At 36.6% G+C, this 69,210-nt stretch overlaps 7 protein-coding genes and 3 long non-coding RNA genes across 16 annotated transcripts in view; 4 read left to right on the top strand and 6 right to left on the bottom strand.

Annotated features, from left to right (window-relative positions):
• Positions 1 to 3,898, bottom strand: part of CYP97A3 (cytochrome P450, family 97, subfamily A, polypeptide 3) — a 6,184-nt gene extending 2,286 nt beyond the window's left edge. Inside the window, exons 1-9 of one of the 2 annotated variants that reach the window (XR_015234469.1) lie at positions 3,375 to 3,855; positions 3,115 to 3,298; positions 2,755 to 2,974; positions 2,003 to 2,074; positions 1,733 to 1,843; positions 1,101 to 1,292; positions 797 to 958; positions 553 to 648; positions 347 to 448 (exon numbers count right to left, since the gene is read on the bottom strand). Coding sequence is in view for 1 of the 2 variants with exons in the window: in XM_086660732.1 (XP_086516858.1) it covers positions 347 to 448; positions 553 to 648; positions 797 to 958; positions 1,101 to 1,292; positions 1,733 to 1,843; positions 2,003 to 2,074; positions 2,755 to 2,974; positions 3,115 to 3,298; positions 3,375 to 3,510 (1,275 nt within the window). In the remaining variant the exon portion in view is untranslated. Of the gene's footprint in view, positions 1 to 346; positions 449 to 552; positions 649 to 796; positions 959 to 1,100; positions 1,293 to 1,732; positions 1,844 to 2,002; positions 2,075 to 2,754; positions 2,975 to 3,114; positions 3,299 to 3,374 lie in introns of both variants that reach the window. The other variant, XM_086660732.1, reaches the window with a different exon arrangement.
• A 2,511-nt stretch (positions 3,899 to 6,409) lies between these two features.
• LOC147558978 (dehydratase family) lies at positions 6,410 to 13,444 on the top strand. The gene is made up of 14 exons (XM_086660733.1): positions 6,410 to 7,210; positions 7,443 to 7,514; positions 8,780 to 8,827; positions 9,545 to 9,699; positions 9,841 to 10,035; positions 10,113 to 10,224; positions 10,382 to 10,451; positions 10,515 to 10,573; positions 10,660 to 10,783; positions 10,958 to 11,028; positions 11,578 to 11,679; positions 11,942 to 12,022; positions 12,347 to 12,505; positions 13,146 to 13,444. Exons 1-14 carry the CDS (start codon positions 6,635 to 6,637, stop codon positions 13,194 to 13,196), a joined length of 1,875 nt encoding a protein of 624 aa, XP_086516859.1. The 5' UTR covers positions 6,410 to 6,634; the 3' UTR covers positions 13,197 to 13,444.
• A 71-nt stretch (positions 13,445 to 13,515) lies between these two features.
• On the bottom strand, positions 13,516 to 15,459 carry LOC147558977 (uncharacterized). Its single transcript, XM_086660734.1, has 3 exons — positions 14,903 to 15,459; positions 13,977 to 14,343; positions 13,516 to 13,798 (listed from the first exon to the last, which is right to left on the bottom strand). Exons 1-3 carry the CDS (start codon positions 15,245 to 15,247, stop codon positions 13,779 to 13,781), a joined length of 732 nt encoding a protein of 243 aa, XP_086516860.1. The 5' UTR covers positions 15,248 to 15,459; the 3' UTR covers positions 13,516 to 13,778.
• Positions 15,460 to 21,440: 5,981 nt separating this feature from the next.
• LOC147558976 (uncharacterized) lies at positions 21,441 to 25,879 on the top strand. Its single transcript, XR_015234468.1, has 2 exons — positions 21,441 to 23,604; positions 24,570 to 25,879. It is a non-coding gene; the product is annotated as an uncharacterized LOC147558976 (long non-coding RNA).
• On the bottom strand, positions 22,048 to 25,979 carry LOC147558975 (uncharacterized). 2 transcript variants are annotated; one of them, XR_015234467.1, is made up of 3 exons: positions 25,658 to 25,979; positions 24,864 to 25,010; positions 22,048 to 23,090 (listed from the first exon to the last, which is right to left on the bottom strand). It is a non-coding gene; the product is annotated as an uncharacterized LOC147558975 (long non-coding RNA). The 2 variants fall into 2 exon arrangements; XR_015234466.1 differs by having other exon boundaries at positions 22,048 to 22,393.
• Positions 25,980 to 32,273: 6,294 nt separating this feature from the next.
• Positions 32,274 to 35,722, bottom strand: LOC147558974 (cyclin-dependent kinase inhibitor 4-like). Its single transcript, XM_086660747.1, has 3 exons — positions 34,872 to 35,722; positions 32,860 to 33,060; positions 32,274 to 32,721 (listed from the first exon to the last, which is right to left on the bottom strand). Exons 1-3 carry the CDS (start codon positions 35,327 to 35,329, stop codon positions 32,652 to 32,654), a joined length of 729 nt encoding a protein of 242 aa, XP_086516873.1. The 5' UTR covers positions 35,330 to 35,722; the 3' UTR covers positions 32,274 to 32,651.
• Positions 35,723 to 39,096: 3,374 nt separating this feature from the next.
• On the top strand, positions 39,097 to 41,337 carry LOC147558973 (large ribosomal subunit protein uL13w-like). Its single transcript, XM_086660731.1, has 4 exons — positions 39,097 to 39,676; positions 39,825 to 39,941; positions 40,046 to 40,133; positions 41,026 to 41,337. Exons 1-4 carry the CDS (start codon positions 39,405 to 39,407, stop codon positions 41,167 to 41,169), a joined length of 621 nt encoding a protein of 206 aa, XP_086516857.1. The 5' UTR covers positions 39,097 to 39,404; the 3' UTR covers positions 41,170 to 41,337.
• A 452-nt stretch (positions 41,338 to 41,789) lies between these two features.
• LOC147558972 (NADH dehydrogenase ubiquinone complex I, assembly factor-like protein (DUF185)) lies at positions 41,790 to 51,782 on the bottom strand. Of its 5 annotated transcripts, none has more exons than XM_086660728.1 (15): positions 51,476 to 51,782; positions 51,317 to 51,387; positions 51,117 to 51,228; positions 50,502 to 50,584; positions 49,818 to 49,883; positions 49,068 to 49,168; positions 48,008 to 48,126; positions 47,056 to 47,096; positions 45,481 to 45,569; positions 45,141 to 45,321; positions 44,940 to 45,056; positions 44,161 to 44,205; positions 42,449 to 42,577; positions 42,231 to 42,370; positions 41,790 to 42,125 (listed from the first exon to the last, which is right to left on the bottom strand). In XM_086660728.1, exons 1-14 carry the CDS (start codon positions 51,531 to 51,533, stop codon positions 42,236 to 42,238), a joined length of 1,347 nt encoding a protein of 448 aa, XP_086516854.1. In that variant the 5' UTR covers positions 51,534 to 51,782; the 3' UTR covers positions 41,790 to 42,125; positions 42,231 to 42,235. The 5 variants fall into 5 exon arrangements, with proteins under 5 accessions (XP_086516854.1, XP_086516855.1, XP_086516856.1 ...); XM_086660729.1 differs by having other exon boundaries at positions 41,790 to 42,107; positions 51,476 to 51,724; XM_086660730.1 differs by having other exon boundaries at positions 51,317 to 51,374; positions 51,476 to 51,709.
• Positions 51,783 to 53,585: 1,803 nt separating this feature from the next.
• On the bottom strand, positions 53,586 to 54,693 carry LOC147558971 (uncharacterized). The gene is made up of 3 exons (XR_015233574.1): positions 54,191 to 54,693; positions 53,927 to 54,087; positions 53,586 to 53,832 (listed from the first exon to the last, which is right to left on the bottom strand). It is a non-coding gene; the product is annotated as an uncharacterized LOC147558971 (long non-coding RNA).
• A 12,456-nt stretch (positions 54,694 to 67,149) lies between these two features.
• Positions 67,150 to 68,579, top strand: LOC147558970 (uncharacterized). Its single transcript, XM_086659129.1, has 2 exons — positions 67,150 to 67,391; positions 67,602 to 68,579. Exons 1-2 carry the CDS (start codon positions 67,251 to 67,253, stop codon positions 68,577 to 68,579), a joined length of 1,119 nt encoding a protein of 372 aa, XP_086515255.1. The 5' UTR covers positions 67,150 to 67,250.
• Positions 68,580 to 69,210: the final 631 nt, after the last annotated feature.

Raw genomic sequence — 69,210 nt, 5'->3', positions numbered from 1 at the left:
CAAAACATGACACTTACACTTATCAACTTATGTTCAACCTTTTTCCTCTGATGTAAAACTAACTTATATAATATTTCCATTGCCTGTGGAACTGAACATATAATGTAACAGAAAGTTAGTGTTGCTTATAAGGTATTGGGTTCATATTTCGTAAAACGATGATTAACTGTGTTCTCCAGCTATTTGGTGATATTTTTAGTTTGTAAAACTTAGTCGGTTTAGGGGATATCGAACAGAGAAAAACAAAGTAGGCTTAAGACTATTTCAAAGGAAGTCTAACCAGTAGCAGCAGTGAAATCAAATACTGAATCATTATATATGCATTCTTGCAGCAAAAGTATCATACCTTGGAAAGAAGATAAAATGTCCATGTTAGCACTGCTGCAGATGTTTCATGACCTGCTATAAGCATTGTCATCAAGTCATCACGTAGTTGTTTACTTGAAACCTAAGAACAGTGACCAAGTTCAACTACCGAAACATTAATCTTTAATGATTTGACAGATACCAACACAATATCTATTAATGAAACAGTGGAAAGATGTGACATACATCATCCCCAGATGCCAAAAGAAAATGAAGAATACTAGGATCTTGCTCGTTCATGTACTCCTCATGAAACTGCAGTTCTTCTTCTTCTACCATCCTCTATGAATAACGAAATAGATGCAAATTCAGCTGAGTAGTTATCACTTGTGTCTAAATACATCATAAGTGTAGATAGTTGGGACTATGACCTACCCATGTTAGAAATCCATCACATTCTTTAGCTAAAACTGACTAACTCAAGACATACCTTGCATCTTGCAATAAGATCGTCGAGTATATCATTGATCAACTTGAGAGCTGCTGAAACTTTCTTTTGTCGTGGTGAAATATCCTTCCATATTGGAATATTCCAAACTGGAATTGGAGAAATGCTCCGATCTTCTGCTTCTCTCAAAACAGTGTAAACTGCCTGAATTGTGAAATTTATAATAGTTAAACAAATAATAGTTGCATGTAAAGAGACTCAAAATCCAATCAACAGCTTTGAAAAGGAAATATTATAGATGAAAACAAAAAATCTTCACAGAAGCTAGTAAAAACATAATGTGTACCTCAACTATTCCTGTGTCGTTCTTTAGAGAATCAAAATCATAATTAAACACTGCCTTGCCAATGACATCTAATGTCAAACGAGAAAAGAGGGACTCCATCTCGACATCCTCCCCATCAGACGCAGCAGCATCTAGCTTTTTACAAAGCCTATCTGTAGCCGAGCTGAAGAGGCCAATCATAGCAGCTACATACTATAGAAGAAAATATAAAGCAAGAAAAAATCTTAAAAGTTGCTTTGAGCCACACCTGTAACTAATATATGAAGTTTAGCTTGTCTAGGATGGCATCGATAGACCTAAGGCTATGAGTAATGAGTCATACATAACTACAACTTGGCAGCCACAACTCATCTTATAAATGCTCAAGTTTTATAGTTAACACTTACCCTGATTTAATGGATCAATCTGTACACTTACAAAATACTACAACAAATTGGGAAACAATGAAGAGTTCTCTTTCCGGGTAACTAAAATAGTAAAAAAAGTAAATATTATACCATACAGCTTTAAACCATCAACTTTGAAATATCTAGGCATCATCTCAGACTGCACACTTACTAAACTAACATGAAATGGAGACGAACTGCATGTCCCCCCAATTCACAAAACACATATGTATCGGAGTAACATACCTTTTGATGTAGTGCTGGGACAACAGCCCGTCGGCGAACACGCCAAATCTCCCCATCTGCAGGGATTAGTCCTGTACCCATGACAAATTCTAATATTTCTGCCAAGATACCCTGTAGCGGACAAATAATAACCATCATCAGTTAAGCAAATTAACCAAGGAGTTAAGTCAGGAACGTGCTGAAGAAACAACTCCTGTCCACCCTCAACCAAATATTATTGAACAGAAAATAAATCATTTTGAAAATTTCTTAACGAAAAAACATATTTACCTTTGAGTAAGCCTTAGAGTTATCTTTCAATATGTGTTTTGCAACAGAAGGGTCAGATACTATCAAAAACGACTGCAAGAGAAATCAACCAACTGTCAATGTTGAATTCCAGTGAAAAAAAATGCTAAATCTATAAGAAGGCAAACCCGAGAAGAAAAGTAGGGTTAGGGGCGTGTATCAAGGATATTGTCAATTGATGGACAATCAAGTGGCACTTGTAGGATTCTATATAACAATGGACATATGAACTAAAATCTTTTAGCATATTGGTTTTTCACTTGCAATATTTGTTCACATTTGTGTTATGTGATGAAGAAATCCATTATCGAATCGTATTCATCAGTCCAGTCTTAACAAGGAGATTCAATACTTTGCTATGTTCTTTGGAATGTCGCATAAACCTTCCATAGTTCATTGACTTTGGTAATCGTCGATGTAGAAGTGTACAGTGAAATTTGATACTAAGCCACCAAAGTGGGAGTCTCCGGTATTATAGTGTTGGTACACTTCTACTCGATGAACAGGATCCCCGTAGCAAACCATGTCTAAACAATGTAATCGCGGTCAAAGTTGCTGAAAAATAAAGAACAATAACCTTTAATCTCTACTATGTAGTTTGATTGAAGTAAACTTGTCTTTGTTTTTGTGTTTGTTAATTGGGGAAACAGTCTTATTCAATTCAACATTCTTCCTTTTCTTAAAGAAAAAAGAAAAAGAAAATCTCTTCTCTTTAGCTTAGTTTGAGTGAGTACCTTAGGACCAAAGTTCAACCTGAAGACTCCACCATAAGTGAGAAAAAGTTCATACAGGGGAATGAAAAAGGGTTGTCCTCTCATGGAACTAAGTGATCCTCTTGCTTGTGGAATCTCCTTAAACTCTTCTTCTTCACTCAATTTGGATGGTGACAAGATATTCAAAAATTCCTCAGGCACACCAAACTTTGCAAGGAAATTCCTCAATTTAGATGGAAAACTTCATCCCAAACCCCACAAACCCAAAAAAATTACAAGTTAAGAACAATAAAATTAAGCTCACTTAACAATGGAAAAATCATTTATAACTTCAAAAAACTTATTAAGAGAGAAAAAGAAAATGTGGGTAAGTTTAAATACCCAGATTGTTGAACAGTGAATTCACCAGAAGCAATTCTAGCAGCCAATTCAGCTCTCTTTTGCTCTTCAAGAAGGCGTTCTGCTGTCTTAGAACTATTCCCATTGTTTTGGGTCGAATCTTCTTCTCCTCCTCTCCCATTTAAAGATGAAGAACATCTAATGTCTGAGTAGGAGCGACTGCTTCCTGAAAAAAACCAAGGGGTTCAGTAAAACTGAAGTAGCAGAGTTTAGAGAGAAAGGGGGGAGAGAGAGAGAGAGACCATTTAATTTTAGTGAAATTGAGGAGATTGTGGTGGTGGGTTTCAATCTGTTGGGATAGAAATTGGTTTGAATTGAAGATTGGTTAGGAATTACAGAAGGTGGTATCTGTAGTAAAGAAAATTTGCAAGAAGCCATGAATAAGAAAGATCTCTTCAGACACAATTTGTGGGAAGAGATTTTGTTCAGGTATTGTTTGTAAGAGTGGAAGATATGGATTCCATGAACTGAATTTTTTATTTTGGCTTTTTTTTAGACCCACAAAAAGAAAGAGGGGGAGATTAAACAAGGGATAGATGAAAAGACTACCAAGACAATGAACTTCTCAGTACTTGAAAACAGACCCTTTTCTGTGTTGCCGTATTTTAAACTGTAATTTTCAAGTGGTTTGGTTAGATCTAACTGTGGGAATCCGACGGGTATGGATGCCTACAGGTAAACAGGCAGGGCATCACACAAGCTTGCCCTTTGCCTATTAGAGTTAGCGAGTGTAGGAGGTGGTTTTTTTTTTTTTCTTATTGAATTTAAGAGTGACATTTGTGTTAAGTATACATATTAAAGATCTCTATTGACGACAAAAGAAATTTAGACGGCCTCTATACAGGGGCGTATGCATGTGAGGGCCAGGAGGGTATCTCATATGGCCCTCAATTCTTTCCAACAACTGTCTTACAAATAGGTTTGAAAATTTGAAATTAAAGTTAAAGCGTATGGGTCAAAATACGTCACCAGGAGCGCCCCCGGAGACGATTGATGGGCGCTTACACGATACCAAGCCCGTAAATTAATAACTAATGGGCCCGGCCCATTAAGCTTTAGGCACCCCGAAACAACGTGAAGATACGCAAGCACTTCTAGCTCTGGATAAAGAGGTTAGTCCTCACCTCCTCAGCGAACCTCCCACCGTGTGTCCGTTGAGGAAACGTTACAGTCACTCAAGATGATAGTATCATAGATATTACCCGTTAAGCGGTTATGATATCCGTATTTATGGTGACAACCCATGCGTTACCGCCAGTAAAGACGACAACCCATCACCGGGTAGGAGTCAACCAAAGACGCTATAAAATGACCGAACCAGCGATGATATAGAGCATCAGATTCTGGGCAAACACATCGAGTACTGGCTTAACACTCTCATCTGATTGTCACCAAACATACTGAATACAACTTACTTTCTCTCTTATAGAGCCTTGTTCTTTGATAGAGTTCGTTCTCTCACATAATCCTGCTTCCTCCCTCTAATTCAAGTACTATCACGGTCTTACATTCAGGTACAAGACCTTAATTAGCAAGTATTGTTCACAGAGTACAAAACCTTTTCAAGTATAAGATCCTCTCAAGTACAGGACTTCGTCAAGTACAGGACCTTGGAAAGCAAACATTTATTTTCTCTCTCATGACTACTACTTTATTAAGGGGTTGCCTACTTTATCAATGGTTCGACCACTTTTTCGACAAGGGTTTGATTACTTTATCTCTCCTTAAGGTCATGGCTTTTGCACATCTCCCACGTGATTATCAATATACAAGGTCAGATCCTAAAGTTTTCCACTTATTTACGTCAAACCTATAGTTATCTCATCCACAAGACATACCTCAGAAGCATTGTTATAATCTCTTTCCAAGCAAGTCAATCTATTTGTAGAGATCGAGTTGCAACCACTCTACGAGTCGTGCCTAACCTCTGACCACTGTCAAACCAACAGTAACATTCCAAGGATATCATTCACGTATTTATTACGTCTCTTGCAAGCTTACTGACTTGACCGTCGGAGCTCCCTCAGGGCGGCACCATCATGGTGTCCAAGAGATCTTACGGTCACGTGTGTTTTTGTCTCTTGTCACAGGTTAAGTCCAAAAATGTCGTCGGTGCAGGCAAAAATATTAACAGGTGAAGGTTTGATTTCCGGTCAACGGCCCAATCCCATTGACTTCTTGCCCCGCGAATTCGACTCCTCACAAAGTGCCCCTCCCAACCAATCCAAACTCAATCCAAAGCAAACATTAATCGTTCATTCTATCCACCCACTGACCTAATGTCTGAAGTCACTGCCTACAAGTCCCAACTTGTTACTAAATCTTGCACGACCCCCAAACAATTTTAAACCTATGAGACTATGCTAGGTAAATTTTTTAGTGAGGCGCGAAATATAGATCTTCCAGATATGAATGCTCGATATGTTGGAAGGAAGGGTAAACCTCGCTATCAACAACGCAACTTCACAAATAAACAATTTTACAGGGTAGATGTTTTTTATGCTGCAATTGTCAACTGCAAGAGTTAAATAGTCGATTTAGTGAGAATTAAGTAGAACTACTTCCTTCATCAAAAAAAAAAAGTAGAACTACTTGTTCTTAGCTCAACATTGGTTCCCCGCGAAGTTTACAACTGTTTTAGGATTGATGACATCTATAATACGGTAGATAAGTTTTATCCACGAGATTTCTCAGAACATAAAAAGATTTGAGAATACAACTATAACATTATGAACATAATGTAGTTCAATCTCCAGACTTCAAAAACTTGAAGACGATCTCATATTTGTGTCTATGGATGGTAAAGACTAAAAATTCAGTAAGGTATCCCCTCGTGTTATCGACTAATTGAGCTTGTGCTAACTCTTCTTGTTTCTATTGCAGCAGGTAAACGATCTTTCCCATCTATGCGCATAATTAAAACAAGGCCACACAACAAAACGAATGATAATTTTCTCTTAGATTCTTTGATTTTGTACATTGAAAAAGAAATTTCTCGGAAGTTTAACACAAAATTCATCATAGATGATTTTAGAGATCTAAAGGAGCGACGAGTTCCATTTTGATACATTAAAGAGAAAAAACTATCAGATGTAGTAGCCCTATGTTGTTTTTTATTTGTGTTTAATCTCTATGACTTAATTGTTATTTTTATGTTTAATTTTGAATGAAAGTCCATATAAAATTTTCAAACTAGTTTATGATTAAAATGGTTCGGCCCCCTCCTAACAAAAGTTCTCGTTCCGTCCCTGCCTCTATATGTTGTCACTTAAAGTGTGACATTGGTAGATGCTCTTATGTGTGCTATTAGAGCTCTCCCTGTACTTGTATATCTCCCTATACCAATAGCCACCGCCTAACAAGTGGATCCACTCTCAGCAGAGTGGTTTATACACTCAAATCTCATTCCACTCCCACGCCCACAAAATCCCACCTAAAACCCTACTTTACTAGTTCCTTCCACCACCCATCATCACCACCACCACCACCACCACCACCAAAAATGCAGGCTAATCTTCTGATATCCCCTCCCCCTCTCACCACCACCACCACCACCACAACCACAAAAACCATTTCCTCCAATGCCCTTTCTCTATCATTCCCTACTCAGACTAATCGTCTCTTCCAACGCCGTCGCTCTCATCACATTTCTGCTTCTTCCAGTGTCCCCGGAGAAACTCCTCCTCCTTCCTCTGCTACCCAAAAACTCAACAAATACAGCTCCAGAATCACTGAACCCAAATCTCAAGGAGCTTCTCAAGCCGTCCTCTATGGCGTTGGGTTATCAGAAGATGATTTGCGTAAACCCCAGGTGGGCATTTCCTCTGTTTGGTATGAAGGAAACACTTGCAATATGCATCTACTCACCCTTGCCGAGGCCGTCAAAGAAGGTGTTCAAGAAGCTGGAATGGTGGGTTTTAGGTTTAATACTATTGGTGTTAGTGATGCCATTTCAATGGGTACTAGAGGAATGTGTTTCAGTTTGCAGTCTCGTGATTTGATTGCTGATAGTATTGAAACTGTTATGTCTGCTCAATGGTATGATGGCAACATTTCTATCCCTGGATGTGATAAAAATGTAATCCCTTTTTCCCTTAATTCACTTATCTCTTATACCATTTGATTCAATTCTTGCATTTCTGTTTTGTTTTTGGTTCAATCACTCTGAGAAAAAGTAGTCTTAGTTTAGATTTCATATACCAATTTACTGGGTTAAAAAGCTTTTTTTTTTTTGAGTTACCTTTGCCATGGGGAACTTCGGTTATCATGTCAATTATTCATTTTTAATTTGATTCAACTTATATTGACAGATGCCAGGTACAATTATGGCAATGGGTCGGCTTAATCGACCAAGTATCATGGTCTACGGTGGAACTATCAAGGTCTGATACCGAATTCTTAAATTACGCTTGTGCATGCAAATCATTTCATTGTCATGTTTGAGATATAAATATTTATGTAGAGAATTAGAAGTTCTCCAACATGTATACTTGACCAATATCATAGTATTCCAATGTGTCCCCTCACACAAACTATGAGCGCTCCGAGTCACATATATCAAACAAAAGAAATGTATGCATTATGTCTAGGGTGTTTGGACTCTTTAGAGAAAAACATTTTTCTATACTATGTAGTTTTCTCGGTCCGGCCGAAGGCCGAGACCGAGACGAGACCGAGACAGGCCGAGATTCTCGGTGAGACAGCAAATATAGAAATTAGCTACATTGGGAATATAATAAGTATTATTGCTGTTTATAATATAGAAATTTTTGTACATATAGAAATTAGCTACATTGGGAATATAATATAGAAATTAGCTACATTAGAAATATAATATAGAAATTTCTGTATAAGGAAATCCCAATCTACTAAACTTTTGAAAGTTTCTAAAGAATTTATTAGTTTCTCTCTAAGGCATAAACCCTAAATATTCTATATAGTATTATTGCTGTTTATATTAGATACATTGGGAATATAATAAGTAGTTAAGATTTGAGAATATAATAAATAATAGTACTTAATTTAGGTCAAAGAGTTTCCCAAAAAAAAAATCTAAATATTTGGAAGTTGCTGTCTCGGTCTCGGGTTGTCTCGGCCGAGAAACTCGGCCAAGCCCTAACTCGGGGTCTCGGCCGAGTCTCGTCTCGGGAGAGGGCCGAGACCGAGACGAGACCCGAGATTCTCGGCCGTCTCGGCCGAGACCAACTACATAGTTTCTATAGGCTGAATATATGATATTGGATACCAAATCGTTTCGGCCAGTCGGTCAGGATATGCTAAGCGTTATTATTGATAAATCCCAGGGGTAGTATTATAAAAGAATAGCGAGAATAAATCCCGCAGGAATGTGGAATTCTTTTAGTGTGGCTGATGCATGATATATCATAAACAAGGTTTTAAAAATTATCTTAATTATCAAGGTCGTTTGCTTTTTTCAAGGCAAAATGTAGCCTCGAGGCGGCACCAAGGGATAAACAAGCATAACTCTTGTTTAAGCGGTTAAACGTAGTAAATGTCTACACTCCTATAGATGGTTAAATACATCCTGGTCTGTGCAGAAGTTTTAGTATGCAGAGGAATTTAATTTGTTATGTTCGTGTTAGAATTCTCACCATTGCAATCACTTATTTATTATTGTCACATACAGCCCGGTCATTTTCAAGGTGATACATTGGATATCGTATCTGCATTCCAGGTATGCACTCTAAATAGTGATTTTACATGATCCTGTGATTTTGTTAACTATTTGTTGCCCTTGTACAACTTATCATATGTTCTTTTTAATAATATTTTGTTGTGAATTCCCTATTCTTTTGGATGAGTGTTTTCTTTGATATCTTGCCTGTTACGAATATAGTTGGTTTTTCATATCCTCTTGGTGACACTTGTTGGTTTGTGAAGTGTAACTATAGAGCATTGAGCACATACATATTTAAGACAGTTGGAGTGTGTAGTTCTCACTCTCTCAAGCATTGTTTCGTACATTATAGATCAAACTTCAAGGTTGTGGAAAATTCTGGCTCCCCTGCTTATGGTGTTCCCTGTAACTTTTGGTACTTGAATGACCGAGTATCCTAAATTTGGCATACCTACTTTTCTTTTCTCAAGTCACTCGTTTTTGTTAAAAGTCCATTAGCTTAACTAGTTGAGTAGGTTAGCTGCGTAATTTTTCAGTGGAGTCATTTCGTTATTCTTGTCTTTCTTACAACATGAGAATCTAACACAACAGCCCAAATCAGGTGAATAGTGCGAGATTATTATTTCGGGAGATTCCCAAGGATAAGGTCACCAATAGTTTTTGCTGTTTGATGAAAAACCAGCCCTTGTATTACGTAGTTACTTAGAGCTAGATGCTGTTCTAGAAGCCACCACTCCACTCAATTTGTTATTTATGGCTGATACGTTTTTGTAGTGTTACGGAGAGTTCGTAAGTGGGTCCATCAACGATGAACAGAGAATGAATGTAATCCGTAATTCATGTCCTGGAGCAGGGGCTTGTGGTGGCATGTATACTGCAAATACAATGGCATCTGCTATCGAGGCCATGGGAATGTCACTTCCGTACAGGTAAAATTATGTTTCAACGAAGATTTAGTTGTAGAACTAATTTCGAAGTGCTTCTTTTTATCCTTTTTGAGGCTCATGTGTGTTTTGGTTGCTATCCTTACTACAGTTATCTATTTGTGTTCTTTTTCATATCCAAAATAGCTCTTCAACACCAGCAGAGGATCCATTGAAGTTGGATGAGTGTCGTTTAGCTGGAAAGTATCTTTTGGATCTAATCAAAATGGACTTGAAACCACGAGACATTATTACTGAGAAATCTTTACGCAATGCTATTGTTGTTGTTATGGCTCTTGGTGGATCAACCAATGCTGTGTTGCATTTGATTGCTATTGCAAGGTAGAGACTCAGATTGCGTATTATTTTGTACTCGTTGACAATTACATAGTGTGTAACATATATCTTTTCCTTCTCAGATCTGTTGGTCTAGATCTGACTCTCGATGATTTTCAGAAGATAAGTGACCGGGTTCCTTTCTTGGCTGATCTTAAGCCTAGCGGTAAATATGTGATGGAGGATTTACATAAGGTGCGTTCAGGCGAAATGATCATTTCACATTATGTGCTGTTATTTAGTTTAATTTGAGGGAAACTATCCATTTGACCTCTTTCCTAATTCTTGAAGCTTCTTTGTCATGGATTTAGAGGTACTCTTGTTTGATTCACGATAATCAATTTGTTGATAGGTTGGAGGAATACCTGCGGTCATTCGTTACTTGTTGGAGCATGGGTTTTTAGATGGGGATTGTATGACTGGTACGTTAATTGGACGCATTTACTTCCTCTCCTAGTTGATACTAATGTAAAACTTTTTTCTAGTTACTGGAAAGACATTGGCGGAAAATGCAAAACTATTCCCGCCTTTATCTGAAGGTCAGGTAAGACATACATATTCGTCAACACGGCTTTTTAGTTATTACTTTTTCATTAAAAATGGAGATCAAAGTGCATGTTTTTTTTCCAGCAAGTAATTAGATCATTGGACAGACCCATCAAAGCTACTGGGCACATACAGATTTTGCGTGGAAATATTGCACCGGAGGGATCTGTGGCTAAAATCACTGGAAAAGAAGGGCTATATTTTTCTGGTATTGTATTGTTGCGCCCGTTGTTATCTTGTAAAATTTTATCCAGAACTTTTTCTTGAATAATTTATCCAGAAATTGCCGACGTCAAAATATGAATTACATCAATGTGATCAGTTCATGTGCAGTTAACTTTATAGAGAATAAATATTAGAGAATAATCGGAAGTTTCTGCAGGTCCTGCTCTTGTTTTTGAGGGCGAGGAGTCGATGATAGAAGCCATCACTGAGGATCCAATGAGTTTTAAGGTAAGAACATTGAGTTCGAAAAGGAAAAAGTGGGAAGGCATGACTAGTTTGGTGTTTCTTCTAGTGCTGAATTTGATCTAACCATTATAATGAATTTCAGATTAAAAACCTTTTTTGTTTCTGTTTCCTAAAGACAATTTCACAGGAAATGACAAATTGCAAGAATACGACATGAATGGTAAGGTATAGAAGAGGGATTAAAATGCAAATAAGTGAAAAGCGAGATCATCAACACGTAGAGAAAAGCTGAGAAACGATTTAGTTGGTTTTAATAATTCATCACAGCGGCCAATATGAAAAGAAAACCCAATTTAAGACTGGTATAATCCAATAAATGTTCGTTAACCCTGTTCTGTTCACATACTGCAGGAGGCTGTTAAACCCATTTGTGGAAGAACTGTGTTCTTATGCTTTCCCTGAATTTAGTCTTATTTACTACTTGGTCCGAGACATTGTGTGTCAGCTTGTGGTGCTGCTGATTCCATTTACACATGCAGCTAGGTTGTTATGTCACCACATTAAACAGCTCTAATGCTTATGTTTTATTAGGGAAAAGTTGTCATCATCAGAGGAGAAGGGCCAAAGGGAGGACCTGGCATGCCTGAAATGCTCACACCAACAAGTGCAATAATGGGAGCAGGTCTTGGGAAGGTATAACTATAGTTCTCTTGCCTACATTTCTTTCCTCATTCAGAAGTTGTCTTCTCATATCTCTAGCTGCTAGTGCTGCAAAATCATTTTCTTCCCTAAATATTTATCATCTAGGACTTGCTATCGAGTCCTTTTTTCTCTAGTGATACTCTGGTCATGAAGATTCTCTCTTCATTTTACTATTCTCCTTGGAGTAGTTGGTAATGCAGATATAGATTTATCTAAAGACAACTCTTTGTTTGCTTCAATTTTTAAAATGCAGGAAGTAGCGTTGTTGACTGATGGTCGATTTTCGGGAGGCTCACATGGTTACGTTGTTGGCCACATATGCCCTGAAGCACAGGTGCGCCATTACGACTTACATACACTTAAGTTACTTTTGTTTCTTATGTTGCTTGTTCTTTTAGTGCTACATTATTAAAATTTTTGTAGTCTTACCCTAGAAAAACCTTAAGAAAAGATAGCCATAAATATATTACAGACAGATATAACTGAAATTTGTTGGTAAAGGCCAATGTGTTGGTAAGAGGAGGTCGTTTAATATAACGAGTCATATCTTACCTCGTTACTTATTTAACGATCTAGGCTCCTCGCAAGCTGTTCTAAGCATGTTGAATTCCCTTAATTCAAATTTATGTTTAAGAAGTTTGTTTTGGCCATTTTACAGGAAGGTGGTCCCATCGCTCTGATTGAAAATGGAGATATCATCACAATTGATGTTGAGAAAAGAAGAATGGATGTTCAGTTGACAGATGAAGAGCTTGCTGAGCGTCGAACGAGATGGACTGCTCCTCCATACAAAGCTACAAAAGGAGTTCTTTTCAAGGTACTGATGCAACACTCTCCTCAATACCAGACGTTTTGTCCTCAATAGGCACCGCCCAAGGCCTACTGTCCTACACATAAAAAGTCTTCCTCGCCATGTGCCTACCCTGGACCACCCAAGGCCTCTCCACCTGGACCGGCACCTAACCCACCCAAAAGGCCTAGACAATATGTAAAACTAGGTGATTGTTTTAGCCCCAACTATTGAGGGTCTTTCTAAGCAATGCGGAACTAAGTACTTGCACATGAAATTTTCAATTCACATCACCCATCACTAAATAAGAGAGCCTTCATGGGCTCTTCCAGCCATATTGTCCTTGATTTAGGCATCATCAGTGACCAGTAGCCTAGTTCCACTTGGTACAAAGTCTTTCCTTTGGCATGGACCCTCTCTAGACCACCTCAGGCTTCTTCATTTTACCATTCTAGGCACCAAACCAACCCAAAACGCCTAAACGATATCTAAGACAACGTCTTGTGTCCCCAGGTCTAGAAGGTCTTTCCCAAGCAACATAGAATTAAGTTTTAACATGAAATTTCCATTTCAAATCATACATACTATGTTTATTCCACCAACAGTTTTACTAACACCAAATTATCCGAGTCTTTTGCCTGAATAATCTGTCTTATTTTCATCTCAGTACATCAAGAGTGTTAAATCAGCTTCACAAGGTTGTGTCACGGACGAGTAAAAGAAGAGAAGACTAATATGCCGTCCCAGTTTTGTACAACCGAAGATTACCCATCTCGTATAGAGCATGTCATGAGGCTGCCTAATTTATCAGAGTAGTTGTCTCTTTTCGAACAGAATTTTTCGTGTTTATGTATTCTTGGATGTAACATGAAAATGTGGTCACTTATGAGTCATTAATTTTTTAGGGAACTATTTTGTCGAACAGATTATCTATTCTGCAAGCAATGCCGGGGTGATTTGTTTTTATTTCTTTTTGCAATAAAAAGGCGAATAAACTCTAGATTAGACTCGAGTCTCGGTACTCTTGGAATACAAAATTAACGCATAAAACTTAAGCGAAACAATTAGTACTAATTTGGAGATCTACATAGAAATCTGTAACTACTTTGGTTACAAATTAGTTGAAATGAGACTTCAAATTTCAAACTATTTTATTAGTCTCATCAAAATCTTTCATTCAAATCACAAGGTTAATAGTCCTAATATTTTCATTTTTTTTTTACCTTAATTCCTAAGTACATTATGAAACAAATTAGGTCATCATCTAGACACCAATGTCATTGGCATGATATCCACTTCTTCAAAGCTCTAGCACCAAAACTGTAACAAGCACACAAAAAGTGTAATTAGTCCATTTGTAAATTGTACTCACTTATAAGGGTAAAGAACGTCGAACTACTAAACTTAAACGACAGATAAATTATTTTCAGATTTCAAAATTCAGATGATTGAAAAACAAATAACACCTTAATGTAAAAAAGAAAGAGAGAAATCTTACAATCATCATCAGTGGTGATCCAGTTTAATCTTGGAGTGCTGATTTGATCTGAATTAAGATTATATTGATCATCATCTTGATGAACAACTGAAGTTGAAATTGAAGGTGGTCTGGGGAGATCTGAATGGATGTGGGTATGACTGTGATGGTGGATTAATCTTCTTGTTTTAGAAGCTGATGGCAAAGACAAAGTAGAGAAGGCTGAGACAGCAGAAGTGGCAGAACAAGTGCTTACAACATCCCATTTGAAACTGATTTTTGGAGAGCTTAAACTACCAACTTCATCTACTTCACCAATACTATTGTTATCCTTGTTTGTTCTTAGGGCTTTTATGGTGTTCCCTGATCTGTTTCTGAACATTGCCACCTTCATTATTCAAAATTAAACACACTTGTTTAGTCATTGTTTGAGATGGTAAATCATTTTTCTTTCTTCAAAAGAATAAAAAACTTTTTGTTATATATTTCTATATACATGACTTTTGGAGGACCATTTCTATTTCCCCCAGTCAGATCTAAATCTGACTCGAGATGTCAATATTTTTAAGTCAAATTTCAGAATGTTTACTAGATCCATCATATGTCAACCTATCGATATGGGGACTAACTCTAGGTTTCACGTCGATAGGTGTGCATATAATTAATAGATATAGTAGCCCCAATGTATAGGTGTCTAATTCGTAACGTCTTATTCCTTTGAATGGTTAAATCATAATGAATTTAGGTTCATCGAAGTCTGATATAAAACAAGGTCGAATTGGGCGTCCATTGTCTGAAATAACCTAAAATAACTATTGCCGACTAAACCAAGTCATATTCAGACGAGTCAGTTTGAGACAAGTTTGACTAGGCGAATTCGACTCAGATAATGAGAAAAGAACCAAAGTCAACCCTAATTGAATAAGTACTTTAGTAGGGTGGTTTACCTTTCTACTGATGTAAGAAGTGGCCTTTCCAGCAGGTGATCCTGACCCTTTCTGATTAGATTGATGTTGTTTGGCAATTGCAGCCCATCTGAGTAGCTCTGACTTCATTCTAGCTATGGCTTTAATCTTATTAGGGTTGCTATTGTTATTATCATCATTAATCCCTCTAATGCAACTAACACTACTCTTAATAACATTATTACTACCACTAATCTCTTTCTTGTGATGATGAATAGTGCTATTATTAGTAGTAGAAGTTGATTCACATATTGGTAAAACCTTGTTCCCTACATGATGTTGATGACCTCCACCTACCACCTCCTCAATCTTCCCTACCTGACCCATCAACTTACTTCAAAATCAAACGACGAATTTCTGTTCTAGAAACTGTAAGTTTCGAACTCTAGTCTCTTCACAATTCTCTGTATTTGGAAATGATAAGATTCGAACTTTACAGATCTCTCTTTCTCTTTAGATATCTCAATGCTTGTTTCTAGAGACCTAGAGCTACAAAAGACTCCTCAAAAATTTCATTGGGTGATTGTGATGATGAGATTATTATGGGAAAATGTGTTATATAGTGCTAATAAGAAAGATAATGAGTAAGTACTAATTGAGTTTAATTTTGGTCAAAGGACAAGATACTGAATGATCTGTCTCCATTGTCTGTGATTGATTAAGATTCTTGTCCAGCCAAGTCATATGGCTTGTGAAAAGACTAAAGGCTATTGAGAAGATATTGAGACAACATGTCAATTAGTAGGTGTTGGTTGTACATGTTTTTAACCTAATCCTATTAGTTAATAATTAGTACTACTTAATAATGCAATTACTGAAATGGTATAGTTAGTACCCATGTGGTGTGGATTTAATTATTCCGATGATCTAGTGCTTAGTTATTTATTACAAAGAGAACATGCGATCGAGTTTGATGATATACAATATATAGTAATAAGAATATAAGCATGTTATTGATGACGACTTGCATGTCACATGTCGGACATTAAGACATACATAGACTAATTTAATGGGTTGTGGAAGTGGACATTGCGACTTCGCAACTTAGAGTGTCTAAGACTGAATTGCCATCTCTCTATGGAAATAGCACGAAGTTAAAGTCACTTTTTAGGCATTGCCACAACACAAAAAGTCTAGTGGTGTGTTTACATGTGAATCTCTTAGAATAATAAGAATGTGGAAAGGATATAATATGTCTGTATTAGCTTTCTCTAATTCAGTAGAGATTTCATTTCATTTTAGGATACGTAATAGATTATGAAACTAGAGTGAGTTATTAAACTATTCCTCGCCTTTATTTGTAATATTGAAGAGGTTGAAACATATCCAAAAGATTAATATTAAAAGAAAGAAATAATATAAAACAGAAATATCTAAATGTATGATTTAGTTTTCTCTTCCCTGGGAATTTCCTTCTTCTCTTGGATACTTTTTCCTTATTACGTTAACACGATTAGTACGTTTGCATTTGTGGTTGATGGAATCATTCAGCTGGTCATTTGTAGATTTTAGTTGCTCCATGATGTTTCCTCTGGACTTTGACAAGTAGAAAGTTGGTATTTAACAGAACAAGACTTCCTTGTCATCTCGGAGAGCAGGGCCGTCCCAAACACTTTAGAGGCCCCAAGTCGCGTTAAAAATTGGAGCCTTATATGTTTAAAAAAAAATCGCAAAAAAATGCTTATGGGTGGAATGGAACCCTTGACTTCTTACACATAATCCAAAGCCTTACCCTTGAGCTACAACACAAAATATGTTTTAAAGTAGTTTAGAATGTTATTATTGTTTGATAACATAAAATCCCAGACTATTCTATGCTTAAAGTCTTTAGTTCAGTATGTTATCCATATGTAGGAGATGTAAGAAATGATAAACTAAGTCCTAGATCCGCTAAGTGTGTTTTATAGGATATAGTACTGCTCATAAAGGCTACAAATGTCTTGATTTATCTTCTCAAAAGAAATATGTATCTAGGCATGCGATCTTTAATGAGTCTTGCTTTCCTTTTGCTGGAAATGTCACACAATCCACTCAACCTTCCCAAGAGCAACATATCCCATGCCAAATTCTACAATTGCCTTCTTTGAATCGAAGTCCAATAACCTCAGTCCCATCCTATCACAATAGCTACCCAGTGACTGATCAGGAGTTGTCTCCCTTTTCTCATGCCCCCCTTCTCTTGCTTCCCCTAGTTCACATGCTCCAAGTGAACACACATCACCTAACCACCCTCAGGTTGCCTCACCTGCTCTTACCAATCTTCACCTTATGCAGACTAGGCTGAAAAGTGGGATAGTTAAATCCAAAGGGATTCCTGATCATGTGACTCGTTTCAATACACCTCATGACCTCCATTCTTCCTATATTGCTGCCATTTCATCTATTCCTGGACCCAAAACATACAAACTGGTTGTTCAAAATGAACATTGGGTTCAGGCTATGCAATTAGAATACAAGGCTCTATTTCAAAATCAAACTTGAACATTGACTCCAAGATTACTTTCCATGAATTTACTTGGGTGTAAATGGGTGTTCAAGGTGAAGCATAACTCTGATGAATCATTAGAGAGATATAAGCTAAGTTTGTTGCTCAGGGATACAGTCAGCAGGGATACAGTTGTAAAGATTCAGACAGTAAGAGTAGCACTCACATTAGCAGTGACTCATAAATGGTCTCAACAACTTGATGTATCAAATGCTTTCCTCCATGATGATTTAACTGAAGCTGTCTATATGAAACAACCTACTAGATTTGAGGACCCAAATCATCCTGATTATGTTTGTCTCCTACACAAATCTCTTTATGGTCTTAAGCAGACCCTTAAAGCTTGGTTTACAAGAATAACAACGTATTTATAGAAGTGGGGTTTTGAGAGAAGCTCCCCAGACACATCTATGTTTGTGTATTATTTAGAAGGACATCTACTCATACTCCTCCTTTATGTGGATGACATTATTCTTACTGGCTCAAGTGTGTCTTTGATCACTAGGTTGGTCAATGATTTGGGAAGTGAGTTTGTTATGAAACAGTTGGGGACCCTTCACTACTTCTTGGGAATAGAGGTTCATTCTCAGGCATCCTCCTTGCAGTTAACTCAAACTAAATATATAACTAAGTTACTTCAGAAGTCTGAGCTTTTGGATAGTAAATCAAGCTTGATTTTTGTGTCCTATGGAAAAAGAGCTTCCAAATTTTATGGAGAACCTATATATAATCCATTGTTCTATAGGAGTATGGTTGAGGGTCTTCAGTATGCTACTATGACCAGACCTGATATTACATTTGTTGTGAATTATCTGGCTCAATCTATGCAGCAACCTAGCACCACTCATCTTATATTACTCAAGAGGCACTTAGGTATCTTAAAGGAACTCTAGGTATTGGGGTTACAATTTCTTTAGGTGACACTTTTTGTCTTTCTGGGTTTTCAGACTCTGATTGGGGAAATTGTCCTGATTCTAGAAGGTCCACCAGTGGTTATTGTCTATTCCTAGGTTTTACACTTATCTGTTGGTCTTCTAAGAAGCAAAATGTGGTCTCAAGGTCTTCAATAGAAGAAGAGTACAAGGCTCGTTCATTAGCTACTTCAGAGTTGTTGTGGATTTCTTACTTGCTGAAGGAACTTCATGTTGAAGTTAAGCTGCCTTTGGTACTCTTCTGTGATAATATGGGTGGAAAGTATTTGGCTTCTAATCCAGTACTTCATGTGAGAACTAAGCATGTTGTAATCGACTTTCATTTTATAAGAGACTTAGTATCACATCAGACTCTTGAACTGAAATTTGTATCTTCTGAAGCTAATTTGGCAGATGTATTCACTAAGGGAATTCGCTTCTCCACTCTTAATTCAATTCAAGTCAGACTCATGTTTGTTCCTGATTCGAAACATGTGTTTGAAGGGGGTTGTAAGAGAGAAGAAGATAAGAAGAAGAAAGAACAAAAGATGAAGGAAGAAGGTGCCTAACTGAAATACCTAACTCTATAAGTTCCTATAGGCACTCACTTTCTCGTGTCAATTGCACATGTGTGTGTTAGCAATGTTAGTTAAGAAAGTTAGGTTGCTAATCTTACTTAACTAACTCTTAACTTACTTTTCTCTCTAGATTGATTTGTTGTACTATAGGAGATGATCTTTGTAATAGCTAGAGATTAAGAAAAGTGAATGAATAAAATCTTGCTTTCTTACCTGAACCTTTTTCGCGATCATCTAAGTAATTTAGGACTGAAGGATATAAAACACTTAATTAGAACATCTCCAATGCAAAACTTAAAAAAAACTCTATTTGGCTTATGTGTTGAGTCTCAATTGAGATTTTCTTTCTTATGTGGCTAACTTAAGTGTCTCTAATTCAAGCCATTCTCCAATGCAACACTCTTAAAAACTCTAATAGATACGCAGTCACACATACATTTCATAGGAAAAAGTGGTTGAGAAAGAAAGACTTTCTATTGGTCCAAAAATTAAATTTGATGACTAGGACACTTAAGACTCTCAAAAGAGATCTAAAAAATATAGTTTCTAGTTGAGACATCTTAAAATTTAATGCTTCCACATCATCTTAAGATCTCAATTGAGATTTGCATTGGAGAGGTTTTTTCTCAAAAAAAAAACTCTAAAGTCCTAAGTGGCACTTAAGATTTTAAGATTGAGTCTTGCATTGGAGATGCTCTTACTCATGTTAGTGCTAATAGTCCTCCCACGTCTCCTCTCTGGGTTGCCTTACGTGGCAATTTATTTGTACTCAGTAGTTGAGTATGGAGTTCATAATACACTAATAATCAAATTCCACTCAGCACTTAGAGATTGTATCCTTGCTCATCATTACATCAATGAGCATGGGTGAAATTAAAGACCGTCAAGCCTGAAACTCGGCGAAAATCGAACTAGACCGGATTAAAGAAAACCGGACCAGAAACCCTGATTTAGAATGGCCGATCCTTTTTTATTGAATTGGTTTTTAGGTCTGGTTTGGTCCTTTTCTGACAAACGTGAACCCCGAATCAGACCGAATTAAACGTTACATATATTATTGATACAATTAATAGTAAAATATTAATGGATAATTAGGTATCATATCTTATAATTGAATTACCTATTAATCAGGAAGTAATGCTAGTTCAAACGATTAATGTTGATAATGCTAGTTCAAATGATGTAGCAATTATTTTTTATTGAAATCCATTGTTTTTGTTCTCATTCTTGTTTCAACACAATGTTGAGTGAAGGAAATAACACAGATATGTCAACAAGTTTTACCCCTATCAATGAGGTCGTGGCTTATGGAATTCATGCTTGTTTAAAAAAATTGAGGAATTTAAGCATATTAAACAAATCTTGAAATACATGGAGGGATTGAAGATAACAATGGTGATGATGATGAAGATGGCACAGAAAGGAGATTTGGTGAGAGAAAGAGAGAAAATAAGTGATAGAGTGAAATAATTTTTTTCTAGAAACATCGTAAAACTAAAAGTTTTTTTTTGTTTGAGAAATCGACTACAATCTACGTTAGTCGTTACAAGGCATTGATACATGAAGATGTGATGAGCACGATAACCGCCTAATTTGAACCATAATGAAAGGCCTAAAGCCCGACAACATGAAAGAGACGGAAAAATTGAAAAAAAATGATTTGGAGGACCATCTTTAAATGGCCATTTTAGCGAGTTAGTCATATTTAAGGTGCTATAATGGAATTAACCCTAAAGGCAGCAACCAAAACAGATGGCCGGTTTGGTCGTGCGTCAAGCCCACTGCGGCCGGGCATGTGTTTGGTAGGCAAGTCATCCATTATGTTTTTGTTCAAATCATGCAATTAACATATTTAATAACATAATTAGCATGTGACTTGCATATGTAATATGTATAAAAGACATCACATGCCCAATATATATCTTTTGCTCGTGATCCATGTGTAGTTGCATAATTGATCATGACATATAGGACTTCTATCACATGATATACTGAGTCTCAAATTTTCGGCCTTGGCTCGACAATCATGTCTCTATGTTCTCAAATACATTGAATTTAGTCTATCGGGGATCATCACATAACAATTATGAATTCTGCGAATACGCACACGGCAACATTCATATTAGTAGAACACTTGATCTCTTGAGAACCATTTGTTAGAAAATTGTCTTCCAAAATACAAATAAAGTGGGATGGAGATTAGAGACTTGAACCGTGTGTGAGATACACTGTCTTTGAAACATTATTTCCTCATTCTCGATCGAGACTACTTGTGGGGACTCGACAAACTGCTTCAGAGAACATGACAAGCCCTTGTGAAATTACACCAAGTGAGGTAGACAGTGGTGCGACTGAAATTGGAGTTCGGTGCGAAATTTCAACCAGGACTCTTCATATGATATGAGATCGGAAAAATACTTACATATGACATTAGATGAACATCTAAACATTTTCACTTCAGAAAATATAATAATGCAGAAATATATTCACGTAAAAGTACCTAATGCATGCGATGATTCCATAATACTCGTTAGAATATGTAAAGTACTAGGCATAACCCGTGCCTCCGGCACGGTGAAAGTCTAATTTCAAAATTATAGTACGATCACCATACGGTTGTGAAAATCATAATCTTCTATCTTTTCGAGCTTCTCTCGGGAGGCTTGGTGCAAGTCTAATTTCAAACTTATAGTGCGATTATCATATGTTTGAGAAAACCCATGATCTTCTATCTTTTCGGGCTTCTCTCGGATCCTCTAGATATCGACAAAAGAACACGTTTGAAACGTGACTGAAGACATAAATCCCATATGATATAGAGATGTATAGTTATTGAGAATAAAAGCGAAAAATAAGGGAGACCAGTTGAAAGAGAACAATGTGAGAAAAATGGTTAGATAAAATTAATCACAATTATGAAAGGTGAGATTTAGTAGATTTAGATATAAAGGGGTAAGCGTAAGATTCAACTACCAAAACTATATGACTACTGAAAGAATGAATAAAATTAGATATAAAAACTGGAATCAAAGGATAATCCTAGTGTGAAGGTGTACTATAAGAGAAAATTGGGGAAATGAGAGTAGCTATAAATGTTTTTTATCAAATAAGATGGTCAAATTTAAAGATAACAAAAAAATGAGATAAGAGTTGTAAACTGCAAAACTTAAAGAAAGTACTTCAACCAATTGATTCCATGGATTACAACAATTAGTGATGTTTTTTTTTTACAACATTTTCTCTATTAATTTTCATTGAAGTAAAATAGTATAACACATAAAAATTTAAACTTCATCACATGTTGAACATGGCCATTTTTTAATTTGCTTCCCTCCAATTTAAAGAAAACCCAGGCTTTTTGCATCTTAACTCCAATATCCACTCCTAATTCATTTTCACATCGTTGGAACCACACATTATAGAGCAAGCAAAAACACAGAAGCTTTACCTGTACTTGAGGCTCAAGAGTCTCTGTATACTCTATTGAATCCTTGTCTACCTAATAATAACAACACAAATCTCGTTAGCATTAAAAGATAAACTCTACATGATACAAATGTAATCAAAGAAAATAGTTAACTGCATAACTATTTAATTCCCTACTTTGCCGCAATAAGGTATGAGTTCGATGTTGTAAACCTCCAATCTTATCGTTAATTTTATACCTTTGCCTTTGCAAGTAAAATGTCTAAGTATGAAGATTATTATAGCTTAACAGGCAAACAAAGCTAGAATTGCATAATGGAAAACTCTGGAACTGAAATCACTCGCCCGCTATCGATAACCCCTAAAAAACACAAACCATCTGAAACCGATTGATATCTCTGACAACTATCTCTCTACCAAAAATCTAAACTTCATATCAATATGACAATCACCACAAGGTCTTAAGTTCTTCAAACCTATTGGTTCACCCGTATCCCTAAAGCTATAGCTAGTTTCTCACCTTGGCATAATTTTTTTTCCTTGTATTCCATTAAGTCCTTAACCACAACTCAGTCTTTTCAAATGCACTCTCTCATTTAAATTGTAAAAACAAGTAACAAACTTTATAAAACTCGAAACATTACAGTTAGTTGAAGGCTATAATTTCAAGTTGCCAACCATCATAACTTTCAAATGAAGAATTAGTAAGTTTCGATTCACTTTTGAAATTTTGCAATGAAAAAAAGATTCCTTTGAGCAATTGTTCCTCTCTGCAAAATTTTTTAAGAGATTATTAAGTAGAAGAATAGATTTATAAACAATTAGGTTGATTTGTAGAAGGAGAATGTTGTGGCAGTTATAGTATGCCTAATAGGATTTTAGAAAACTTCATTGCCTCAAACTCCAACAAAAAACTACAACATGAAAGAGAATTATAAGAAAAATAATGTAAAATGTTTTTTCCTCATCTCCTTGACTCGTTTAATTCTCTTTTGAATTTGTATAAAGGAAGCTTTGAAACTTAAATTTACAATCAATTCTCAACGAAATAGCAATAGATGCCTCAAATAAGAATTCAGACAAAATCATTCAAATAACAACAAAGATCCCTTATCTGTTCAAACAAGAAATGAAATTATCTAACAATAAACTATTCAGTTAACTATGAGCAATTACGAACATTATTCACACAACATAAAGTCTAGACTCTAATAGCGTAATGGCAATCAAGTTTAACTAAAACATAAGGATATACACAAACTTATCTAATTGAATCACACAGAAGTGAAGGAGTTGAAGGAGATGTCCTTCGACCAAGATGGCAATGCGAACAATTTGTCGGATAGGACAATTGATGTGGAAGATCATCAAGTCCGATTGATTTAGGGATCGTAGAGTTGTAGCTAGAGACCAACTACGATCGTCGAATTACGAAGTAATTCGCGGCTAACTTCGATCGGAACCTACAACGGGTTACACATAAGAGTGACAAATTGATCTAGGATATGACTAGTGGGAGTGAGATATAATCATGGGAGTGTCCCATAAACATATCTCATAGGCCTAAAAAGGAATTAGGCAAAGATAGTACAAAAAGGCCAAAAACAGGGTTTTTGGGCCTTAGCCGATTCGGGCACTTCTAGGGCTCGGATTGGGCTGATTTTTGGAGGGACGTTTCCTTATGTTATGAACATTAAATCTGCCAATTTTGGCTGGATTTGGACGTCATATACTTAGGAAATTGAGAAAATACCAATAGTTGCTATTTTCGACTATTTCCCTAAATCTTATTCTAAAGGGTGTTTTAGGAAACCTAAAAGGAGGTGGATTCTTATTAGGGTTCTATATAAACACTCTTAGGGCAGAGAATAAGGTGTAGAATTTCTCTCTAAGCTTTCTTACTCTACCACATCAAGTAGAGAGGAGAAAGTGAGCTAATTCCCAAGCTATCTTCTAGTCAAGCAAGAAGAAGGTCTTCTTATTATCCAACCACCATTGGTGTGCTAGCTATACAACAAGGTGGGAGATCAAATTGATTGCTCGTGTCCCAAGTAGAGGAGCTACAATTGAAGCTCTTGGTCTTCTTCAATCAATTCAACTAGTTCGAGGGAAAAGCGATTGAGGTAATCTACTATCTCCATTAGATTAATTACTAGTTTTGCATGTGATCCTGGGAATACTAGTGTAGACATTAGATGCCTTATTTCCGCTATAAACACTAGTATAAGGGTATAAAACACTACAAGAAGAATACAAGAATGAAAACATTGTGCACTTGAAATTATGAAACGGGTGTAATGTTTCGTTAACATAAGACATCACTGAAATCTCAAACACCCGGGACCCAAGAAGTGATCAATGTCGGACTACATTAAGACTGAATGTTTGATTGTATAATAAGGCGTAATAGAAGAGTTCGCCTTAAAAAGAACCGTGTTTGGTTTTCTTTTTTACACCAATCAACAATAACAAACATGTATAACCTTACTGGTATATGGAGAAACAAAGAGTAAAGAGATAAAGAGAGTGAGGAACATTACTACCTGAAGAAGGGACCCCTCATTTGTCTCTCAATGACTGAGAGTGAGAGACATTACTACCTGAAGAAGGGATCCATCATTTGACTCTGAATGAGTGAAGATGTAACTTCGATAGGAATGGTAATACATCCTCTTCTCTGCCATGCCGCGCTGTATACGAAAAAAATCACGAGATCCTTGAGTATAATTGTGAAATTTATGCCTTTTATTTTCAAATTGAAATTTTCTTTCCGTCTGTTTTCAAATTGGAACTTTACTCTTTTGGGAGCAACAATAATGGAGTCGGAAGAAGATGATAAAAGGTTTAACGACGAAAATTCCAATATATCTAAGTTATCCAAGAATCCAACTTGTTGATAATGAATAATCTTGTCGTCATCAAAGGAGGGGATGAGAGGTGACTCGAACATATGGACAGTTTGGAGTTAAATCACTAAACTGATGAACACAATTAATTAGGAACAAGTAAAACATAGCCATATTTATGATTCAGTTCTGGATCGAAAAGGCTTCTTGAGTTAAATATATATGTCTATTCCCATGGGTGCAAGAAGCCGGAGATAATAAGAAGGGAGAGGTAGGGGAACAGGTCTGAGTTAAACCACTGATAAATTAAACTATCTAATTGAACCACAGGTGAAACTCACTAAATTGGTCGATCAACAATGGAGAACCATCAATGAAACAAACAAAGGAAAACCAATAAGATTAAGATCTTTAAAGTGAAAAACATAAATTGTCAAGAATCAACCCAAAAATCAAATAGATATTTATTCAGGGAAAAGAAAAAGACGAACCTTGACGCCGCCCAAGAAGAAGGCCAAGATAAAGTGAACGTAGACCGATGAAGAAGATGAGAAAGAGATGAAGAGAGAGAAACCGATGCCAGGTTTCAGTTCAGGACTTCTAGGTTCGGTTGGATTTAGCTTTTGTTGATTTAGTTGAGGAATATAATGAAAAATCAAACCCTAATAAGATGAATTTGGTTTTGGAAGAAGAATAAAAGAGAGAGAGAGAGAGAGAGATAGAGAATGGGTGGAGAGATAGATGGAAATATGATAGCGTAAATGAAACGTTTGGAGAGAAGCAGAGATACAATTAGATTGAAGTAGTTGAAACGTTTGGAGAGGGTACAGTTGGATTGAATTAATAGAAACGTTCTTAGGGACACCGTTAGATTTCACAATCTTCTAGTCTGAGTTGGCAGAAATGTTTGGAGGGACGGTAGGGACACCGTTAGATTTCACATAATGTTCTAGTCTAGTTGGCAAGTTTTTTTCTTTTTTGGTCCTAATCAGCTTGTCCTAGTCACAACTTTTGTGTTTTGTTATATAGATATTTGATGTAATTAAATAAATCCAGAACACTATTTAACAAAATCTTCGAAAGATGTAATTATATGAATTAAAGAAGTATTCACATAACGAATAAGTATGATTTGGGAAACCAAAATCAAAAAGTCAAACTAATAATTTTTAGGGTTATTTCTCGCCTGACCCCCAACTTTGTGACCAGCTTCCCGCCCGGCCCCCTACTTTAGGAGAAATACCCATATGACCCCCTTCCGTTATAACACCGTTACTCTCTCTCTTCCATTGCTTTTCTCTCTCCTCCAACATGTTTTCTCTCTCTGCCACCTCGTTAAAACCAGCCAACTCATCATCTTCTCCGGGAAGGTCGTCGGCCGACCAATTTTCTGGCCGGCGACCTTCAAACCTAAAAATAAATAATTTTTTTTCATCTCTCCTCTCTCTCTCTAAACTCCGGCGAAGGGGGTTACCCTTCGCCGGAGGACCTTGAAGGTCTGCCGGAACAGACCATCATGGTCTGTTCCGGCAGACCTGAATTGATCTGCTCGAGCAGATCTGGAAGGTCTGCCAGAACAGACCATGAAGGTCTGCTCGAGCAGATGTCAAAGGTCTGCTCGGGCAGACCTTCAAGGTACTCCGGCGAAGGGTAACCCCCTTCGCCGGAGTTTAGAGAGAGAGAGAGGGAGGTGAAAAAAAAAAAATTTTGAGAGAGAGAGAGAGGAAGAGAGAGTGATTTTTTTTTTAGGTTTGAAGGTCGCCGGTCGGAAAATTGGTCGGCCGGCGACCTTCCCAGAGAAGATGATGAGTTGGCTGGTTTTAACGAGGTGGCAGAGAGAGAAAACATGTTGGAGGAGAGAGAAAAGAAATGGAAGAGAGAGAGTAACGGTGTTATAACGGAAGGGGGCCATATGGGTATTTCTCCTAAAGTAGGGGGCCAGGCGGGAAGCTGGTCACAAAGTTGGGGGCCATTAGGGAAATAACCCTAATTTTTACATAAGAAACTAGTAGAAAGACAAAAAAATAAATATACACACTCAGAAAAGAAGACATACAACCATATTGCATTTTAGAAGCTAAGAGAGAGAAAAAGAGAAAGCATCAAAGAGAACCAGAGATAGAAAGAGAGAAATAAATGAGAAACATTGAGATGATGAAATATTAAAACATAAAGAAGCTAGCGCATGAAGAGACCGAAGAGGTCTTTAGATATCTATAAGACCATTAGGTCGGATATGTAGGGGGCGGTGTGCCCTAAAAGTAGATGATATAAAAGATTTCAGAAGCTATAAATTTATCTTCTCTCTTTTTCGTTTTTTTTCTTACTCTCTTCTTCTTTTTTCTTCTTTTTCCCTCTCTTCCTTGTCTTCTCTCTTTACTCTCTCTTGTCTAGCTTAGGGGAAAGCCCCTTCCCCAGAGTTTAGATGAAACAAGACTTTATCTTGTTTGTAACTGAAACCAGATCTCGTTTGTTTTGTCTTGAAACTAGACGTTTTTCTCGAATGGACTCCTCCGGTGCGTCATAAAAAGACGAGAAAGAGAGATGATAGGGAGAAGAAGATAGAGGAAGGTATCAGAGATGAAGTGGAAGAAAGAAGTGATGACATGGAGGGGAGAGAGAGGGATGAGGTGGAGTTTATTTGTTTTCAAATTTTTCAGGAATTAATTTTTTTTTTTTTTTTTACCTCCCTTGAAGTATTTCGAGAAAGAGTTTGAGACTTTTTTTTTTATCTTTAGAGACAAAACGAATTGTAAAACACTTACAAGTGGTTGCCCACGAACTTGATGCTAAAACGAAATTAGCCCAAAAAAGTATCTTTGTATTTAAAGGAGATTACACGAGCGTCGAGTGATCGTCATAATTTTACCGAAAGTGTAAAATTTTCTTTTTATATGAAAAAGAAGTATATCTTATACCTGAAATTTGAGGAGTAAAAAACCATATCCTATGTAAGTAATATGTAGGTCATACTCAACATATATTGAATAAGAAATGGTATCCTATCTTAAAATCTTTCCCTCTCATAATTTCTAAAATCATGTCATCATCAAATGGGAAGGAATGAAATTCAAAAGAATTGGAAGGTGAAGATCCATTTGACTAGCTATATAGAGATGGAACTTGATGAGGAGTGAAAAACGAGACATAAAGAAATGAATAATAAATATTAAAAAGTCAAAGAGAGACAGGAGCATAATAGAAGAACTACATTGTTGACTACTGATGTCAGCTATTTATTTCACCATCCTTGGTACAGCTAGTAATAAGGTGCATGAGATAAAAATAACTCCCCCACCAATCATCAACGGATGGGGGAGAAATAGACAGTTGGAAAATAAAATGATCCAGTGGTAATCTAGTATTTATTACCCTATAACAAAACTTGAAGAAAAGGGAGGGAAAAAAAGAAGGGTAAGTCCCTCCACATTATCCAAACTCACACTTTGGCCCCTAACTAACAATTCTGTTTGCTACTTTATTTTGTTTCCATATTACCCTTACCCAATTTGACGGGCGTTGTCTCTTTCCTCTTTCTTACTGTCTAGTTGAAGATGGAGGAGTCAATCCTCTTTTTGATCTCATTTATCCAATCAGAAACTCTGAAGACAGGAGGTTGACCGACCATCTCTCTTCCTTATGGTAATCAAAATCACGACCAACTCAGGTGCTTTCGCCTACCATGTTCCCTTTTTAATATGCAAATGAAGATTCCTCTTTAGGAGCTCAAATCAACAGAGAGAAGGAGAGTTGGTGTGTGTACACGCGGATGTGAATCTACATTTTTTTAAGGACCTCCATCGACAGACACGAGTAATAAGAAAGAAATACGAAATCAAATAGTGAGATAAGGAAAGACAAAAAAAAATAGAAAAAAGAAGGGAGTAATTGGAAAAGAAACGATAAAAGTTAATTTCCACTTAACAATTATGTTAGCTAAGGTAACCAAACAGGAAATTTGGGGTCTCGACAAGTTGGAAAATATAGGTGCCTAAAATGGTGAGTTTGTCACATGTAGGGACTATTTAAGAATTATCCATTTTGAGTGAGAAGAATATATATATATATATATATATATATAGGTCATTTAATTTCTCAATCAAAGATGGTTGGGAGGTGGGTAGCAGTAACAGTTCTACTGGTACTACTAATGTTATACGCGGTAGAATTAAATCTCTCACTCTCTCTCTCTCTCTCTTTAATTATCTCTCTTGAAGTTGAAGTTGAAGTGGACTATAAATACTCATAGCCAGTAGTAACAATAAGTACTTCATCTGTGATTCTAAGTTAAGTGATAACATAAAATCTTATTGATGAAGAGATAGAGAGTTGTTATATACAAGTAGTACGTAGTGATCAATAATCTCAATCAAGAGTGAAAGTGTATGAAGTTAAAAATGGTGGTGATGGCTTCTCGTTTGAATACAAGTAGTGGGTATGCTGTTGTAGTTAGTTTTGTAGTTTTTGTGATGACATTGTTGTTGCTTGTCGATCACAACTACATTGTTAATGCTGATGATGATGGTTCATTTGTCCATCATCATTATGAAGATAAGCACTTTCTTGGTCGTAGATCTGGATTGGGAGGATTTGGAGGTGGTGGTTTAGGTCATGGTATCTATAGTAAAGGATTTAGACATGGAAGGTTTGGGAGAGGTGGTAGACTTGGCGGTGGTATAGGTGGAGGTGGAGGGTTTGGAGGAGGTGGAGGACTTGGGGGTGGTGCAGGAGCTGGTGGAGGACTTGGTGCTGGAGGCGGTCTAGGAGGTGGTGCTGGTGGTGGACTTGGAGGAGGTGGTGGTGCTGGTGGAGGTGGAGGAATTGGTGGTGGTGCAGGAGCTGGCGGTGGAATTGGTGCTGGTGCAGGAGCTGGCGGTGGAATTGGTGCTGGTGGTGGAATTGGTGCTGGTGGTGGTGGTGGACTTGGAGGAGGTGGTGGTGCTGGTGGAGGTGGAGGAATTGGGGGTGGTGCTGGTGGTGGAGTTGGGGGTGGTGCAGGAGCTGGAGGCGGTCTAGGGGGTGGTGCTGGAGGAGGACTTGGAGGAGGTGGTGGTGCTGGTGGAGGTGGAGGAATTGGGGGTGGCGCTGGTGGTGGAGTTGGGGGTGGTGCAGGAGCTGGAGGCGGTTTAGGGGGTGGTGCTGGTGGTGGAGTTGGGGGTGGTGCAGGAGCTGGAGGCGGTTTAGGGGGTGGTGCTGGTGGTGGACTTGGAGGAGGGGGTGGTGCTGGTGGTGGCGGAGGATTAGGTGGAGGTGTTGGGGGTGGTGCAGGAGCCGGTGGGGGATTTGGTGCGGGAGGGGGTGTAGGGGGAGGTGCTGGCGGTGGACTAGGAGGAGGAGGTGGTGCTGGTGGTGGTGGAGGATTAGGTGGAGGTGGAGGTGCTGGGGGTGGTGCAGGAGCCGGTGGGGGATTTGGTGCTGGAGGTGGTGTAGGGGGAGGTGCTGGTGGTGGAGTTGGAGGAGGTGGTGGGGGTGGCCTAGGAGGAGGTGGTGGTGGAGGATTGGGTAGTGGAGGAGGAGCTGGTGCAGGGTTTGGAGCTGGTGGTGGAGCTGGTGGAGGTTTAGGAGGAGGGGCAGGTGGTGGAGGTGGATTTGGAGGTGGAGGGGGTGTAGGTGGTGGTGCAGGATTCGGCGCAGGAGGTGGTTTTGGTGCTGGTGCAGGAGCAGCTGGTGGTGGAGGTGGGGGTGGAGGTGGTGGAGGAGGTGGTGGTGGTGGAGGATTTGGAGGAGGAGGTGGTTTTGGTGGGGGTTCAGGATTTGGGGGAGGTAGCCGTTAAAGTAGAAGAAACTGAACAGTCTGAACTCATTGGGGTAGGCATTTGATGGGGGATAGTTTTTCATTTTGATGTTTTGTTTAGGGAAGGGATGAATTGTCTGTGAAGTGGGCACTTCTCACATATTCAAGTCTAAGACAAATTTTTCATTTTGATGTTTTGTTTATGGATGGGTTTCAAACCTGAGTTTTTGTCTAATGTTTCTATGGAATATCAACCCCTATTGTATTTAAATTTTACTTTCTCGCTACGTTTTGGTTTAGTAGGTTTACATTTATCATATACTTAGACATAAATCCACAACCACGGTTCAAAGCAAAGACAGACGAGTGAAGTTTAGAGAGAAAAGTGAACTCTACGAAACACCACTCCTTTTCTTCTAAACTAACCGCATCAAAACCCACCTTTGTTCTTGATCACATTAGACAAGGCTAAAGCTTTTTTTTTTTTTTGTTGAAGAGACAAGGCTAAAGCTTGAGTAACGAAAAGTTATATTTGCGCCCAAGGAAGTCAATAGTTAGCTGATCTTCTAAACCGAAAGACCTAAAAAATGAATGTCGACAAACATCAGGCAAGCATGCCTTCTCTTCGTGTTATTTCTAGCTTGATTAACTCCTAGTATTTTCATCAAAAAAAAAAACTCCTAGTAATCAGGCTTCCTGCCGACCCCACAAAAGCGGAGCACAACACCCGCCTCTCGCAAACCCAACGCAACCCTAATAAGTTTCAAGCTTTAGGTGCCTCTGGGATGGCTTAGATTCAGACAAATGAGCATAGAACCAGGTCTTTCAGATCCATCCTCTTTACCCCCTAAAAACATATCTAGTCAATACAAAACTATCAACTATGCCTATAGTAAAACAGAATAAAGATCCCCAAAATTTTTAAGAAAACATTTATATAATGTTACTCTGCCCAATCCGCCCGACCCCTAGGCTAGCAGAAAAATGCAGAATGGCAATGGACTTTGGTGAACAAACACAATCTAGAGGAGTATTTTTCCTTCTAGATCATGTTTGACCACCGAAGCTGTATTATCCATGATAGCAGTGAGAAGGCCAATATAGCTCTTTTTTTTCTCTCATTACTTTAATGTAACAATTATCTATACTACCGAAAACAGGAGACAGCTATAACAAACACAAGGTCAAAAAATATTGAAATTTTTAAGTAATAAAAGCTATTTTAAATAACAAAATATAGTACCGGTGGGAGATATTACCGCGAAATAGTAGTTCGTTGTGACGACTTAATTGGTAACCCCACTGGCCCTGTAAATACCATATAGAGTAACGCTGAACATGAAAAGCAAGAAAGGTAAAAGCATCAACAGAGATAAACAAAAGGTAAATTTTCTATACCCAAACCCCATATCACCAGCAATCTCTATGTTAGACAAAGAGATTATAACATTTGTTTTGGTTTCCACATTCATCTTCTAGAAAAGCAACAACCAACATTAGACTCTGACATTATCTTCCTACATTGTTCCCCATTTTCCTTTTTTACAAACATTAAAAATAAAAATAGGGGTGGGTGATAGAAAAATACCACCCCCACCACCACCACCACCACCACTACTACTACTACTACTATTACTACTATCACTGCTACCATCTTTAAGCCACCGCCACCACCATCACCATTAGAAGAACACCAGCATCACCAAATGTCACTCCCTTCAAAGTGAGGAAGTTGCAGGAGAAAAAAGAACCTAACGGTTCAACTTCACCCATTCATATCGGCCGGGGAGTGGTGAATCTGTCACGGGATCAAAGTTGTACCTGTATAGATTTATGTTCGAAAAGAAAGACAATAGCTTATTAGATGATGATAAACAACGTAATATGATCCTCCTAAATGGAACTTCACATTAGGTATGGATTGAATGTAAAGATTAAAAAAATATGCTGTATATTTACTTCTCTTTGAATTCTTTCTGTTGCTCTTGCTCTGGGCCTGAAAAGAAGTCATCCACCTCAATAGTTGGCTGGAGATCCCGAATAGCGTTCTGAGTTATCCGGTTTCTAGCTGCTGAATTGCGACGCCTGGTTGTAGAACCAGGACTCGCAATGGTATCTGGTGCCCTAATGAGACTGCACGGTGTTGTCTCCCTAGCCTCCCTATATAGAAAGGAACAGATGGTTAAAAGGTAACAGACATATCAAGTAACTACTACGAAACTAATAAATTAAAGGACCAGTTGAAAGTACAAATTATAGTAGCAAATATCACGACTTCCCGCTAGGGCAAGTTTCTAATTACCCCAATACGGTCACTATATCCTTACCAAGTATATAGCATACCTAAACCCTAAACCTTAACCCTGAACTTATGCATCTAGAAACATCTAGTGAGAGAACAAACTACAAATGGGAAAGGTTTTGAAGGATATCTCCATTTCTAGTATGAAGACTTCTATAAGCTTAGATTTTTCTTTCTCTAATTGTAGTTACGGTTAAACATCTAAAGAGCACAGAATGTAAAATCAAGCGGGTGACCAAATGGTGCCTGGCAATCTTCGCAAATGTCGCATACAACGAGAGATGCGTAAACTGGCTCCCACCTTTAACACGTGGGAAATATATATCCTACCAAACGCCAAACAAAAGCTTTTTGGTAAATAAATAAAAAATGAAATCTCGTACTTAAATCCACAAACCAAATCCTAAACAGATAGATTAGGTTGCTGTAAAGGAGATAACGAATTCCAAGCAACGCAACTAAGCGACAAATACATCATCGAAAGGGAAAAACAATAACAGATAACGAATTCCAAGCAACGCAACTAAGCGACAAATACATCATCGAAAGGGAAAAACAATAACTAATAATTTACATTACTAAATCAACGGTTTTTCGTAAAGTAAACATAAACAGCTACCGACAATTAGATCGTTAGGCAGCTGCGACAAAGCACCAGTCTCTAGACAAAAGTTAACGGTTAACCATCTTAACAGATAGAAAAAAGAACACAAAACAGAAGTTAGTTTAACAACGCTCCCTAAGAGGAACTTATGAAGGCAATCAATAGAAATCAGCTAACGAAAACCTACATCTTGAAGTAAAGAACGATCAGAAATCATTTCAAAAATCTGAAAGATAATACGTAATTGTTTCTTATATAACGATGCATACTCAAATAGCAAATGAAGGGTTTAAAATAGTTTTCCAAATTTTGAAATTGCCATGCAATCCTCAAATTAAGAGCTTGAAGCTTATCATATCTGTCCCTAAAATGAGAGCTCTATCTAACCTACCACCATGCAACACCACCAATCACCTTAAAACAAAGCAACATGAATAATACCCAAGTCCATGAGACAAACATATGGTTATCATAGACAAACTGAAGATCTGAAACAATACATCCAGAAACATAACCTCATCTGGTAAAAAGAAGAAAAAAAAACAATTTTCTTCTACTTCTTACAAGATCTAATGTTCGAAAACTAAGCTAATACAGAAGTTAGAGGGTCTTTACTGGAAAACCCAGAATCAGGTATTGTTGGTGATCAAACTTGCCATGACCAAACCAAGTAACCAGAAATGAGTAACCTTGAAAACAGCTTTTCACACAAAACATGAAAATGAAGACATGCAAAGTAAAAAGAAGGTTCATTTTTTTTTCTTACTTCACTTCATTTTGATTTTCATTTCAGACATAACTAACATCCAAGCATGGAAACCCTAAAGCTAAAACAATTCTAGTTCATGATAATTGAGAGCAAAATCAGAATTTTAAAGGCTCAAATAGGGACACAATCAAAGTTTTTGGTGGAAGAAATTGGGGGTAGTATCAAAACCCTAATTATAAATAAATACCCACGAAAAGATCAAAACATGTTAAGAAAATCTCAGATCGAGTAAAAAACACAGATTCTTAAACCCTAATTAAGGTAAATGAAATCAATTGGAGAAGAAAAAAACGCACCTATCCTTGGTTTCAAATTCCAAGGAGTTTTCCCCGAAAGAAGCCCCGTCTTCTTCTTTTTCTTCTTCCTTTTTCACAACCACAGTAGTTGCTGGATCACCCTTCTTGGTTGACAAGTTCCCTTTTTTCTTCGAAGAGCTTTTCCCGATTGAAGTAGTAATTCTAGGGTTAGTACTGGCTTTTTGCTTACCACCAGTACTAGCACTCTTCTTGGGCGAATTTGGAGAAACAATTGGTGGTAGTTTCTCCAATCTTCGGCTTCGAAGTTGAAGATAACAATTATCAGAGTTGGTTTCAGTAGAAGAATTAGGGTTATTCATATCTTGAAGTTTCTGTAAAGCTAGGGTTTTGGCTCTGGTTCTAACACCTTGATGAGAAGAAGAAGAAGAAGAAGATTGAGGAAGTACCATGACTGAAACTTCACAAGTGATTTTGTTTTTTCTCATGTACTTCCCCATCTTTGATGGGTATATATAAGGGGGGGGTAAAATTAAGCAGTAGTTCGCATGAAGGGAATCAAATTGAAGAGAGAGAAAATGGAGAGAAGACAGAGGTGATGAAGAACAGGTGGACGAACGGAAGAGAGAAGAAATACGAGTACAGGTGGAAGTGACACAGATAAGAGAGAGAAAGAAAGAGAGTGTCCGTTGTTGGTGTTGGTGGTTTAAGATAGAACCGAGAAGAGAGTGAAGAGAGAGAGAGAGCCGTTGGTGGTTTAGATAGAAACAAGAGAGAGAGAGAGAAAGAGAGAGGGAAAGAAAAGGAAGGAAAAGGGGGAAAACAAAGGGTATTTGTATCTAGACTAGAAGAAGATGGGAAAGTAGGGTTGCTTGTTAAACTATGAACTCTTTAAATGACTAGTGAGTTTGTTTGTTGGGGGGTTTGGGGGGTGAGGGCCTTGGGGGGTGAGGGCCTGAGGGGTAGTTTGTACTTCCAAATTTATCTCACTAACAAAGAATTCTTGCTTAAAACAACATTTCTCATTTTGAAATTGATTTTTATGGAATTTTAGCTAGTTGTGTCAAAAATCAAAATAATACAGCATTCAAAATAGGTAAAAAAAAATATCATATATTTCATAATTATTGTTCGGGCCAAAAAACATGCAAAGACTAAAGACTGTTTTGTCATTTTGTGTAACTAATCTTTTTATTTATTAATTTTCAAATTTCAAATATATACAATTTTATCTTGACATATTAGATTTCTATGAAATGTATATATTTAGAAATGATCCACTTTCAATACTTTTTCTTTAAAAATTCCATAAAAAAACGACGTTTTTTACTTTTTTTTCTTCTGGAAACTCAATTTGAATTTGCGTTTTGCAAACTATGTTTGTAAGTGTATAGTTGCAAAATGGGTTTGCAAACTCGGTTTGAAATTGGAAACTGCGTTTGCAAACTCCTGCAAATTTTGAAAAAGAAGAATCGATGAACCGGAGAAGAAATAAGAAGAATTGAAGAGGAAGAAGAAGAATAAAATCATTACAAGCAAGCTCATCACCAGTAGAATTCAATTCTTTTATTTCTTTCCCGGTTTCATAAAAATTCATCACCCTCTCGTCATCTTCTCTCTCCAGGAACAAACAACTTCATAACCTAAGATCAAGACCAATTTAAACGAAGAACAAATTATGTCTAGATCTCCAATAGAATTCAAATTCTTTGATATGGAGCAGAAGAAGAACTCTGTTTCTTCGTCACCAGAACCTTAACGAAGAACACTTTTTAGGCATCAAATTTCTCTCTCAATATTTTTCGTTATGGACTATTTCTCTCTCGACTTTTTTGCTATGGATTCTTTAGTGATTTCATTAACCCGATTTCATTAGATTTTTGGCATGCAAAGCGCAATGAAGATAAATCCACACAATTGAAATCTATAACTAATTCAAGAGTTTCCATCGGTAACGAAGAAGAAAAATCTGAACAAAGTGAGGATTTCTTGAAGAATCCACTTGCTTTTCTCCACATTAAATCCCTCAAATCGGTTTCTTAAATCATCTTACCATTATTGTGTCCATGTTATGTATTTTATCCAATGCCTTTCAAATCTCATATCTATTTCTATTTGAATATTCTAGGGCATAAATTGAACATTTGTTTTTTAGATGTTCTTCCGGGTTCAAGATCAAATGCATCTCCATTATTTCCTATAACGGAGTTGTTTCAATTTTTTATGTTTTTCATGATAAGTGCATTCTAGGAATGAAAAATTCCGGGGTGTGAGAGAAAGCAAATTTAATGGACAAGGGTATTTTAAGAACGAAAAAGGTATAAATCACCAAATTATTAATTACACGTATTATTTTGAACTTTATGTATCGTTATCTATAATATTTTGGTAAGTTTTATTTAATGAAAAACATTAAAGGTTTTTTGAGTTATTATGGGTAAGTTTTTGACCGAAACAACCATTTCTTGTACTATTTACTACCATCAAAGTTTATTCAATAGACGGGTCTACCTGAAGAGAAATGGTGGTGTAAATAAAACTAACAAAGTTATAAGAGGTCTCATTAAAAGCGATCAGTTGGGCTATGCTTTGGGATACGAAGAACTTCTTATCTAAGGACCCCAAGGATAAGGAAAATTTTAAATGCACTCAGTATTTCCTTATATACCATCATATGAAAAGTGTCTCTTGTCCAAGTAATTTCGAGGATTAATGGGAAAAAGACCACGACGCCCGCAAGACTTACCAATTTTTATTTTTTTTGTTGAAAGAGACCTACCAACTTTCTCCTATCTAAATGGAACTGCAAATAATGTCGGACAGTTTAACTAAGTTCAGGATAGTTTAACTAAGTTCACTAGAAAGAATTCTCTCACACCCAAAGTGGTATAATGATAAACTAAACCAACGTCTGACTGAGGGATTTTTGTAATTTAAAATGTTCAGTAAATTCGTAGACCTTATGAATTTCTTTTTATAAAAGGCCCCTTCTTCGCAAAACCAACGTAGTTACGTAGGTGAAGAACATACCAAGGAGTTGTTGGAGACTTGGAGTTAACTCCAACTCCGTATAACAGTATTATACACCCAACAACAAACAAAGTCAATTAACTCAAAAATACTTTACGTCCTCGTCTCTCTGCCTCATAAGACCAAGGAGCCATTAGACAGAGAAATAAAGAATGAGTATGCGAGCGAAAGAGGGGGGAAAAGAGACCCGCTGAATCTCTTCTTGTCCATCTTTTTTTCTCGTGCATTGTTGTTCACATTTTTCTTCCTTGGGGTTGTGTTTAACTAAGGTCCAAAGAGAGTGTTAAATCATTGTATGTTTTTCTCAAGGCGCCTATTTTTTTTCATGCTTTATCCCTATATTTTGCCTTGAGTGATGTGCCTTTAACACTTCCCTTTCACCCAATTGGATGGATCAACTCAATTGGATCTAATATTAGTAAATGTGAGGACCCTTTATATTTTCCTATAAAACTTAGATAGCTTAATGAGAAGTTATAAGGAAACCCTCGTATACGAGGCCATACTTTCATAAGAAGATGGTCATTAGTGATAGGGGTGTTAACGGGTCAGTTCTGGTTTGGGTATCTCACTATCCAGAACTGGAACCTATTAAAAATTACAGTTACGGTTCCTAGCAGCTTCAGGTCCGGTTCCATAATTTAAGGATCCAGAATCAGAAGCAAAAAAAAAATGTGGGTACCCGTCGGGTATCAGATATTTATAGGTTCTTTTTAGGACTTCTTATTTAATCGTTTTTTATACTAATTAAAGGTTATATATCATTTGAAAACTTTAATATTTTCGGTATAATCTATTAAATAAAAGATACATGAATAAGTTATTATATTTTACGAGAAATCTGATTATTGTATATTTTAAGTTGATAATAAAATTTGTTATTAAATATAGTTTGATTATCGATTAAGAATGTTATGTTAAGTGGGAAACTCAATATGACATGATCAAAACATAATTAACATAAAATAAGTAATTAAGACCTTAAAATTTGTGAAAAAAAATCGACTAATTACGCATTAAATTCGAGTATCGGGTACCCGTCGGGTATTACATTCTTATCGGGTATGAAAATGGGGATCCATAACCTGCATAAACAGTTCCGGTTTCGGTTGGGTTCTGGGTAAATGGGTACCCATTGCCACCCCTAATTAGTGATGCGATCGAACTATCTATTTCTCTCTTTCTATGTCGACTGCCCGATCTTTATCTACCTCTTCAATTTTTCTTTTATCTCTTTACTTTTTTGGGTGGTTGTAACTTGAGTTTGAGAAGGACTTGATCGAAATCAATGGACCAAACCAAGAAGGTTTGAAAGTTGAGGGTTGGGTCCTTAAATTGGAAGTCCTCTTCCAATATTCATACTAGTTTAATTAGCCATGTATAAGGCCCGGGCCTTGAGCCCAAACCAATCCCAAACCCTAGAAACGTTCCCCTCCAAACCCTAACAATAAAGAGAAGAGAAAGACTGTCACTACTTCTCTTCCTCTCATTCGCTCAACCTATTCATCCATCTACCTAGATTAGAGTTTTAGAGAGAGAGAAGCCATGGTTTCTGGTTCAGGGATCTGCGCTAAAAGGGTGGTTGTGGACGCCCGCCACCACATGCTTGGTCGACTATCTTCAATCATAGCCAAAGAACTACTCAACGGACAGAAAGTAGTGGTGGTTCGTTGCGAGGAGATATGCCTTTCCGGTGGTCTCGTCAGGCAGAAAATGAAGTACCTTCGTTTCCTTAGAAAGAGGATGAACACTAAACCATCTCACGGTCCAATCCATTTCCGTGCTCCTGCTAAGATCCTTTGGAGAACAATCCGAGGGTACTTTTTTTCTTTTTTTCAATTTAGGGTTTTGTTTCTTCATTTCAATTTTAATAGAGAAATGAATTTGTGTTATTGAATCTTAGAATGTAACTATTTTATTCAAAATTAGGGTTTTTTAATTGTTTTTATGGGTATGTTGGATTAGAATGATTCCTCACAAGACTAAGCGTGGAGCAGCAGCTTTAGCTCGTTTGAAAGCTTACGAAGGGATTCCACCTCCTTATGACAAGGTCAAGAGAATGGTCATCCCTGATGCTCTCAAGTCAGTAACTTCTTCTTCTTTAAGCTTATATTGTTCACTAAAGTTTTGTGCTTTTTGGGACTTTTATATTGAGATTCTTATGTTATGTTTCAATTCGAATTTAGGGTTTTGAGGCTTCAACCTGGACACAAGTACTGTCAATTGGGTCGTCTCTCCGCTGAGGTTGGGTGGAACTACCACGACACTGTCATGGTTCGTTTTTTTACTCACTCCTTTACTGCTTAATTCATTATTCAATGTCTTTAAGATCTGATAGTTTAGTTAACTTTGTAAATCATATCTGTTTGTGTGGTGGACTCAATTTCAATTGTTCTCTTATTCTCCATTGGGATCCGATTTTCGAATGTGAGGTTTACTTATTCGTATGATATATCGATATAACATGGTGTATAATCATAATAAGAGAGTTATGTGATGGCTGGTTCCTTTAATAGTGTTGCTATATTTGTTTTTGAAACTAGAGAGATAGGCTTTGAATCTTAGTCTAGTGAAATGCGAAGCTTTACTGTTTGCCATTATTATATTAATACTGTTCTTCCATGATCCATATCTTTACTTTGTACAGTTGTTATTCCTTAGAGCTATTTCCCGTTGATGCATTGATGATTCTTATCCTGGGTTGATGTGCTTTCGACCCATCGGATGAACTGATCAGTCTATCTCTTTCTCTTGATGCTAATGGATTCGCCTATTAGGTTCTTTGTAGAAGATTTTTGTCTGTTGTGTTTAATCCTCGTGCTGATTCAATTAGATAAGTTTGGAGGACCACTCTTAAGCCCATACATTATTAGCAAATTATACAATTGAATTGTTGACGCTTTAAATGCAAATAGAAAAGGAGTGCACAATGTCGTTACTGATATCCTGGAATCATTCCCTAGAACTGTTATCCTGGAATTTTTTTTATGACGATGCTAGTAAATTTGTTGCATTACAGGAGAGCTGTGAACCTATTAATATCCATTCTGATATCTTGTTCTCTTGATATTTCTAAAATTTCAATTGATTAGCTCTGATGAATGTTAATGTCAGCTTAAGAATGTGGGTATCTTAGTATTTAACATCTTGGTAATCCTGTTCACAGGAACTCGAGAAGAAGAGGAAGGAGAAGGCACAGGTTATGTACGAGAGGAAGAAGCAGCTCAACAAGTTGCGAGCTAAGGCAGAGAAAATTGCAGAAGAGAAGCTCGGTGCTCAACTTGAAGTCCTTGCTCCCGTTAAATACTAAATCTCATCATCAACTTCGTGTTAAAGTAGTTCTCTCAGAATGACATTTTTGCATAATGTTACTTGTTTCATTGGGATTTCTTTGCTTCTTTATATCAGCTTTGTAGCGATACTGAATAGTGTGGTTAGTTCATTTTGGCATCAATTGAAATTGAGACTTGAACCTAAATATGCCTTGCAAGTCAAAATAATCTCATCTATTCTCTTTGATCTTCTAGTGATGCTCCTATGAGATTGGGATAGATCTATCACTAAGTCGAGAGTGAGGAAACCACGAAGTCGAGAATAAGGATCAAAGTTGGGCTCACAAAAGCTCTTGAATACTATTACAATGTCTTAGTCACAACATGAACCTTCATTCTCACCCCTCCCTCAGTCTCTTAGTTGTCATGCCCATTGGAGTCAGATAAATCTGTATATGCGTGCAAATCTTACTTCACATGTGCAAATTTGTCGAAACCTTGCCCTACGCATACCCACCACTAATCTTGCAACGTGAACAAAATGATGAATCCTTTTCGACAGAAAATAGTCTGTGAAGTTTCAAGTTCATGGTCTATTTTCCCTTACAAATAATCACTAATAGTTATTGAGATGATACACTGACTAGGGCACGAGATATAAACCGTAATAACTCAAGTTATTTTGAACTTGTTTGATCCTACAGATTTTGCTTCTCATTACAACAAAATTTGGATATAAATATTTTTGGAGTCCTTGCCATGAGAGTATAGTTTCTGAAACAAGAATTTAGAAACAGAAACCAGGAATTAACCAAAACGAAACCTCGACCTTTTCTCGGTTTTATGGAATCAAAATTCTTATAGCCAGTAGTAATCTTTCACTCAAATTCTTGACATGAACCTGGTTTAGAAACTCCAAAACTATGCTCTTCTAGCAGTATGATCCGTTATTGAGGGAAGCATGTATCCTGACAATCTTCATTGTAACAAAAACCTGAATTATAATTGTAGCAGTTTTAAAAATGGAATCAGCTATATTTAATCAAAACCAGTTGACAAATAAGGTAAATGGTTATATGAATCTCTTGATATTGATTACCTTATCTATTTTGTATTGTGTGTTGGAACACTGATGTAGAATTTAGTGTTCTTGAAATCATCTAGAAGTGGATTGTATCCATCTTTTGTTCTTGTCTTCGTGGGCAGGCCAAACTCCTCCATGAATTGATCTGTGCCAAGCTACATTATTTGCAGAACAAGATTAGAGCACAGATGAAAACAATTTTTTAATTTTCGAGGAATATGAAGAGAACTCACTGTAATTGTTCTTCGTTTCTTCCCTTTCTTGGTGGACTCATCTTTCGGTTGATTCACCCATCCAGAACAGAAATGGTCCATCCGTTCCAAAAGCCAGAAATCAGTTGGGAAAAAGATATCAGCATCACCCTGCCAATAAGTAGGAACATAAAGCCTTACTACTGCGTTCAAAATTTTGACCAACATATTGCAAAATTTGAACAGAAACTGGTAGAGGTAAATGTACTTAGATGCCGTTATCACACCATATTAGATGTATTAATACAGAAATGAGGCCCAAAAAAGTAAGATAGACAACAATGGTTGTTTTAGTTTTACTTCAACTTTACAAATAAAGTATATTAGTGCAACAACAAGTACGTGCTCATTATTTCTTGTTATCGGCATCATGATCGTCTATTCAAAGTTTTTTTAATTTTATTTGATCATTTCAGATCTATTTCATTATTTACTTGGGTCTAGTTGATACATTAGAAGGTTATTCGTAAGTTTCAACCTCTTTAGAAGCTCCGCTGTTCCGCCTATCATTTCACATCAAACTTTATTAGATGAGTTATACACAAGGTGAATCAGGAGCAAGGGAGGAGTTGATAGACTTTGTCGAAAGGATTATAAAAGCAATGTGAAACACGAGAAATTGAAACATGGTTTCAGTACGAGGCAGGATGAGTTCGAGAACTAGATCATGTGAAGGCTTGATAAACTAGTGGCCTTATTGCAAGGAATAATGAGCCAGCACACTATCCGAACGAAGGCCATGACTGCCCAGCTAACCGAGATCTTTGGTGCAGTCAGCCGTACCATATGCCTCAGTAGAGACAGAAGCATCAGCAGCAATACTTGCTGTAGTTTCCCTGCCGAGAGCAGCATAATACATTGATGAAGAAGAAAATGAAGACAAAGAACCCATTAAAATATGGTACGGTAAATTGACTCTCTGGTTTGTGCAGAGAAAATTTCACAACCTTTAATACACCTATTCTTTGGAGATTTGGACACGAAGTCACTGGGAACATGTTTAACTACGAGCAAGCATCCAACTGTGGACACATAAAAGGTTAAAGAAGGAACTTCTCTGAAGGGGTTGATGATGTTATCCAGCCAAGTGCTATTCCAACCCAGCCGAGTGGGCAATAAAGCAGACCCACATTCTATTACCTTCTAGTAAGTCCGAATCTTTTAGGAATTATATTTATTGTTTATTTCTCTTCTTACACTGATTTTATTTCTTCATTTAATTATTAGGATTTCTATTATTTACAATAAAATACGTGTTTCTCAAAAGTCAGATTAAAACTAGAACTAGGAAACAGCTGTGGACCATTGTTCCAAGTTCCAACATCGAAAATAGGATGACCCGACAGATATAGGCTAAACCGCAGTGGTCAATTGGGTTCGAGTTGTAATTCATGTTTATAAATTGAAGTACATTAGTTCCGTAAGAATATGTTTTTGGAGAATATCTCTTGCTGAAGTTCACTACTATTTATTGGTTTCAGCATTATGCAAGCTTAGTCAAGGTTCAGTTAAGTTTTATATTTCACAACTATTTCATTATTCAATTTGTTCTAGTTGAAGTGAAGTGTACACCTTTTTCCTTGTTAGGCAAGACGAAGACATCGTATACGTAACTTAATTAAAAAACTGAGAGCTACCAATGAGTTCTACTGTAACGTGAAAGGAAAGAAGGGAAGGGAGAAAAGAAACAACACCTTAGCATCTAGATAGCTGTTATGATCTGTACTGCTACCATCTCTCTGCAAAATAAGGAGTATACAGGGTCAGCCATGCTCATAACTCGCAAGAATGATCTTGGTCATGTTTAAGATGTTCACGATCCACAAAAGAAGAGAATAAAGAGTACATATAAGCAATACTAAAACATTGAAGTCTTTACAATTCCATCCCGACGTATAAATTACAGTAGAAAAGCACCGTAGGAGACCATAATATACGTACTGTATGAAAACATGCCACGTATCGTTGTCTAAAAAGGTCGCTTGATTACCTCAAAAGTGTGTCTAAAATGCATGACATATTACTCACTCAGCTTTAGATTTACAACACAAGTATAGAGGAGAATCAACCTAATTTTAAACTCAACAAGAATCTTGGACTTGGAGACAGTTTCTTTTTTTTGCTCTTTAGTTTCCAAAATTTACAACCGATTAAGACCCACAACTCTTTTGAAAACGGATTACAGCAAAAAAAACGAGGGTCACAAAAGTATATATTTGAAAATGAACATGTGGAAATCTATCATATCACGTAAGCATGTGGAAATCTATCATATCACGTAAGCAACTATAAATATGCAATTCATGCAGAATGCATACACGTGCAGCCCAACGGAGAATTGGAACCGTGACCAACGACAAAAATCTTTAAATTCAGTTCTTTTCTGGAGTGAGCATGCTTTATTAGATAAATGAAGTAAGGAATGTAGATAAATGGAACTCCGATATTGTGACTAAAGGATGAAAGAGTATACCTTGGTTGAAACTAATGGAGCTCTTGCACCAGGTATTCTCACATCTGGGAGGTAGTTGAAGTCAGAAGCAATTAATGACATCTTCGGTAGTGCCCCATGTAAAACATCTAGAAGTTGCTACAGTACAAACAAAATGCTTTACTACCATAAGTTTATAAATCTATAATATTGGTCAAATTATTGCAGATTCCCAATTATTACCATACAGCCAGTCGGTACCCATGATCTTCGAGGCTTTGGGAAAATCTTTGACCAAACGCTTCTTGCAGCTGACATCGCTTTGTTTCCTTTGGTAGTCTGGTCCTTCTCCATGTCAATTATCTCAATACAACGTTTGATTAGTGGATCTTGTAGCGGTTTATACAACTCAGAGAAGTTTTGGCTGCATTTCCAACACTAAAGTTAGCAAATGGAGTAAAATATTATAGGCAAAACAAAGATAAAGAAGTCCGAAAGAATAACTAGAAACAAAAGCAAATGGTAATTGTGATATGTTTTTCTTGTCTCTTCTGGGTAAGTAATATTTCATTTTTTTTCATACCCATCTTGTTGGTTCTGAAGCCAGACTTCCATCCAGGGCGAAACTTGATTCTCCGCATAGATAAGATCATGGGGTAGATTATCAAGCACCTACAGACGAAAATGAATATATGATATTTCATCTACTAAGGATTACGAAAACATAACTGATTTAGTGGGCAATGCATGTGCATAATAAGTCACAGAAAGATGGTCAGCAATTAACTAACCTAAAAAAATTGCAACCCAATAATGCAACAAACTGCAAGGGTACCTCAAAAAAGTAACAAACAATTCTACCTAAGAGAAATACGAACCTAAAAAAGAGTGAAAGCGAAGGACTTGATATAGTAGTCAGCAAACTATAAAACATGTTAAACTCTTCTTGTCACGAAAAGAAAAACACTGCAGCATTCTTCGATCTATTTATTTCGCTAGAAAATTTCAAGTAAGGCATCTTACAGCAAGAATCAACATTCACAAAAAAACCACAACCTTCGAAGTTCGCATGTCAAACTCTACACGCCATCTATCCATTTCTAATTCTGTGCATATATTATACAACTCGACCTAGTCTTATCATGGAAGTAGACCAAATGGCATCATAAAATAATTTTTTTTTTTTTTGAAAATTTGAATTAATATTAAAGAAAAGGAGAACTATACGGCATCATAAAATAATGGTGGGGGCAACGAGCAATTTTGGGATTCAATTTAATATTTAGAATTCAGACGGATTGGGGGTTCCAAAAGATGATGAAATAGTTTGGAAGTAGTCAGCCAATGGTACTATCCCAGCTTCATCATCAACTAATTCTCAAGTAAATAATGCCAATCAAGACAATGAACTCTCAGGTTTAGTGTTTATATTGCCAAACCATCAATCACCAATTTTCCTCCATTAGCAAGTCATCACCAATTCACCATTAAATATGCCTACAAAATATATATCTGAAAGAGTCGCATTATCACATAGCCGAAGACCGAAACTCAGCAGTCAACCCAGTTCTAGGTAGGAAGGCATCAAGGCTTAATCTCTCAGTCACTCATAATCATATCTACCGACCACCATACTGAGAGATCCCAACTCCTAAGTAGTACAGTTCACTAATCATAATGAGTGAAGAACATGGCTGCCTAGTTGGAATTAGATTGGGCTTAATTAGTTAAACTATTAAGCGGTGATAAGAACCAAATAACTTAATTATCAATGAAGGAAGAAAAGATGTACTATTACACCATCATTAAATAATTCCATCTTGCCAACAACCCTTAGTCGGAGTGGTAAGAAGTATAGTCTTCCACCTTAGAGGTCAGGAGTTCGAAGCACGCTGAACAATTCAAAAAAAAAAAAAAAAATTCCATCTTCCCACGCTTCTCCAAATATATGGTTTCATTTCTAAAGTGTATTTACAAATAAACATTAAAAGCATAAATAGATTGTCATATTGAATTACATTTGCATAAATAGGTTGTCATATTGAATTACATTTATAAGAAATTAACATGTAAATTATAAAAAAAAAAGTTACTTGGTGCATTTAGAAAGTGGGAATTGCTACTTGATTAGAATAGTAATAAGTGAAAATAGATGTACCTCAAGCATTATCACCCAACATGGATGTGGGTCGATATCCCCTGTTCAAAAGGTAAGAATATCCAATTTTAAGATACAGATAAATAAGTATCGTACAACAATTAATAACTGAGAGCAGACAAAGAATAGATAGAAAACCATATCCTGTGATATCTATGCTTTATGCATTGTGGTGACCAGGTAACAAGACAAAAGTACTCCTCGAGACAAAATGAACAAGTGGGTCAGATTAAGAGAGTGACTGCTTGACTGAGTAGGTTCTATTAGATTGAGGGTACTTCCTCCCTTTACTTGTCAGCCCTCAACTGGAAAAGAATAGCTTATGGTAATGGTCCCGCTTAACCCTCTAAATCCAAGGATCAGGTAAAATGAGGACAGGAGGAATACATGACAAGGAATGAATTAAGTAAAATAAATCTGATTTGAAACTCCTCTACAAGCATATTCACAAGCAGAAAAAAACAAGATCCGACTGAATACCATGGTTGTCTAACTAATATTCCAAGTGATTGGGATCTCTGTTTCCCAGCAATTGAGGTTTAGTGCTAGTTAGACCTAACTTTTTGTTGCATGGTAATGAACACTGCAATCTAGTCTAATAAAAGCAAACCATATCTCAGCTAGCTCAATTCAAATCAGCATGATGCTTGGGGCTGGCGAAATGATCCACACACACACACACACCAACAATCTTGGATTCTGGACCTATCAATGAGTTCCTAAAAGCATGTTCTCTGATGGCTGAAGTTTGAAATTGCAGTGCCCTAGGGTTGGCATCAAATGATCACATAGAGAGTCTCACAGTTAAGCCGTAAATTCTAGCCTCTACTACTACAATAAGAAAGAGAGATATCATGGAACAGAAAATAGGCTCTCCCGAGTACGTAGATAGCTAAAGTTTTACAAGGAAAGGTGAACGATGCATAAAACATTTCTGAGATATATAACAAACCCCATCCACTTCGGTCTGCAGCATCACGGCATTCTACTCTAAACTTTGATAAGTGACTACGAACCTCTCCAACAGTCTCCAGTTGTCTCTTGGCCAGTGAGGAACTAATTTCTACTGAGCTACGATAAAAAAAAATATTTTTGATCAATTTATAAACCTCTATGCAAACCTGTATGATTCACACTGTAAATGCTTCAAGAAAGTAAACCAACAAAGTGTCTATGGAACAGTATTAACAAATTACTACCATAAAACAGACTTCATTTTGGAATCCCTAGTAGTGTCTATGGAAATCACACATCTATAGAATATTAGCATGAGCTTCAGTCTGTTTTTTTCTATTTCATTTGCTTTCTCATTGCCTTTCCGGAAGATGCAATAATGTAGTTACAGCACCTCCAATCGAGAACCAACCACACATTTTTATTATTATTTCAGAGAGAAGGTACCTTTCCCAATATGATACTCTCTTGCCTTCTACTAAACATATCAACTCACATATATGAGGACACAGTAGAGTGGATTTCCAGACAATGATGTTGAACCTAGTGTGGATATATTTAGTTGAAATTGAAGGAAAGAGCAATAACTGTCCACAGGTGATAAATGATACGACCATCATATTAGGGTTAATATCAGGTTTTACATAAACATACAATTTATGTTAAAAGATTATAATATACATATATATATGTATATGTATAACATTTACATGACAAAAAATTGGCTAAAGGGCATACTGGGTTTCGAAAAGAAATAAGGTTTTAAGAACAATTAACATTAAGAACTAATAAAAAATGTATCCTTGTTTTGAGTTCTTGATTAGAGTCAGGGTGGACTATATCATCTAATCAGATATTAAGAAATATATTTGAAATTGGCCATTTTCTGGGCAATATAATCGAAAGGCATGTATCTTAGCACTCATTTTTCTGTACAATCCAGCAAAAGATATAGGATGTATAATAGTATGAACTACATAGGTCCGTATATAGTGTAGTCCAGATAATTATTCTAATTGATATTGCGGCTAAAAAAAATACAAAATTTATGTGCTTACGTGTAACTCATATTATTGTAAACTCTTGTGGGTGCATTCAACATTATGTAATCCATTATGTTTTTTGCACAGCTTCCTGATCCACCTCCGATTTCATATATCTGGTTCCACATAATAAAAAAAAAACAGAATGTTTGTTTAGCATTTGTTTGAGGAACACATAAGATATGCAGAAAGAACTAGGCTACATAGGCATCCATATTATCAATTAGAAAGCCACTAACATACACATGTACATGGGCTTGGACCTAAGAATCGCTCGGATGGTTACACTAATAACACAATAAATATCTTGATAAGTTGTGGATACTACTAGCTGTCTAGCACCAAATTTTCCCCCCAATATCCTATACCTTAATGGTTTACTCAGACAGAAAGCTAGCTCCGGTCTATTTGGTTGCCTGTGGAGTCCTGTATCGTGACTCTGATTCCCAAAGACAAGACCCAAACCACCATGTATAGTAAAAAATGAAAAACCGATTTTGAGGGATAAAGGGACAGGAACTTTCAGGTGTACTGCATAGAAACTCTACAAGCTAAAATATAAAAACGTATAAGAGACACACTACAATCGAAGTCGTGACTTCACGTCAAGAAGCGGACCATAAGAAACTCTTATCATCAAACTGAAATTGGCTAACAATGCATATCAGTAATACATTAAAATATGAAATGGGGTCCTTGTAGGCTTGCAGAGTCAGGTACTCACGTCCCACTTAAAAAGTAAAAGGACCCATGCAGAAGACTTACTTTTAATGGAACTGAAAGGTTTGCAGTGCGCATTATGGCTTCAGCAATTCCATGAGCATACCAAGGCTGCAGGCAGAGAAGTGTGAATTTTACGAATCAAATAAATAAAATTATAGTGTGTAAGAATCCTCAATAGATCTCAGGTAATTGTCGTTCTTTCGTTCCAAATAAGAGGAGAAAGAAACCACTCAAAATGAAAGTTAGACGAGGAAGTATCAGTAAGAGCTACATTTTAAACAAAGAGATTAACAAGGTCCAAAGGGATAGTTCAAAATGATTGAAACAATCAGCATCTACAAAAAATGAGAATGATGGTGGAAAGGTGATACTAAGGTTTGTGGAACAAGGGATCTTCTACTCTCTTTCCAACCGCGAAGAAAATTTCTGACATGAATATTGTTTCTTTTGAAGGTTGAAAACAGGTCCAAACAGTACATACAGTAATACCATGTGTGCTCTATAATTCTCCAACATCTAATGCTACAATACCATCTAATAGGTCGGTCAAGCTTTCCTTTTAACTAAAGATCCCGAGTTACGGTCACCGTCATTCCATCTAACTAACTAAAAATTTTAAATAATGCACCGAAGAAAGCAATACCCCCAATAAACTACCGATTTTTTTTATAATCTTTCCTAACGTAACTGCAGTTGTAAGGGTTCACCAGAAGAAAGGACTACCACCTTAAAGAGCTCCACTGGAGTAAACCATGATATGTCATTCTGCTTGTAAATTTTATCCAAGTGTCGTAAATATGCCCTCCTACCTGAAACATGCTAACCCATTCAATGATGTGAAATAATATCTAGTGAACAGACAATAAAAAATTTATCTAGGACACTACTCGTAGTCATACTCTTCATCATTAAGAAGTAGGTAAATGGATGCAACACTCTTAATGAGGAACCTCTAACAAGGTTTTCCTGTGAAATTAGATTATGAAGCTCTTGCGGCCAATGGAATTAGCACATTATTGATACCAAACCGGTGAATATGGTTATGACAGTGGTGCCTCTGAAGGTAATCATTTCCATTTAGAGGGTGTATCACTAGAGACGATTCCTCAAATGTCGCAGAAGCTGTATATTTATGACTAGTTTACAACGAAACGATAAGAAAAAAACTGTTCTTTCTTCAATCATTGGTTTGGCATCAACGTCAATGGTTCAGTATTATCGACACTTCATTGTTCCCAAATCATATGAGGCTGAATTTCTACATATACCCATCCATAATTTATCAAGTATTTAATAATAATTTGATAGCAAAGACAAAAAGGATCCTCCATAAATAATTACCTTGAAGCTGGTTAAATTTGATACTTGTCTCAAGCATTCCAACTGATCCTGATCTTTTAGAGAAATACCCATGGTCGGGATCATATAAAGCAGAATGAATGAAATCCCTAACCTGCAAAAAGCATCACATTATAACTCCAACAAAAACAATGATAGTTTAAAAGATGATTTGAAGAGAAAAGAAAAGTTAATCATCTTACAAGGATAGGTTTTTCAGCAACACTGTCAGTAGAGAAGAGAGCTGGAGATGGATTTACCCTGGAAAATACCACTACTTACATTGAAGGAGAGTGTCAAAATGAGGGATTTTTATAGATAGAACAAATGAATGAGTGATTAATTTGAGAAAAAGGGATTACCTTTGGGATGAAAGAGAAATTGGGGAAGCTTTTTAATGGTGGTACGACGAAATAACATCTTTACTTCTCCTGGCTGTGTGATTCAATCGCCACAAGAAGTAGTAATTATAATTAGGAAACAGTCTTCTCTCTACTTCTTTGTTGTAACTTCTTTGTTGTAAGTGGGAGTGGGGAATGGGATGGTCTAGTCTTACTCTCTAGGGTGTAAAGTGTACGTCCTAAAGATTTTACTTTGATTTTTTTGGGGGTTTTTTTTGGGTGCCTCACCGGGTCAAAAGGGTGTTAGCGTCGGAAATTTTATTGACTTGGGTAAATGGTCATTGACCCGAGTTATCTATAAGTACCGGTTTTTAATGTGGGTGACGTTCACGTTTGCTTGCTTCTTCTATCTTCTTCCGCCATATATTTTCTTTCATGTTTAAACTTACACCTCTTTTCTCCTTCAACAACTTTCCTAATCCTCTCACTCACTTCACTCACTCACTGTGGTTATTAAGGAACAAAACACATCCTTGGTTTCTTCCACCGTTGAACTTGACTCCATTACTTACTACTTTCTCTGCTCGACCCCCAATTAGAAACTAGAAGCTTTCATTTTTGGGTTGTGATTAGAGGATTGCTTGTGTTTGGGTGTCAAAGATCATCATGATGAAAAACAACAAACCTTCATTTTTCAAGGTCTTGCTTGCTGATTTCACCAATGAGCTTGTAAGTTCTAACTTCTCTCTCTCTCTCTCTCTCTCTCACTCTCTCTCACTCTCACTCTCTCTCACTCTCACTCTCTCTCTTTCTCTCTGTTTGTGTTTAAACTAAACTAGTTTTGTTTTTTTGATGTATAGAGAATACCACCTGATTTTAGTGTTAAAGTGAAGCTCCGTAGCTTTCCTTCTCATCATCATCCTATTAAAGAAGAAGAAGAAGAAGAAGAAGAAGAAGAAGAAGAAGAAAGAGGAAGGAAAGAAGAAGAAGAAGTGATCTTCTGTGACCCATGTTCTCTTTGTGGTACCATGAAGAGACGAATTTCTCATTCTCCCATGCTCCCCCACCAACATCAACATCAAGAACAAGATCATCCTCCTATCTTTATTAACAATGATGATGATCAACTCATCTCTTCACGGATTAGCCAATCCGTGAGAATGTGAAGAGAAACAGATTAGCCAATCCGTGAGTATTTGAAGAGTAACGGATTGGCTAATCCGCGACTGAATGGAAACAAACGGACTGGTTCAGTCCGTCTAGTATGTTTTAGGGCATCATTGTTGTCCGAAATTCTTGTTGTCTTAAGGTTCACACCAATTGACCGGTGCCTACATAATTGGACGGTGCTAATAGAGAAATGAGCGGTTGGGCCTGGTGCTAACAGATATGGATGCTAACAGCCTTTTGGCCGGGTGCCTTTAGAAGCACCATTTGTTTTTCTTTTGCGTATCTAAGCAGGATATAATATTAGACGAATATTACTCAGAATCAATTGGGGTAACTCCTATATAGGTCAATCATATAGAAAATAAATAAAAAAGTATAAAACATTTGAAAATTATTATTCAGGTAAAAAAGTATATAAATACTAAAATACCTTTTCTTGTCTTTTTGTGTAACTAAATTCTTTTATTTTTCTTAAAATTTTAAATCGATATGACTTTTGTTGGAGATGTCGGATTTCTATAAAAATTATATAATTATATGGAGTATTTAGAAATAATTTTTCATTAGCTTTCTAACAAGATCTACTTTCAATACTTTTTTTTTTCAAAAAAAAAAGAACCTAGAAAAAAGGTAACAACGTTTTTTTCCTTACGTTTTACTGCAAACACGTGTTTGCAACAATCTGTTTTGCAAACATGTGTTTACAACAATCTCGACGACATTAAATGAAACATTTGGGTTGCTTCCTTTATCCTTCCGCATTTCGCATAGATGTGAATGACTGAATTAGGGACGACTGAAGAAACTTAAATTCCAATTAGCCAAAACTTAGCCCACATACAATATGTGGTCACGTAAATAGGTTTTACCATACATAAATACCTCCCTGACAAAGACCAACCACAACTGAGTCGCAAAATAAAAAGTTTTCAGGCTGAAATTCAGTAGTAACTCGTTCAACTTGAAAGAAATTCTTATTTTTAATTGAATAAGTGCATAACAAATAATTTATACATGAACAACACTCTAAATAACCCCATCTCTCAACAGAAACAATAAAAAAGAAAATCCTGCTGTTGATCCCACATTCGGATAACTCAACATCAAACTACTAGACACTTTTATTACATTATAATGCTCACTACTTGAATAAACCATCGTACTCCCCCATCTTCAGGCCCAGGCATCACTGAACACTTTCTTATTATCTTTCTGTAACAACCCACAAAACCAAAACAAATTCAGAACAAAGAAAGAAACTAAAACAGGAGAAGAGGCAAGCGAATGGAACTCTGATTATACCTCGATGCTCAGAGGGGAGGTTGTTAGAGAATATCGATCAACTACATGACCGTCCCTATCGACAAGGAGAAATTCCACTTGATATTGTCTCCGAAAAGACTTCCTTTGCTCGACTTCAAGAATTTGTATATCGGAGCTGCATTATCTCCGTTCACATCCACCTGAACAAAGATAAAGGAACATAAGAGAGAAACATACATTTTAAGAGAAACCCAGACTGTAATATATCGGTTTCGTGGAGTAAATGAGTTATATGGATTATACCTTATCAAAGATTGGGTACTCGGCTTTGAATTGAGTACAAGCAAACTCAACTATCTGCTCATTGTTTCTTGGTTCTTGTGCCCCAAACTGGTTGCAAGGAAATGCTATCATCTCTAATCCTTTATACAAGTACTATATTATCTAAAAATTTGTAACCATCACTACTCTCTTGAGCATTTCACCATACACATCATGTGCAACATTAGTTCTACAACACTTAATTGGCAACTAACAATCCATTACAAGCAAAAACACTAAGAAAAGAAAAATATTCAGTTCTATTTTGAAGCTAAATCCCATTGAAATCAATCAATTACATGTAAAGGAAGTTTATTAACCCTAGTTCACATGAGAAGTTTCAATAATCCATCAGCAATATCATTTATATGAGTTAGGGTACTATAAATCAATTGTTCTTCATCATCAAGATAAACAATTCAGGAGTTAATCAAACATAAAGACAAACAAGAGATTCACTAGAAGGAACACATTCTTGGAAAATAGAGTATACCGGGTGAATATCCAATTCGTATTAGTTCGAGACCTTAATAGGTGACCAATTCTCAGTTCGAGACCTTAATAGGTGACCAATTCTTAGTTCGAGACCTTAATAGGTGACCAATTCTTTTGCAAGTCTTCGGGATTAGATTTTTTTTTTTTTTTGAAAGGTAATATATATTAGATAGAAATAAGAGTTCTATTACAATACAACTTACAAAGAAAATAAGGTACTTGTTTCCAAATCTTCGATCTGTTTTTCTTTCTTGCCCATTTTGCCAACTTATCCGCTGCTTTATTGAATTTCCTGTTTGTATGAGTGAATTTAACTATTTCCAATCTCTTTTTTATTTCTTGGATTCTATTGATATGTATTAGGGATTGCCATTGAATATTATTCTTTCCTTTATGTAGATATTTTATGATATTAATGTTGTCACTTTCGATAATGATTATTTTATATTCATGAGATTCTGCCCATTGCATTCCTTTAAGGATCGCAATTGCCTCACCTTCCTCTGGGTTTCTGCTTCTAGAGGTGTATGATGCAGCTTCGACTAATTTAGATTCATTGTCATGGATGATAAGACTGATACCCGTAATACTTTGTGTGTCTATAAAAGATGCATCCACATTGATCTTTAAAAATGACGTTTCAGGGGGTATCCATTTTCCTTGTTCTGTTTTGGTTTTTGTTTCGTTCACTTTTTGAATTTGCGGGAAAGTCGTAATGATAGTAATAATTGTGTCTAGCCTGTTGATTTCATGTTGAAAGCAATGGTCACATCTAATTTTCCATATGTTCCACATGATGGTAGCGTAATGAATGTTATTAGCTGTGTATGCCGATTGGTCATTTATTTCCCAGGAGAAAATCCAATCTCTAACAGAAATAATATTTTCAGAAATTATATTAAAATAGAACCAAATATTTTTTGCCAGAGGACAATGAAGAATGGCATGTTCTATAGATTCTATCTCATTACAATTCGGGCAGATTCTGTTGTTATCAATATATTTTCCTATCCTATCCTTAACAAGGAGAGCTTTAACACAAATTTTCCATAAGAAAATTTTTATCCTCGGAACAACCGGGAGGGTCCAAAGAAAGTTCCAATTAGGATAAAGGGGTTGGGGTGAATTCATACTAATACACAGGTGTTGATACATGGATTTGACACTAAATTTACCTGTTTTGGTAAGAGTCCATTTCCTTTGATCCTCACTATCTATCGAAATCGGGATCGCTAGAATAAGATTCTTAGTCGTGTTATCGAATTCATTGTTAAGCAGGTTTTCGTTCCAGTTAACTTGGTCAATGAGCTGAGATACCTTAGATAGGTTAGAATTCTGGTTATAGGGAATAGATGGGTAGGGTGGGAATCCAATTGTCGGTCCAAATATTTATACTTTTTCCGTTATGTACTTCCCACATCGTATAATTTCCTATTATATTAAGTTATTTATTAATATTCTTCCAGATCCATGAATGATAGGGTTTAGCCGGGCCTGGATTATCTGTTTTATCAAAGTACTTGGCTTTCAAGAGCTGAACCCACTTGGACTCCGGTTCAGATTTAATTCTCCATGCTAATTTACTCAACATAGCTTGGTTATCCAACTCTGGGGAGTGGATTCCAAGGCCACCCAGGTATTTAGGAAGGCATATCGAAGACCAAGATTTGGTACATATGCCTTTGGACTTACCCCACCAGAACGACTTTTGCAAAGTCGTAATGCTCTTGCATATGCCCTTGGGAAGGGCGAAGCATTGCATTTGGTATCGGGGTACGACCGCAGCTATAGTCGAGATGACTATAGTGCGACCCGCTTGAGAGAGAAAACTGTGCTTCCATTTATCTAATTTCATTTTTATTTTATGAAGAATATCATTAAAGATTTGCTTTTTATTAGCACCAATGAATAATTGTGCTCCTAGATATTTCTCCGACGTGGAGGCATATTTAACTTTGAGGGAACGCATAATCATACGTTTGAATTTAGGGTGCAAGTTCTTAGAGTAAAAAATGTTAGATTTAGCGTAGTTGATCATTTGACCAGACGCGTTGCAAAATGTATTAAGAATATTCTTGAGGGTATGGATATTACCCAGAGAGTTACGACCGAAAATTATACAGTCGTCTGCAAAGAGAAGATGAGAGATGGTGAGGTTAGGGTTTTTTGTAGGGAAACCCTTGAAATTATCTCTATCCTGTTCCTCTTTAAGCAGACGACTGAGCCCCTCCATAGCTAGAGTAAACAAAAAAGGGGAGAGGGGGTCTCCTTGTCTGATACCTCTAGAGGGGTGGAATGTGGGTCCCGGACGCCCATTGACTAAAACCGCCATTGAGGAGGTTGTAATGCATTGGCCAATCATTTGGATCCAATGATCCGAATAACCCAATTTTGCCAAGATATCTGTTAGGAAACTCCATTCAATCCTATCAAAAGCTTTGGACATGTCCAGCTTAAGTCCAAAGTAACCTGTAGCACCTTTCATGGTTTTGAGAGAATGGATGATTTCCTGTCCCATGATAATATTATCAGAGATTTATCTACCTGGGACATAAGCCGCCTGGAAAGGGGAGATGATATTATGAAGCGATTTTTTGAATCTATTAGCCAATATTTTCGTTATAATCTTATAGGTGGTATTTAAAAGGCTAATGGGTCTATAGTTAGCTGGCGTTTGTGGGCTTGTGGTTTTCGGGATGAGGCAGATATGAGTATGATTAGTGTCTTGTGGAAGCTCAGCCGTCTCAAAGAAATCTTGTACTAATCTGTAAATATTGGGACTAAGAAATTGATAAAGACTATTTAGGTCTAAGTCAAGAAATATGGCAATGAGCCATACATCTACTAAGAAATTGATAAAGACTATAAGTCCAAATATATCGTAACCCAATAGAATTTGAAAGATTTCTTAGGGTTGAGTTAATCAATATATTGTTGCTAAACCCGTAATTTTTGAAATCGTAGTTTCTAAACCTTTAGTTGCCAATTTTTTTTTGTTTTGAGAAATGGACTACAATCTACGTCATACAAGACATTGGTACATCAACACGATGTGATAAGCACAATAACCGTCTAAGTTAAATTAATAATGAAAGAGGCCTAAAGCCCAACAAACTTGTTACGTTATTTATACCTTCAATAACTCAAATTCATTAACCATGGATTTCACCTCCTGTGAGAATCAAACTTGAGACCTCCAAGATTTTAGAGTTTATGTCAATTCTATTAACCACTTAAACGACCAAGTGTAGACCCTTAGTTGCCAAAATTGCACATCTTCTTCTCCAAAATTACCAAAAACACCACCGTTGCTCCCTCTATGTTCACACAACAACAAATTTGATATTCATTAAGATCCTTCCACATTAAGTTCTCCTTCATTAAGGTTTGTCAAGTGTCATTCATTAAATTTTTTCATTTATCACTTTCTCGTTTTTCAACTATAGATTGTTGCATTGTGTATAGTTTTGTTGTTCTTTCTCAAAGCTATGATGCTAATCATTTTCCTAAAAACCACAATGTCATTGTTTCTCTCTCTACAATATTGTTTTTTTCCAAATGCATGAAAAGTAATATGCATTTGGAAAAATTATGTATGTTGTCGTTGCATTTTCTTGATTCTAACAACATATTTACATTTAGTAATTTTTTGACTTACCTAGACAATCATTTACGTTTTCTTAATATTGAATGAGCGAGTTTGTTTCTTAACCAACAACCCCTTCAATTTCTTGTAGCATTTCTTTGGTTTTGCATTAATTTTGAAAATTTTCACCAACATGTTCTCTAACAAAATTCAACATACTTTATAAACTAAACAACGTTGCTCCCATAATGACTTTATCGGCAATAAAAGTGTACAAATTTTGCTTAAAGTTTACATTATTATTCTTTTACGTTGTTTTTGTAACATTCCATGAGTTACAAACACTTGGTTGAATACTAACATATTTTGAAATTAACAAACCAGATTGTGGTTGTATGAGATTTTACATGTGGGGAAACTTGTTGTCAAATCTAACTATAAACGTTTTTCTATCACACACGATGTCAGCGGAAGATTTAACAATAGAAGCACAAAGAAATAGGGTTGAATTAACTATAAACATTTTTATCAGAAGGGTTGCAACAAAGTGTAAAAGGATTGTAAAAAAATATTTGTTTGGGCTTTTAACAAAAAAGTACTAATATTGAGGCTGTTACAAAACAACACATTATTTAGCTTTGATACAAATTTGATACAAATTCTTTTTAATAAAATATAATTTAGCTTTGATACAAATTTGATACAAATTCTTTTTACCAATATTGAGGCATTTTCTTGATTCTAACAATATATTATATAAGGATGGAGTTTAGAATTTGATACAAATTCTTTTTACCAAAAAGGTGAAAATGAGAAAGGTCTTGGTCTAGATGTACCAACTCATGTTGTTTAGCGATGTGTTAGTAATTTCTATCATTGAAGAAACATTTGCAACAACCATTCAGTATATTTGAGTCTCTATTTTCTGAATCTATAGATCAAATTTGAAGAGATAAAGAGAAAGTTATATAGCGCGAGAGAGTGTGAATAGTTGAGACATAGAGAAATCATCCAATGTCGAGATTGTTGGAAAAAAACAAAGTAAAAATCTTACAAAAAAGTGGGGATAGAAAGCGCATAAAAGGGAGAAAGGGTAAGAAAACAATATTAACATGTGTGAGGCGGTAGAATTTTATGTTTTGAAAGTGGAGAATCATTCTACCATCAGAAATAGATTTTCTCATTATTTTTCGTCAAACTAAACAGTAGATTATCAAGTCCCCAACAAAAATTAATTTCCCCAAGAAAAATAATATTCCCAGAAAAGACAATACAGAGTTTTACACTAGGAATGCTCTCAATTAAGCCTTAACATGTAGGACTAATAGAGAGATTTAATTGGATATCTATTTGGATCCAAAATTAGAAACATTTCTAAAAAAACAAAAGTAGGAAGTCTCGTAATTTAGAAACAAATTCCAAAATAACCGTTGAAAGAAAGAAAGAAAAATTTGAAGTTCACTCGGGAAAATCAACTCTATAAATACTTACCCCCACTTAATTAAGAAAGAAACAAACAACAAAACACAAATACGGAGAATCAGGAGAAGATGATTGATGAAGTTATGAACCTGAAACACATGCTCTCTGTTTCAGACAACTATTCTGAATCTAGGGTTTTCAATCCAATGAAATCTCTTCATGCACTTCCTATTACAGTTGAAATACTCCAAGTAAGTCCCCCCAGATTACTCTTATTTGTGTTTTTCAATTTGGATTTAGGTTTACTGTTATTTAGAGAGAGGGAATCATGCTGTTTGTCTCGTTTTATAGTTGTTGTTTAGACCCAGGAGAGGAGGTGGGTTTGTGACCCCTATTCTCCCGGAATCACATATATTAATATTTATTGACAAATATATCCTTAACAAAATATTGAATTACCAATTTTATTTTGTGTAGGATTTGGTTTTAATAGGTACTATTTATATTTATGAACAAAATTTAATTTTAGATAAATTTCTATTTCGGTTTACGAACAACATTTTATTTTAGATAAATTTTTATTAAGACATTTATTAATTATCTTTAAATTCTAATCCTTTGATGTATCGTGTTATTATTTCATATCTACGAATTGAAAAAATAATACTGATTTTAATATATAATAAAATTGATGTGTATATTTTATGCAAAAAAAAAGTTGATGTTTATTTTATGTAGGATATGTCAGGAATCAAACATCTAATTAGGAATATGTAAGGAATCAAACATCAACTTCCCATTCCTGGTCCAACCAAACATCTAATTAGGAATATGTCAGGAATCAAATTCCCATTCATGGCCAAACTAAACATCAAACTACAGTAATTTGATTCCGAGGAATTTTGTTACGGGAATGTGTTTCTCAGGAATCACATTTCATTCCCGCGCGCCAAACATGACCTTAGGATTTTAGGTTTTAGGTTTACGGTTTAGGGTCGTAGGTTTTAGGGTTTTCACAAAAAACCCCTTTTTTTCTTCATCATTGTTGTTTAGACGTGAGGGTTTAAAGTTGGCCGCGCCTAAAGAAAATTCTCCGGGGAATAAATTCTCGAGGGAATCCAGATTTTTTTGAAAGTTCTCCGAGGAATAAATTTTTCTGGGGAATACAAAATACATTTTTTTGAAAGTTCTCCTCCATCTCATCTGTTCTCTCTGCCACTTCATCTTCTCGCCACTTCATCATCTTCTTCGGCAAAGGTCGCCGACCGACCAATTTTCCGATCGGCGACCTTCAAACATAAAAAAAACTAAAATTAAAATTTTTTTTTCTCTCTCTCTCCAATTTTTTTTTCCTTTCTCTCTCTGTTCAAACATAAAAAAAATTAAAATTAAAATTTTTTTTCTCTCTCTCTCCAAAATTTTTTTTTTCCTTTCCTCTCTCTCTAAAATAGATATAGAGAGAGAGGAAAGGAAAAAAAATTGGAGAGACAAATTTTTTTTTTTTTTTAAATTTTATGTTTGAAGGTTGTCGACCGGAAAATTGGTCGGTCGACGACCTTCGCCGGAGAAGATGATGAGATGGCGTGAAGATGAGGTGGTAGAGAGGTGATGAGATGGAGGAGCTTTTTTTTTATAGCATCTTCTAAAATTAGAAGCCCCTTAGCAATAAAAAGAAACATAAAAGTCAATCTAATTTGATTAGTTTTAAGAATAGTCTTTATTCTCCGGAGAATTTTTTTTATTCCCAAAGTCGCGGCCTTAAAGTTTAATGTTTTAGGGTTCTGATAAAAAGCCCTGTTTTTCTTTATCGTTTCTAAGAACTAATTGCAAGATTATCAACTAATAATGGTGGTTTAATCATTTTACGAATGGTGGTTTAATCATTTTACGGGCTACCCAAATTGGAATAATTATCAATACAATAAAGAAGAAATCAGAGTCTACTAAGATCCGTCTACTAGCCAAAACTCTCATCAGTAAATAGAAAAATAAGACTACTACTAATGATGTTGCTACTCAGAATTTGATCAACAAAGACCCAAGTTTTACTCATGAAAAGCAAGAAGATGAGAAAATGGGGTTAGTGGTGGATGACAAAAATTCAGGTGGTGCTGAAGAAAGGGTAAGTCTCTCTCTCTCTCTCTCTCTCTCTCTCTCTCTCTCTCTCTCTCTCTCTCTCTCTCTCTCTCTCTCTCTCTCTCTCTCTCTCTCTCTCTCTCTCTCTCTCTCTCTCTCTCTCTCTCTCTCTCTCTCTCTCTCTCTCTCTCTCTCTCTCTCTCTCTCTCTCTCTCTCTCTCTCTCTCTCTCTCTGCTGAAGAGAAAATGTGTACTTATAATGTTTAACTTGTATATGTTTTGATGTTTAAATCATTTCTCAATTTATATGTGCAGGGATGGGTTGTAGTTAAATGCCTCCGTAACGACGCCAATAGCATGAAAATCAGATTTAGACTACAGAAATTGCCCCAACATGAACCAGCAGAAACACAACCTGCAAACGTATTGAAGACGGAGGAGAAACATAACAAGTTGTCGGTGGTCTCAAACGACAATAAAGATCAAGTTCGAAAGGACAATAAGTTTACATTCCGAGCAAAACTCGAACCTAGCAAAAGAAAACTTAACGATATGTATGAAGCAGATGCAGAAACACAAACTGCAAACATATCGAAGATGGAGAAGAAACAGGACAAGTTGTTGGTTGTTATGAACGACAATAAAGATCAAGTTCAAAAAGACGATGAGTTTACATTCCAATCAGAACTCGAAGCTACCAAGAGAAAACTTCATGATGGGTATGAAGCAGCCGAAACACAAACGACAAACATATCGAAGATGGAGCAGAAACAGGACAAGTTGTTGGTGGTTACGAAAGACAATAATGTTCAAGTTCAAAAGGACGATGGGTTCACATTCCGAGCAAAACTCGAAGCTAGCAAGAGGAAACTTTGTTGTTCCTCTAGTTATCAATCGATAAGTCAATTTCTCTCTGTCTTGGCTTGATTTAGACAGAGTTTCCTTTCTCTAACTTATAGAGAGATAAACTATTAAGGAATAATGATTTATCAATATTCCTTCTTTCGGACTAACCGAGATAGGTGTTAATGTAGTCGAGGCAAGAATAAATTCTCTTTCCTTAAGACATTTTACACCCCCGTAACAGTACCAAACGTTAGGGTGTATGCCTTCGAGATACAACGACTTTCCTTTCAGAGTTTTAAGATGGTACTTCTTTATTCTGAAAGCGGACGAACCTTTGTAAGTATTATGAGCTCTTGGACTAATGCGGATGATCTTCTATATGCTTCAGAAATTCAAATATCACTTGAAACTTCTTTCTTCCTTTTTCTAGATATTCTAGTCTAACCAGAACTTCTAGAAATACTTCCTAATTAGATATTCTAGGCAAACCAGAACTTCTAATTGTTAGAAGAGAAGAGAAGAAGAGAAGAGAATGAATTGATGAGAATTGGAATGGTTTTGGGTTGTTTATATAGGAGTTGAATGGGTGCATAGTGTCTGTTGGGTTAAAAGATGTATCCATTCGAAAGGGTGGACTAAACAGAAACAATAACTGAATATTGGGGTCGGTTGGACCCTGGGACGTCGGATCTGGGTGAAAAATGCGGAACAAACGCCGACCATCGGATGGAGATGGATTGTGCCCGAACGTTACCCAACGAAGGAGAATTTCGGCCGTGAGATCATGATCTGGAGAGATCCCGGCGTTAGCCCGACACGCGGTTGACGCGCTCCGTTGGATCTGCATGGATCCAACGCTCGTGGACACGTACCGACATCGTCCCGCTCATCGTAATGTGCGACCGTTGGATCTTAAAGAAATCCCGCGCATTGAACGCGTGCCGTCCAGATTTGGATGCGCGTGGTTCGCTCAAACGGCCCCTGATCTAACTTGTCCCGTTTGACGTTTCAGACCCTAACTTAACCGTTTTTTCATCCAAACTTCAAACTCGAATTTCTCATTCATCCGGAATCGGATTCGAGTAATTTTTTGCTCTAAATTGAAGAGCTCGACGAGACGAGCGCAATGGCGCATTTGCTTTCTGAGTTTGACGAGTCGAGTCGAGCCAAAATTGGCTCCGATTCCAACAAACTTCACGATGGTTATGAAAGAATAGAGAAAGGTTTGTAATCCTTATCTTCAATGATTTTGATTCGTTCAATTTTAGTTAGCTTCAAATGGTATTCAAGTTGGTTTTGTTGTCTTTCATGTTTAATATATTAATCATAGTTTTATGTTATGTGCAGCCAAAAAGCAGAGAACGATAAAGACGATTGACTTTAAAAATCTTCCACAAAACAGAGTTGGCAATGGAACTAAAGTGAAGACCCAAAATTTGCGACAACGCATAATGAAAACAGGACAAAGTTTACATAATTCATACAAAAGTAGTTGGGGTACAAGATCTGCATATTGTATTTGAAGACGTCAAAGGGCACGAGTTGAAATTCTCAGGAAAAAGTCTGATGTCTGAAACTATATAAACAATGGTGATGTAGTTAGATAAATTTGATGAAGAACTACGTTATGCTTGATCCCTTTTCTATTTTGTGGGTACGTAGGCAGCTGCTTAATGGCATGTCATTGTGTTGTTCATCTTCCCAAAATAAAGTTTTTTCACCATTATTGATGTGGGCTGTGGTGTATTTCTTCACAAGCTTTACAACCGTTAAAATTTGTTTCCAAGGCTCGCCTTTTTTCTGTCGATTTAGCTCTTTCGGGCGCCACCAAAATGGATTTCCCTTGTATCGCTCTCTAATCATCTGACATCAAAGAGTGTTGCTTTCGTTTCCATTCCTCCAAATCCATTTAGCAAGAAGGGAGAGATTAGTATCTTTCAGCTTCTTGATTCCTAATCCTCCTTGACAATGAGATTAGTCTCCCCACATGAAAGTTTTTATCAATTTATCAATTTGGTTTGCAATGTTGCTTGGAATGAGAAAGATGGATAATAAGTAGAAAGGCATCGCTGATAGGGTCGATTTAATGAGCACCAATCTGCCTCTTTTAGACAAAAATCTCCTTTTCCATGGAGCTAACCTTTTTGCTATTTTTTCAACGAGGGGATTCCAAAAGAATCTGGATCGAGCTGAGACCCAATGGCGTCCCCAGATAGGTTAGTGTAAAGATTCCTACCTCAAATTCTAGTTCTTTTTGCTGCTGGATTAGTAAAAGCTTCGAATAAACCGATGTCAATAATCGAGCATTTTTGTTTGTTGATTTTGAGGCCGGTTAAGGATTCAAAGGATTCTAATAATACTAAAAGCTCGCCCAAGTCATCCAAATTTGGCTCCCTGAATACTATTGCGTCATCAGAGAATTGGGGATGAGTATAAGGTTTACCTTTCTTTGGGACTTCTCCAAATTTGGCTCCCTGAATCCTTTGATCTTGCCTAATCTGACTGTTCTGCCATTTGAGTACCAAAAACTTCTCCAATAATGAGGAATAAAATGGGTATAAAAGATCACCTTGACGCATACCTCTTCAATTCGAGAAGAAACCTTATGGTTTACCATTTATAAGGATAGAGAAATATGTTGAAGAGATTAAATTGTCATCTTTGTCATCTCCAGCGAAAATTCATAGATTTGAGAGTGTTCATAAGAGCGCACCCAATTGACACTATCAAAAGTTTTCTCAATGTCTAGTTTGATGACCAATTCGTCTTTCTATGTTTTTGAATTAATGATCTATGAGTTCAGAAGCCATTAGAATTGAGTCAAGGATTTGTCTGTCTTTAGTAAAGCTATTCTGCTCTGATGAAATAATGGTGGGAAGGATTGCTTGAAGACGGTTAGACAAGGCATTTGAATTTATTTTTTATGGATTCCATTTATAAGGCTGATAGGAGGGTAATCTCTACCAACAACATAATGTGTAGGTCATGTCCACTCATTGCCAATTAGTTTTGAGTTAGAAGACTACAAACTTAACATACTTAAACGTGGGTCATTCTCGGGGTTCAGAATGATAGCTGAAGAAGTAATATTCTTACGAATAACTTGCTCGTCCCATTCTTCGTGTAGATAAAGAATGGTTGATGCTAGTGATTTAATTATTTTGTACCTACGACGACAACTTTGGCGCTCTGTTAGAGAGAGAGAGAGAGAGAGTCAAAGATCCCTCTCTTACCTTTGTAGGCTCAATAATTGAACTTCTCTCTCTCTCCGAAATAACGTTCGATTTCTTTAATCTTTTCTTCACTTTTTTATTCCTACGTATCGAATGCTAGTTTGTTAATGTCAGTTTCTATCCCTCCTTTCCATAAAATTCCCGCAGGTTCCTCTCCCAACATTTCGTTCTTTTTCTTGAAGTTTATTAAAGGAAAAGATCATCTAAAACCTGCCTTCGTGAAATATCTCTCTTGTCTCTCTCCGCTCGTTAGAGAGAGTCAAAGATCTTCAACCAAAGTTTTAACGTTAAAACATTCAAGTGCCTAGGTGCCTAAAAGATTCCCAACGCTTATAGAGTTTGGGCACCTGCTAATAGACTCAGATGCTAATAGCAGTTTGGTTGGGTGCTTTTGGCAGGGTCCTCTCAATTAAGCCTTAACAGGCAGGACTTATAGAGAGTTTTACACTAGGAATGCTCTTACAAAGACTATAAGTTCAAATATATCATAACTCATAAAAGTTGGCCAACGCTTTGGGAAAATCTATATAGTTTCCGGGGTGTGAAGTTTTGGGTGGAAACAAAAAAAAAATTGATTTTTTTATTTTCCCCAAACAACCAAATCTTTTTCAGCTTCTTCTTATTTTCTCCGGCGACTCCACCATCTCCGACGACTCCATCATCTCCAGCGACAAAGTTTTTTTTTTTATCCTCCCCATCTCCGGCGAAGGGGAGGAGCCCCTTCGCCGGAGGTCTGGTTTCCAGACGAGTCTGGTTTGATCTTCAAACCAGATCTCGTCTGGTTGTTCAAACCAGACGAGCTCCGGCGAAGGGGCTCCTCCCCTTCGCCGGAGAGAAAGAGAAGAAAGAGAGAAGAGAGGGAGAAGAGAGAGAAAGAGAAGAGAGAGAGAAAGAGAAGAGAGAGAGAGAGAAGAGAGAGAGAGAAAGAGAAGAGAGAGAGAGAGAGAGAGAGAGAGAGAGAGAGAGAGAGAGAAAGAGAGAGAAAGAGAAGATGGTGAAGTCGCCGGCAACATCCGGCCGGCGACTTTTTCCGGCGACATTAAAGGAGTGTTTGGTTTAATTTTTTTTGTTTTCCACCGTCTTCCCCGGAAACTTTAATGCTTTCCCCAAAATAGGGTCCTAAAAATTTTCTAGAAAAACAAAATTAAGCCTTAACACGTAGGACTAATAGAGAGATTTAATTGGATATTATTTGGATCCAAAATTAGAAACATTTCTAAAAAAACAAAAGTAGGAAGTCTGTTAATTTAGAAACAAATTCCAAAATAACCGTTGAAAGAAAGAAAGAAAAATTTGAAGTTCACTCGGGAAAATCAACTCTATAAATACTTACCCCCACTTAATTAAGAAAGAAACAAACAAACAAACAACAAAAACTAATACTATGGAAAATCAGGAGAAGATGATTGATGAAGTTATGAAGCTGAAAGACATGCTATCTGTTTCAGAAAACTATTCTGAATCTAGGGTTTTCAATCCAATGAAATCTCTTCAAGCACTTCCTATTACGGTTGAAATACTCCAAGTAAGTCCCCCCAGATTACTCTTATTTGTGTTTTTCAATTTGGATTTAGGTTTACTGTTATTTAGAGAGAGGGAATCATGCTGTTTGTCTCGTTTTATAGTTGTTGTTTAGAAGTTTAGGGTTCTGACAAAAACCCTTGTTTTTCTTCATTGTTTCTAAGAACTAATTGAAAGATTATCAACTAATTATGGTGGTTTAATCATTTTTCAGGCTACCCAAATTGGAAAAGTTATCAATAAAATAAAGAAGAAATCAGAGTCCATTAAGATCCGTCTACTAGCCCAAACTCTCATTAGTAAATGGAAAAATGTGGTAGATGAGTGGATTGAGAAAGATAAGACTACTACTAATGATGTTGCTACTCAGAATTTGATCAACAAAGATGAAAACCCAAGTTTTAATCATGAAAAGCAAGAAGATGGGAAAATGGGATGGGTTGTAGTTAAATGCCTCCGTATCGATGCCAATCCATTGAAAATCAGATTTAGACTACAGAAATTGCCCCAACATGAACCAGCAGAAACACAACCTGCAAACTTATCGAAGATGGAGGAGAAACATGACAGGTTGTTGGTGGTCTCGAATGAAAATAAAGATCAAGTTCAGAAGGACGATGAGTTTACCTTCCGAGCAAAACTCGAAGCTAGCAAGAGAAAACGTCACGATGGGTATGAACCCGCTGCAGAAACACAAACTGCAAACATATCGAAGATGGAGGAGAAACAGGACAAGTTGTTGGTTGTTATGAACGACAATAAAGATCAAGTTCAAAAGGACGATGAGTTTACACTCCGAGCAAAACTCGAACCTAGCAAGAGAAAACTTAACCATATGTATGAAGCAGCTGCAGAAACACAAACTGCAAACATATCGAAGATGGAGAAGAAACATGACAAGTTGTTGGTTGTTATGAACGACAATAAAGATCAAGTTCAAAAGGACGATGAGTTTACATTCCAAGCAGAAGTTGAAGCTACCAAGAGAAAACTTCATGATGGGTATGAAGCAGCCGAAACACAAACGACAAACATATCGAAGATGGAGCAGAAACAAGACAAGTTGTTGGTGGTTACGAAAGACAATAATGTTCAAGTTCAAAAGGACGATGGGTTCACATTCCGAGCAAAACTCGAAGCTAGCAAGAGGAAACTTCACGATGGTTATGAAAGAATAGAGAAAGGTTTGTAATCCTTATCTTCAATGATTTTGATTCGTTCAATTTTAGTTAGCTTCAAATGGTATTCAAGTTGGTTTTGTTGTCTTTCATGTTTAATATATTAATCATAGTTTTATGTTATGTGCAGCCAAAAAGCAGAGAACGATAAAGACGATTGACTTTAAAAATCTTCCACAAAACAGAGTTGGCAATGGAACTAAAGTGAAGACCCAAAATTTGCGACAGCGCATAATGAAAACAGGACAAAGTTTACATAAATCATACAAAAGTAGTTGGGGTACAAGATCTACATATTGTATTTGAAGACGTCAAAGGGCACAAGTTGAAGTTCTCAGGAAAAAGTCTGATGTCTGAAATTATATAAACAATGGTGATGTAGTTAGATAAATTTGATGAAGAACTACGTTATGCTTGATCCCTTTTCTATTTTGTGGGTACGTAGGCAGCTGCACAATGGCATGTCATTGTGTTGTTCAGCATAAATATTTAACAAAAAAATATTCATTCATTCATTTTATAACATGTATATATCTAGTCCATGTTTTCGTAATGATCAGACCACCATCTTCTTACTGTTTCTTAATTCATTTGTTGTATAATATTTGTACATAAACAATATATAACACTATTCCATTGTTCTTT

This window comes from Eschscholzia californica, unplaced genomic scaffold (genome assembly GCF_041429995.1).
Source record: "Eschscholzia californica isolate CP2 unplaced genomic scaffold, dmEscCali1.0.p SCAF_2, whole genome shotgun sequence".
NCBI lineage: Eukaryota > Viridiplantae > Streptophyta > Magnoliopsida > Ranunculales > Papaveraceae > Eschscholzia > Eschscholzia californica.
This window is presented reverse-complemented; position numbering and strand designations above follow the sequence as displayed.

What these genes read in the sequence shown, in the direction of transcription:
- LOC147558970 (XM_086659129.1), top strand. Translation starts at nt 67,251, where the DNA reads ATGGAAAATCAGGAGAAGATGATTGATGAAGTTATGAAGCTGAAAGAC. An exon ending in TTACGGTTGAAATACTCCAA is followed by an intron (nt 67,392 to 67,601) that starts GTAAGTCCCCCC and finishes ATCATTTTTCAG; the next exon opens with GCTACCCAAATTGGAAAAGT.
- LOC147558977 (XM_086660734.1), bottom strand. Translation starts at nt 15,247, where the DNA reads ATGGGTCAGGTAGGGAAGATTGAGGAGGTGGTAGGTGGAGGTCATCAA. An exon ending in CTTCTTACATCAGTAGAAAG is followed by an intron (nt 14,344 to 14,902) that starts GTAAACCACCCT and finishes TGAATAATGAAG; the next exon opens with GTGGCAATGTTCAGAAACAG. An exon ending in GATCACCACTGATGATGATT is followed by an intron (nt 13,799 to 13,976) that starts GTAAGATTTCTC and finishes TGCTTGTTACAG; the next exon opens with TTTTGGTGCTAGAGCTTTGA.
- LOC147558978 (XM_086660733.1), top strand. Translation starts at nt 6,635, where the DNA reads ATGCAGGCTAATCTTCTGATATCCCCTCCCCCTCTCACCACCACCACC. An exon ending in ATATCGTATCTGCATTCCAG is followed by an intron (nt 8,828 to 9,544) that starts GTATGCACTCTA and finishes ACGTTTTTGTAG; the next exon opens with TGTTACGGAGAGTTCGTAAG. An exon ending in CGCCTTTATCTGAAGGTCAG is followed by an intron (nt 10,574 to 10,659) that starts GTAAGACATACA and finishes TTTTTTTTCCAG; the next exon opens with CAAGTAATTAGATCATTGGA.
- LOC147558972 (XM_086660726.1), bottom strand. Translation starts at nt 51,533, where the DNA reads ATGTTATTTCGTCGTACCACCATTAAAAAGCTTCCCCAATTTCTCTTT. An exon ending in TACAATAATATGAGTTACAC is followed by an intron (nt 48,127 to 49,067) that starts GTAAGCACATAA and finishes TTTTTATCGTAG; the next exon opens with CTCAGTAGAAATTAGTTCCT. An exon ending in GTTGGGTGATAATGCTTGAG is followed by an intron (nt 45,570 to 47,055) that starts GTACATCTATTT and finishes TTTCGTCTGTAG; the next exon opens with GTGCTTGATAATCTACCCCA.
- LOC147558973 (XM_086660731.1), top strand. Translation starts at nt 39,405, where the DNA reads ATGGTTTCTGGTTCAGGGATCTGCGCTAAAAGGGTGGTTGTGGACGCC. An exon ending in CTTTGGAGAACAATCCGAGG is followed by an intron (nt 39,677 to 39,824) that starts GTACTTTTTTTC and finishes ATGTTGGATTAG; the next exon opens with AATGATTCCTCACAAGACTA. An exon ending in ACTACCACGACACTGTCATG is followed by an intron (nt 40,134 to 41,025) that starts GTTCGTTTTTTT and finishes TCCTGTTCACAG; the next exon opens with GAACTCGAGAAGAAGAGGAA.
- LOC147558974 (XM_086660747.1), bottom strand. Translation starts at nt 35,329, where the DNA reads ATGGGGAAGTACATGAGAAAAAACAAAATCACTTGTGAAGTTTCAGTC. An exon ending in GAATTTGAAACCAAGGATAG is followed by an intron (nt 33,061 to 34,871) that starts GTGCGTTTTTTT and finishes CTTTCTATATAG; the next exon opens with GGAGGCTAGGGAGACAACAC. An exon ending in CAGAAAGAATTCAAAGAGAA is followed by an intron (nt 32,722 to 32,859) that starts GTAAATATACAG and finishes AAATCTATACAG; the next exon opens with GTACAACTTTGATCCCGTGA.